The 72089-nt window shown below is 44.9% G+C and overlaps 2 pseudogenes; both read right to left on the reverse strand.

Annotated features, from left to right (window-relative positions):
- Window positions 1-20691: 20691 nt before the first annotated feature.
- On the reverse strand, window positions 20692-21487 carry LOC127664535 (zinc finger CCHC domain-containing protein 9-like; annotated as a pseudogene).
- A 1774-nt stretch (window positions 21488-23261) lies between these two features.
- Window positions 23262-23379, reverse strand: LOC127665303 (uncharacterized; annotated as a pseudogene).
- Between the last annotated feature and the right edge of the window lie 48710 nt (window positions 23380-72089).

Genomic DNA, 72089 nt, shown 5'->3' on the forward strand with positions numbered 1-72089 from the left:
GAATAGTGATTGTTACTTCCTATCATTTTTGACGTTATTTTTTAAATTTGAATGCTTAACTTCTTTTGGGTTTGATGAAAGGTTACTATCTTGCTTTTTCCAGGGTGAAGTTTCCCTCCTTGTATTGGTGTTGTCCTCCTATTATCCTTTTTAGGGCCGGGTTTGTGGATAGATATTGGGTAAACTTGGTTTTGTCATGAAATATCTTAGTTTCTCCATCTATGGTGATTGAGAGTTTTGCTGGATATAGTAGTTTTGGTTGGCATTTGTGTTCTCTTAGAGTCTGCATGAGATCTGCCCAGGACCTTCTAGCCTTCATAGTCTCAGGTGAAAAGTCTGCTGTGATTCTGATAGGTCTTCCTTTATATGTTACTTGGCCTTTTTCTCTTACTGCCTTTAGTATTCTTTCTTTGTTTAGAACATTTGGTGTTTTGATTATTATGTGACGGGAAGTATTTCTGTTCTGGTCCAGTCTGTTTGGAGTTCTGTAGGCTTCTTGTATATTCATGGGCATCTCTCTCTTTAGGTTAGGGAAGTTTTCTTCCATAATTTTATTGAAGATATTTGCTGGCCCTTTAAGTTGTAAATCTTCACTCTCCTCTATGCCTATAATCCTTAGGTTTGGTCTTCTCATTGTGTCCTGGATTTCCTGGATATTTTGGGTTACAAGCTTTTTGCATTTTGCATTTTCTTTAACTGTTGAGTCCATGGTTTCTATGGAATCTTCAGCATCTGAGATTCTTTCTTCTATCTCTTGTATTCTGTTGTTGATATTTGTATCTCTGTCCCCTGATTTCTTCCCAAGGCTTTCTATCTCCAAAGTTGTCTCCCTTTGAGTTTTCTTAGTTGTTTCTACTTCTGATTTTAGATCCTGGATGGTTTTGCTTAGCTCCTTCACTTGCATGTTTGTGTTTTCCTGGAATTCTTTAAGAGATTTTTGTGTTTTCTCTTTCATGAACTCAGCCTGTTGACCAACGTTCTCCTGTATTTCTTTAAGAGATTTTTGTGTTTCGTCTTTCATGACCTCAGCCTGTTGAGCAAAGTTCTCCTGTATTTCTTTAAGTGTTTTTTGCATTTCCTCCTTGTTGGCTTTTGTATTCTCCTGGATTTCTTTCAATGATTTTTGTGTTTCCCTTGCAAGGGCTTCTAACTTTTGATCCATTGTCTCCTGAATTTCTTTATGTATGACCTTCATGTGTTCCTGTACCAGCATCATGACCAGTGATTTTAAATCCAAATCTTGTTTTACTGGTGTGATGGGGTATCCAGGACATGTTGGTAGAGGAGAATTGGGTTCAGATGTTGCCATATTGCCTTGATTTCTGTTAGTGACGTTCCTGCGTTTGCCTTTTGCCATCTAGATCTCACTGGTGTTAGTTTATCTTGTCAGTGCTGGACTCACCAGTGCAAGCTGCCCCTTCCCAGTTGGCCTCTGGTGCACAGCTTACCTCCTGCACTGCTTGTAGACAGTGTGCTGCTGCCCAGGCTGTTCAGATCCCAAAGCAGGCACCCGAAGGCTCCCGCTGGGGCCCGCTGGATTCACTGGAGCACCCTGACTTCTCCCAGCTGGCCGCCCGGAAGCCCAGCTAGCCACTTGCAGGACTTGGAGATGTAATGCTGCCGCCCAGACTGATCTGGATCCGGAAGCGGAGAGAGTAGAGCTAAGGGCTTCTGCCTGAGGCCTTGCCCCAGATTGTGTCTGTGGAGCAGATGGAGCCCGTGTGCACTCCCAGGGAGTGCCGATGGTGTATGCTACTGTGACCTCCCCTGTGTTCCGCTCACTCCGCTGGGCAGCCGATCTGCCAACCGGGCTGTCGCACACAAGGTTAGCCTGGCCGCCCAGTCCCTGAGTCCAGGCAAAAGCCTGGGAGGCCAAGGTCTGAGCAAAGTTCCCCTAGGGCTTTGACTGTTAATTGGGTTTGCCAGGTGACTAGGATGGCGGGCGTGTGCGCCCGCGCTCCCTGAAAGCACCGGGAGAGTCTGCTTTGCTAACAATCACCTGGGCGGGTTGACTCACAGATGGCCCACCAAGCCGCCCAGTTCTTGGGGTCAGTCCTGTGCCTTTTGGGGCCTGGACCCCCGCTTTGTTAGCCTTAGGCTATGCCTGTTACAGGTCTGCCCGCCTGAGCTCTCTGTCGCCCTGCAGGCAAAATGGCGGCGGCGTGCTCGCAGGCCTGGGCAAAAAACCTCCTGGTTGGGTTGGCACCCCGATGGCCCCCCGACCCGCCCAGGGCCTGGGTGCAGGCCAACGCCCGTCGGGCTCAGACCACCGCGGTGTTGGCCTCGGATTATATTTGTGTACCTCAGTCTGTCCGATTCCTGGAGTACGGAGCCAAGATGGATGCTCCTCTCCTGACTGGTGGGAGGCCGAGTTCTGAAGTGGCCTCCGTGCAGGAAAGGCGCCGCACAACTGCAGCTGCTTGCTGTCCGGCTGGTCAGCGAAGGTCAGTGGTCGTGGGCGCAGGGCCTAACTGGTCCCTGTGACGCCTTGGTTCCACTGCTGATGGCCCTTCAGCTGGAGCAGCCACTGCTGCCGCTGCTGCCGCCGCCGCCGCCGCCGCCCATGTCCTTCCTTTATAAACTTTTGCGTTCTGTCATAGCAGTGTGACAAGTGGAAGAAGATGCTGTTTGATCATAATGTCCACTTTCTCCACACTCTGGAATACTCACGGTCTGACCTGTGTATGGCATCTCCGTATCATTTTTGTGTCAATCTTGTTGTTGGCCATTTGCCATTTCTCAGTTGAGGTTCTTGCGAATACGTTTGGATATGCTCCATTCCACTACCCAGTCAGGCATTCAGTGGCCTTCCCTTCTTTAGTGCAGTGAGCCTGGCTTAGAGGATGCTGTTGCCCCATTAAACAGGACCTTGGTGCCTGGGGCTGTACTCTGTCCAGGCATGTACTGTGGGCAGGCTTCCTGAGAAAGAGTTGGTATGTAGGTCAAGAAAGATCTCCATTTCTTGGGTCCTCTGAGCCCTGTGCTACCCTGTTCTTCAACTTGGTTGTATCCACTATGCTGAGCAGAACTTCCGTATTCCTTACCATACCCATCCTGCCTTGCCCGCTTACATTCATCCATTTATTCATGAGTCACTCCGTTTATATTTAAAGAACCCATTTCATGTTTCAGGCATGGAACAAAGCACTGTGGTACAAGAGAGAAGGGCCACATTTTCCTACCAGGGTATCCCCCATACCTGGGGTATCCATTTACATAAGACTCCCTTCCCTTGCTGCAGGGAGGAAGGTGAGCTGCATTGCCCAGGCCGGGAACCTGAAAGTCACAGTCTCTCCTTCTATGTTCTTGTCTCAGTCTCCTCCACCCTTCTGGCTTGCGTGTATTTCAGAGATGACAACCTGCCGCTTGCTTCTCATCGCTGCCTCAGAGAATGCTCGCACTTGTTCTTGGCTAGATCATCATTTAAGCATAGTCTGTCTTTAAAAGAGACATGAGTGAAGATAATGCCCACAGACACAACCAGCTTGCTGTGATTATCCCACACCACAGCAGAAACTGCAGGTCTCTGAGACTCCCTGGAGGCACATTCAGTGAATCACCTGGCTGTTATGGTTTTGCATTTGAGACGCACTCCCACCCCTGCCTCCATACCCTGCTCATATTTTGAACTCTTGTTTGCTAGATGTGGTTCTGTTTTCCAGATATATGAACCTTTAGGAGTTGGGGCCTGGCTAATGCAAGTACGTTACTCAGGATGGGCCTGTGAGGATGACAGCAGCCCTGTCCCTGCTGTTGTGTTCATAAGAAGAGAAAGCGGTTTTAGAGAATGTGGTATATGGCAGTGTGGCGGTGTGGCGATGTGGCGGTGTGGGGGAAGCGGGTGCCTAGGTGGGCCCAGGCCCAGGCATCCCTTCCCCCAAGGGACCAGACACACACAGACATGGTATAGAGTAGAGCTTATTCAGTGCAGAGGATGGGAGTTAATGGGGTAGTGGAGGCAGAGAAAGGCAGAGAGAGAGAGAGAGAGAGAGAGAGAGAGAGAGAGAGAGAGAGAGAGAGAGAGAGAGAGAAAGAGAGAGAGAAGAGAAGTGCAGGCCAGCCATGACCACGTGGAGAGAGAGGGGAGGAAAGGAGAGTCCAAGCAGGGCAAGAGGAGTAAGAGAGAGAGGAGGGGCCTAGCATCCTCTTTTATAGGCCAGGCCTCCCTGGCTGTTGCCAGGCAACTGTGGGGCGGGGCATACCTGGCTGTTGTCAGGTAATTGTAGGGTGGAGCTTAGACAGAACCCTAACATCTGCTGTGTTCTCTGCTTCCTATCTGCTGGGATGTGAACATCCTCTTTCCACCTCTCTCCACCATAAACTGTGCTACCACAATCCCTTCCCTGCAGTGATGGGCTCTGAAACTTTGAGGAAAAATAAGCCTTTTCTTTGTTAACTTGTTTTTGTCTGGTGTTTGGTCATGGTCTGCACAAATTTCTGATAGACCAGCTGAGCAAAGTCAAAGTGCATTTTAAGTAGTCTAATCTCAGTGTGCCGTTTACTTCACAATCTCCATTTGTTGTTAAGGTCTTCACGCTTTCTCATTTTAAAACTGGTTTTTTTTTTTGTTTGTTTGTTTGTTTTTTTTTTTTTTTTTTTTTTTTTTTTTTTTTTACTATTATTATACCTATGAGGCAAGAGAAAAGAGAATTTTCTAGTGCTGGGGCTGTGACTGGAGTCCACCTTGATATAGTCCATAATTACAGTACCCTTGGTGCCCTGTGAGGTGAGGTTTTGTTCACTGTTTATTTTTCCTCTCGGGTGTGTAATCACCTCAGGTAGTTATGTTATGGTGACAGCAGAAACATTTGTAGCTGAGTCCCTACAAGTTCTCACAGGCAGCCCTGGTGGTCATAAATCTTGATGCCCTGTAAAGTCTGCATCTAGGGACAGGATAATTCCACTTACCTCACCTCTGCTAAAAAGAGGTCCCTGGGAGCAGCCAGGACATAGGCGTTGTGGCCTGCGTTCCTGCCCCTTTAAGAAAGAAATTGGCTTTAAATTAACTCCAAATTCATTTGTTTTAGAAAATATCCATTGGGCTTAAAAATGATCTCTTGTTTCCAAATATAAATAGCATCTCTAACATATGACTTTTTATTTATTTATTTATTTATTTAAATATTTAATGCCTAATGAGCACCAAATTGGTTAAGTTAAAAGCATCTGAGTCCTGAGAAATGAACTCTGCCAGGCTGTGTTCTGGAGTGAGAAGCCATTGTTTGGGTGCTATTGGGTGTTGTTGTTGTTCAGTGTGTGCTTACCTCTGCCAATCACAGGCTGATCTCTTTCTCCCTTCTCTGCTTTTTTCCCCTCAAATTTGGCTTTGCCCACTTGCTATTATGAAAAAAAAATATTTTTCCCCAGTGTCTACATTCCAGTATGTCCCCTCATAAAATCCCTCTGGGTGTGCCCTTTTAAAATGAATGCTCAAATAAGCAAACCTCTGAAGGTCACACGTACGCATACACTTGTGCAGAGCATGTACACACCCAGTCATATACACTGAAACACACACACACACACAGAGTCACAATGCTCTAGGAACCCTTGAGCAGGAAATTCAGAGTTGTGAGTTCTGCTCCAGTTTTGAATCCTGGTTTCCAGAGAGACTAAAATACCACTCTGTCCATGCATAAAGTTAGTGCTAATGCTACTACTCTTGCTTCAAAGGAAAGACTCTGTTTCTCCTTGAGTGGCCTGTGCACATTGTAACTCCCAAGCCTATTCTTAGAAGATCTAGGTGGTGTTGGGTGGTGCATATTCTTTTATAGAATAATGGGGTGTTTATGTTACACAGTCCCATTGTGAGATCAATCAGTCGCTGCCAGGGTTTATAAACATTGCCTGCAGGTGGTCCTGGCAGGGCATCCCAGAAGACAACCCTTCATTGTCTGGAAACAGGCCTGCATAGCCTAGAGCAACAGGCCCAGTGCTGTGGACAAAGCTTTGTGCTGGCCAGAGGTAACTGATAAGAGTCACAACAAGCGATTCTTAGCTCCTTCCCTAGGCCTCCTGAGCAATGGACTTCTGAGGACCAAGAACTGAGGTCCCCTCAGAGAGGGAGAACTGGTCCTGACGCTCACACTCTCACTCAGTCAGCCATTCTCTTTGCGTTGTAGCTCCTCCCTCCTCCTGTCATTCTTCTTTCAGGAAGAAGGTGATTTTTCCATATTTCTCTCTAGCTGTATTTTGTTTTTCAGTTGCAGTTGTTTGTTTGTTTTAAATAGCAAAAAAACGAATAGTGAGGCATAGTTTTGATGGCTTCATTTCCTATGTAGATTTCCCCCAGAAAACACACAAAAAGTTATCCTTTCACACTTAACCTCCAGCACTACCTGGTGAGAATTTAAACCAGGCTACTGTGTGTTATTTAAGGATAAAAGCAAAGAACGGGGGGGGGGGGTCACAGAAAGCATGCATGCTTAGGAGGGCAGCCATCACTGCACTCTGACCTCTCCTTCCCATTTGCTCGGCACCAGTTTCAGGCCTCTTGACCACATGACCCCAGAAGCAAAAGTCCTTTGAGGTTGGGAGTCAGGATATAACAGTGTCAAAGGCTGCCTTTCCTTAAACCTCCCAGCATACCTACTGCTTCTCTGGGTCAAGGGAGTCCTTTATCCGCCAAAGGGGTCTGTCTAGATAGGTTCTCTCTGTCTCTCCACTTCCCATATGTCATGCCTTAGTCTACTGTATGCCTTTGGTATAGAATTGGCTTCTACCCAAGACTATGCTATCAGCCCAGGGAAAATAAATATGTCTGGGGCTTATTCAGTCAGGACCTTGCTTTACATTGTTTCTGGTGTGTGTGTGTGTGTGTGTGTGTGTGTGTGTGTGTGTGCATGCTATCTTTGTATCTCACAGTAAGACCCCACCAGAAGAAATTCATCTTTTAACACAAGGGTGCTAAAAGATGTGGTATTATTCAGAAAAGAGTGATCTGCTGAGGGTGTCTGTTGTTTTGATTCCCTTGTAATTTATCTTTCAACAGAGGGCAGCCTGGAGAAGAAGCAATAAACTATGGCTTGCAAATGTCAGGGCGCTGATTCTCAAAGGTGGTGTCCAGACCCTCCTTGATGAGGAGCTATTGCCAAGCATGAATTCTTTAGAGTCTTACTGACTGTTTCTTACCTCTGTACACCCAGTCTACAAAAATTAGATAAGTGCTGTTAGTTTTGGTCTCAACTGTTCCCTGAGGCCCACATACCCAACCTGAGGTGCTCTTGTAATGGGATAGAACCTTTAGGGTGGAGAGCCGAGCTGTAGGAAGGAAGGTCATTAGAGGGACCCTGCCATCTCCTCAGTCCTTCCTCGCTCACTGCCCACCATGAAGTGAGTGGCTTCCTTCACCACCTACTCCCTCCAGGACATTCTGGCCTTTTGCAGGCCTAAATCAAAAGTCAAAGCAGTAATTATGGACTGACACCCTGAAAACAGGCATGCTGTCTTATCAAGTTGACACAAACCTAGACGTTTTGGGGGGGAATAGAATCTTACAGGCAAGTTCGTAAGACATTTTCTTGGTTCATGTGCCCATTGTGGGATGGTAGCCCTAATGGTATAAGAAAGCAGGCTGAGCAAACTATGAGAAGCAAGTCAGTAAACAGTTTTCCCCACGTGGCTTCTGCTTTAGTGCCTGCCTTGAGTTCCTGTCCTAACTTCTTTTGATGATCAACCGTGATAAAAAAGTATAAGTGAAATAAACTTTTTCCTCTACAAGTTAATTTTGGTCATGATGCTTTATCATGGCAATAGAAAGTTTAAACAATGGTAAGTGTTTAGTTAGGTTTGTTTGTTACTACTTAGAAAACGACCACCAAACCTTCTCTTGAATGTCTGAATTAAACTGGGGAGGAGAAACCTACTGTTAGACCGAAAGTCCTAGTGTCTAGGCATCCTTACTCACAGAGACACAGAGACTGAGATCACTGCAACAAGCATGAGGTTTATTGATCCAGTATTCTGGGGCCATCTTGCAATTGGGACTGAGGTGATCCTGAGCTTCTAAAGTACACACCTTTTATACAGTTTTTGGGGCAGACTTTGGTAACAGCATGAGTTAGTCAACTCTCATTGGTGGTATGCGTTGACCCTTTACATGATTGGGGGCCCTTTGTGGGGTGATGTTGGCCATTACTGATACCCAGTCAATACCCATCTTGTGGTTTTGGCTTTTCCTGGAATGGGGAATTCCTCATATTGCAAAGTTCCTATCACTCTGCACCTGATCTGTGGTTAGGCAACTGGAAAAAGTCCCCATGTGTAACTTGTTGATCACTTTGCATTGCCCAGATCCTCACACTACCTTATTTAAACCAAAATTAACCTGAAGGGTGTTTGGTGGTATTATGAGCTAGTGGTATTATGAGCCACTCCCCCTTGGGTGACCTTATGTAGAGTCAAGAAGTACTTTTGAGTATTCCCTTCCCACATGACCATTGTGCTGGAGAGTAGGTAAAGGCTCTCCTGGGCTTTGACTGATTAAACTCTGGTGTTTGAGTACTAGTGCTAAAGGCCTGAGACCTAAACTTTCATCTTGTGTCTTATTGCCACCAAGTTTTATTGAACCTTCTCCATAGTTTGTGATAGATCTCTGGACCATTTATGCCAGCGGTTAAACAGAATCTTTTACACGGCTTGTGTCCTCTTTCTATGAAGTCTTGGCTGAAGCTTACCTCTGCTTGTCTTCCAAGGTTCATGTGTCTACTGGAACACTGCTAAAAGGACTTTTACAGATGTGGTCATATCATGGTTAGTAGAGGGTGAGAGTCTCCATGCTCAGAGAACATTAATGCCAATGTCGTGGTAGTAGGTTAGGTACCTCAAAAGCAAAAAAAAAAAATTGTGCACACATCCACTTGTCTGCCACGTGCTGCTGAGTGGATCTTTGCCAGATGACAACAAATTGCCTCTTTGGACTTTCAGGCACTAGGATCATGAGCCACGTAACCCAACGTTGTTATTTACTCAATTTGGGGTGTTGTGCTATTAGACACTTTGTTGGAGAGTATTTAGGACCATTTTTGATGCTGCTCATCTGACAAGAGAGATGTTGAGTCAGCTTTGCTGACTCATCCCCCAGGAAATAATTCTCCATATACTTAAAGAGGAGCTCTTGCCCTCATGTCTTCCTGTCTCTGCCCTGGACTGACTGACCTGGTCATTTGCTGGCCTTTAGACCATTATTTTATTATGTTTTGTCTTTTGTGGTGGCAATCCCTTTCCAGTCTGCTAGCTGAAAGGCAGCAGAATTGTGGGCTCTAGGGAGCTAGAAATATAGTCTAAGGAGACCTTTCCACATGTCTTTTCTGGAGAGAAGTCTAGAAGATAACTAGAGTAAAATGTGTGCTTGGAAGGTCTATCACATAGTGGCACAAATACAGTCAGATGCTGGGGGATGGGAGGAGCCTTGCTATCTGCCCTGTCAGTGTGGGGTCAACTCTGTGGGCCTTTGAGTTCCTCGCTTGTGAAACAAATAGGAGCCACTGAATGACCTCTAAGGTCATTCTCAGCATAAATATGTTAATATGATGTAGACTGAGAAAAGATGGGTGAATAGGCAGTTGAGTCTTATACCTTTGGACCATGGCCATATGGAGGTTTGTTAGAAACAAAGATAGGCAGGGCCGCAGGACTAGGGGGGTGGCTCAGTGATAGAGGAATTGCCTAGTGTGTACAAGCTCTTAAGTTTAAACCCTTAAACCACAAAAAGAAAGTAGAGATAAGTTAGGGAAGAGGGGAAGGGGCAGAAGCTAAGGATGAAGACACCAACCTGGACTGTTCAATGAATAAAATTTTCATTTTCCCTCGTACTTCAGTATGAGGCAGGGAGTGGGTCTGGCTTGTTCACATCTGGAGGGACACTGGTATACAGAATACTCTCGGTGTATAATTGCAGAATAAATCAAAGGATAAGTGAAACCATAGTGGTTGCCATTGCACCAGCTATTCTGCTCCCCACCAGTCTACCAGGTGACTTGCCTGCTTGTTTTAGGCCTTCTTGTACAGCTGGTAAGTTTTTCAGCTAAGATATGTGTATATGGCAGAATCATCAGTGATCTGTTCAAAGCTTGGCCTCTTTCTTATTTAGGGTTTCTATTCCTGTGATAAAACACCATGACCACAAGCAACCTGGGGAGTAAAGGGTTAATTTCACTTCTTCTACATCCCAGTCTATCTATCATCCAAGGATGTTAGGTCATGAACTCAGGGCAGGAACCTAAGGGCAGGAGCTGATGCAGAAGCTATGGAAAGATACTGCTTACCCATTTGTTCTCCATGGCCTGTCTTTCTTATACCACCCAGGACTATTTGCCTAGAGGTGGCACCAATCACAGTAGGCTGGGCCCTGCCATCTTAGTCATCAAACAAGAAAATGCCCTAAGACTTTCCAACAAGCCAATCATATGGAGGCATCTTCTCAGTTAGGATTTCCTCTCCTTACATCATCCTAAAGTGTTAAGTTGACATAAAAACTAGCCATCACAGTACCAGAGTCAGATAAATGTGGACTGTCTCTAGAATGTTACTGGAGAACACTGGCTCTAGGCTTTCACTTTAGTACTTTTAAATGAGTGTAAAGGAGTGGTCACCTGATGTTTTTGTAAGAGGCTTTCAGAAGCAATTCAGAAAAAATGAATGTCATGGGCAGAGCTCGCAGCAGGATATGTAGTGTGAATATGCCCTAATTCATAGCACTGCACCACCACTGCCGTAGTTTTGTGACTCGGTACCTCATCTAACAAAGGATGCTGTCTTAGGCAGTATCCTAGTGCTGTGAAGAGACACCATGACCAAGGCAACTCTTCTAGAGTACAGTGCTGGAGGTTCAGTCCATTGTCGACATGGCAGGACACAGAGCATCACCCAGGGAGACCCAGTGCTGGAGAGGTAACTGAGAGTTCTACTTCTGTTCATGCAGGCATCAGGAGGAAAGAGTCACTGGGCCTGGCTTTGACTTTTGAAACCTCAAAGCCCACCCTTAGTGACATAAGGCCACAGCTACTCCAACAAATAGTGCATAAATAAGCATTCAAATACATGAGTCTATAGGGGCCATTCTTATTCAAACCACCACAGAAACCATCACGGAAAAATAGATTTACAGCATAAACAAAGCGAACCGTACAAAGAATTAACGAATCCAGGAGCTGGTTCTTTGAGAAAATCAACAAGATAGATTTACAGCATCAAATGAGTGGCCAGCAGGTGCAGGGCTCTATGTTTATCGATGAGGCAGGAGAAAGGGGGAGGCAGGGAGAAGAGAGTGGAGACTGACTTCTGTTCCTAAGACAATGACACTCCTTGCCAGTCCAGGACTTTCAGAGGCTCTTCTGTGAAGTTGTAAACGAAGCCTGTGAAAAGGGTCACAAAACTACAGCAGTGGTGGTGCATTGCTATGAATTAGGGCACATTCACACTACATATACCCCGCTACAATACCCCTACATTTTTTGCACATAAAAGCTTAAACTGTAGGTAGAGGTTTGCTGACTTAGCAGGAGTCACAGTGCTCACTCTTCAGAGCTCTGGAGTCCTTAAAGTGCTGAAGCAAGCATACCAGGGCTGAGGTCAGAGCTTAAAGATCTTGTGTCTCAAAGATGCTCACAAACTGCTGTCGCCAGCATTTGGAGAAACCAGGAAGGATGCGGAAGACACAAAGTCCGGGCCCAGCCACATGCCAGTGCCCCACTACAGTGTTACCATAGTAACCTACATGATGCCTCCTGTGCTGGGGTAGATTTCCAGGAAGGAATCCATACTGAGCTTGCCTTCCTCCTCAAGCAATCAGCTCCAAAAGAGATGAGAGTTAGAGCCATCGTCTCTCTTGGAGATGGTAAGGTGTTCCTCACACACTTATGGCTCTCTCCTGCCTCTCTTTCATTGTTGGATTCTGCTTCCTTTTCTAGAATGTTCTTTGTCAATTTTCATCATTTATAAAGTAAAAATAAGACAAAAGGGAGACTTGAAATGGTTTCCTGGCTTTCTCTCTTTCTCTTCAGTTTACTGAAGAATTGCTGTGTTATGATAGAACCACACACAGAAAACCTTAGTGCTGAGCCCTGCCCATCACCCCTGTGCTCTGGGTACCCATGCCTCCATAAGCCCTGCACCCCAAAGCCCTTAGGAAATCCTCAGAGGTAGGGAAAAGCTGATCATTGGTCACCGTTTTCACAAAGGAGGAAATTTGTGCTGCTGTGTGCTACAGAACAAGATGACTACACATGGTGCATGTGGCTTTTAAAAGCTAGACAGGGTATTGAGTGTCTCCACCATACCTGACGTAATAAATGTTTGAGGGTTCAGACATCCACTGTATATATATTCCGAAATATGACATGGTACCCCATAGTATGAGCAATTCTATGAGCATTAAACATTGGCTACTTTGATTAATTTTTAAAGACGTTGACATCAGAGAGGGGAGGGAAAGAAGAGAAAAGAATGCATGTTGTGAATGTTTACTTGATTTCTGATTTGATCACAAGGGAGGGGTAGATTCTTCTGCCTCAGAAACACTTAGTAGCATGGTGGCTTCTCTATAAAGTAGCCAATGGTTCTCAGAGTACAAGTCTCAGCATGTCTCCTGCTGCGCAACGGCCGGCTGGCCTTGCTCATAGCAATTGCTGCTAAGTTGCGTCCATCAGAGGGTTTCTGAGCAGTGAGAGGCGTGTTGTGTTGCTTTGACATGAGGATCTCAAGTGCTCAGTTGAGGCTGGGTTGTTACTTGACTGTAACTACCGCAGGAAGTTGAAGCATCCTTTTCAAATGAGGAAAGAAGAAAAGAAAAGCCAAATCTCAAAAAACTAAAATCAGAAACTAAATATCAAAAGCTAACCAAACCAAACCAAACCAAAAGGCCCCAAACCCCCAAACCAAAAAAACTGAACAGCAAACCCCCCTTCTGCTGGTGCCCTCTGCTCTGACTCCAGCCCCAAAGTTCTCCTCTGCACTCCTAAGACTCGTAGGCCTGCAAGTTCTTCTTGGGTTTGTTCTCAGTCACTCCTCCCTCCTCATTTACTGGGCCAAGCCTTGGGGCAGGGCTTTGATGAGCTTTTTACTATCATCAAGTTTTAGTGTAATTGAGATGCACTTTAATACCAGTTGTTGTTGTTTTCCAGTTCTCAGTTTGGCCAGCTATTCAAATGCTGGCATATGGGGGGTGGGGACATGGCTGCGGCTGTCCTGGCTAGTTTTAGGTCAGCTTGGCACCAACTAGAGCCATCTGAGAGGAGGGAGCCTTAATTGAGAAAATGTCTCCTTCAGATCAGGCTGCAGGCAAGCATGTGGGGTATTTTCCTAATTAGTGATTGCTGTGGGAGGGCTCATCCCATTGTGGGTGGGTCTACCCTAGTGCTGAAGACTCTGGCTTCAGTCAGAAAGCGTGCTAAGCAAGCCAAGGCGCAAACCTCTGAGTAGCACTGCTCCATGACCTCTTCATGAGCTCATGCCCCCAGGTTCCAGCCATATTTGAGTTCCTGTTCTGACTGTCTTCAATGATGAACACTAACATAGAAGAGTAAGACAGATAAACCCTTTCTTCCAAAGTTGCTTTGGTCATGCTGTTTTATCAGAGCAATAGTAACCTTAACTAGGACAGTCTCTATTTTTCTATTAATTTTAACTCATTTATGTTCTTTCATATTACCTAGCTATGCACAGCATGGTATTCACTTACTAACAATGTAGCATTTTGGAAGACAGAATTTATATCAAGCCAATTGATATCATATTTTCATAAAAATAAGGATATAATTTGGTTTCAGGAGAGAAAGGTATGGTGGCAAAGTGTGGGTTTGTCTGAGGTGCTGTGGGGGATTTGAAGCACAGGGTTGGCATGGTAGCAACTCCCATGTGGGAACCTAGTGACCTGGGGGCAGGGAGACATTTTGGGAGCTCCAGGCCCATGAATCTCCATGAGATAAAACCAGGTTGGCATTGCTTGCCAGTGCATGGCTGCCTAGGCCACCGGGGCAGAGAGCTAGAGGTAAAAGCGTGGGAACATGCAAAATCAACTTTTTAAATATTTTCCTCAACAATACACTATAATTTATGGAGGTTAACATCAGAATTAAAAGGAAAATATCACAACCCAACTTAAATGAGGAGGTGATATTTTTACTTCTGAAGATTACTTTAAGAAGTTGATGTCAATTAGAAACTTCACAGACACTGTTGACAACAACTGATATCTAAAATAAGTATTTACAGCAGTATTATACATACATGGGGACACATATCTAAAATAAATATTTAGTAATTTTTGTTTTATGATCCTTCAAGGTGCCAGTTCAGTGGTGTAAACAGAAAAAGATTGGTAAAAGTCATAAACAACACAATTGTGCTGGAGAAAAGTGTAAGATTCATGAGGGATCTTCAAGATACTTTCAATGAAATAAATATTAAGTAATAGTGTGGTTTGAACAATTGCATGTAAAAAAAAAACTAGGACAGCTTTAGTTAAATGAATAGTATGGAAAATTATAGATATATTTACCTTGGCCCACTGGCCTGTAAACCATTCCATTTGTGGTTCAACTTACCTTGGAGACTGAGTTTGCAAAGGTAAGGTAATTCTCCAACTATGTTGGAAATACTGTGACTATTTCTCCTCTTAAAGAAAACAGAAAATAGCAGCTACCTTGTGCTGTGATTAGAGGTAATATTGACTCCATTGTACTGAGGGTGGAGCATCTTTTATCTGAAAGTCTAAAATCCAAATTATCTTCATTTTGGAACTTTTTGATTTAGACATGACATCACACATAAATAAATAAATATTAAGTAATAGTGTGGTTTGAACAATTGCATGTAAAAAAAAAACTAGGACAGCTTTAGTTAATTGAATAGTATGGAAAATTATAGATATATTTTCCTTGGCCCACTGACTTGTAAACCATTCCATTTGTGGTACAACTTACCTTGGAGACTGAGTTTACAAAGGTAAGGTAATTCTCCAACTATGTTGGAAATACTGCGACTGTTTCTCCTCTTAAAACAGAAAATAGCAGCTACCTTGTGCTGTGATTAGAGGTAATATTGACCCCATTGTACTGAGGGTGGAGCATCTTTTATCTGAAAGTCTAAAATCCAAATTATCTTCACTTTGAAACTTTTTGATTTAGACATGACATCACACATTGAAAGTTCTACTCCTGGCCATATGTGGTAGATCATGTAGGTACATTAAAAATATTGTATGGGATTCACATTACGTTATGTGTGTAAGACATAGATGAACTAAATGAATTTTTATGCTATGGTATGTAAACTTAGTGATATTCAACAAAATGGTAAGAAAATAAAGGAAGAATCAACCAAGACCTACAGCTAGAAAAAGACAAACTACTGATTTTTTACCTATGTTGATTAATGTATAACCTTTGAAATTTCCGGTTTTCTCGATTCTCTTGGCCTTCAGAAATGACCAGTGAAAGTCTATCTATCGTTCTCTCATTTGATTGAGACAGCCATAAGCCCGTGACTTGTAGTACTGTATATGCTCCTCTTGGGATCTACCTCTATCTCCCTTCAGGGTAACCAGACAAGTAACTGGGAATGGGTTGTACAATATCTCAGGCTTTTGAGGGAAAAGGACCTGTTCTTGCCTGAATCTGAGGAGTTTGTCCAGTCAGTTACCACAGCTGATGGAAGCTGCACAAGGTAATGACCCACACTGACTCAGTGGCAGTGGCAGACTGACTTCAAGATGGCGGAAGACTTTCATTCAGATAGCTGGAAACCATGGTGGCAATGTGCCGCAGAGCTCCTTGTATGAAATTTTGGGCACCATAGAAGAAAGGAACATCCCAGAGAGAAAGCATCACATTCACTAAGAGACTTCACCTATACCCCTCCCCCACCTCCACACACTCCAAGTGAATTTATAACCATTTACTTAACCACCTCAGTGGAAAGGTGAATCCTACTAACTTTTGGGGAGTGTTGGGCCCGGGCGTTGAGGTGATGAAGGTAAGGCCACACTAGAAAAGCCACCATAACTTTTGTGTTAGAGTGGAGCCCCATGGGAAAGGAAGGGAATAAAATCTTGGCCCAGGTCTGATCTGACTCCCAGTGGGATGACAGAGTCCAGAGAACATAACAATTCTTTTGTTTCAAGTGTGTAAAAAGTGGTAACAATGCTTGTTCCAGTAACTTGGCACTTTTCCCTCTGCTTTTAGTCTAAGATACAATGGAAATCCACCTGGAAGTTTCTAGAATGGCCATTAGGAAAGGAACCATTAGATAACATTGCCTCCCTGAGGATTTAGATTAGTGACACAGGAATTGTGCAAGGTGGTGATTGCCATCTTAGGTCCCACTTAATTCACAGTTTGGCACTCACAAATGAGCTAGATCTTGGCAGGGGTTGGGAGACCACTTCAGACTCAATTAAGTAATAACTGCAACTGAATTCCTACATCTTGGCCAAAGCCCGTGGCCTCAGGCTTATTGCATGTAGTCAGTGTTCTGGACAAGGCTACATTTATATGCAGCAGACACCAGTCTCATTCATAGTTATGTTAATTTCCTCAGTGTGGCCATGACCTAGCTCAAAATAACCTGAAACTGCTAGATGTCGGCTGTAAGGCACACTGGTCCACTATATTGACAATAGCACATTCCTAACACCAGGTTTAGGAACTGGCAAGCATACTGAGGGTCCTTGCCTCATCATATGCTCCCGAAGATGGGAGCTAAACTCTACAAGGATTTGGGGGCACACCAGCTTGGCTTCAATCAGAGAAGCAGAAATACTATGAATGGCATACAGAAAGACTGAGGACTCCTGTGGCAGAGGAAATAATAGATCAATAGTCTTGGTCCAGCTACTCTATACCTGATGTAGGTCTGAATCAGAAGAAAAGAATGATATGAAGTAGAGGAGGACAAACATGAGGACAAACTACAGCCTTTTAGCGATGCCCAGGATCCCCAGTGATTCTATGGAACTCTGATACTGTTCTCAACCACCATGGTGTGAACGGCTTGGAGCTGTATGTGCCTGTGGCTCCAGAAATCAGCAAAGCTAAGTGAGGATTTGGACCAGGGATGTGGGAAGTAAGCTTGGCTGAGGCCCCACCCTGCCTGCTGAGCCCTTGGGTTGGTGCAGAGTTCGAAGAACCATGGCTGCGTTGTGCACCCATGTCCAGGATGCAATGTAAATGGTGTATCTACTTGGGCCTGGAAGAACCTATAGAACCAAAAGGAAATATTAGCAGCAAAGCATGCTGTGTGGAGTATAGGGTGAGCCCAAATATCAGTGAAATTTCGGGTCCCAAGACCCTAGGATGTGGAGAGGTCTAGGTTGTCTCCATGGACATAACAAGAAGCTTATGTCCTCTGAAAAACAGCTCCTAGGATGTAATTGTTTGGGTATAAACTGGATATCTGTCCTCACAATGCCAAGGATTATGTGGCCCAATCTGCCCATAAAATAGAAAGTAATCTTTGTACTAAATCCCTTGAAAGAAAGTGGTTGTGACCAATTGATAAGTCTGGGTAATTACACATTGTCCAAAAGTCAATATGCAGAATATACTACCACTGCATACTAAGAAGTCATGCTTGATGCTGCAACCTTCCTTGCCGAGTCATACTCGGTGAGCCATACTCTGACCTCCTCCTGGCTGTACACATCTGAACAGTGGTTGATCAGCATGGCTTCTAGAACTAGGGGGCCCAGGGAACTGGTTAAGACAGCATGGTGTCTGCTGGCAGCTAACACAGCCAGATTCACTGAGCCACCGTGTAAGTTTAGACATGTCCTTTGGTTACTAGACACACAGGAACAGCAGTGGCAATTCAGAGAGATAGGGACTGAACTCTGACTGATGGTACTCAGATAGACAAAGCTTTCTGAGCACCAGCCCTGTTTCAGTAGTAGAGGCTGTCAATGAACAAACAGATGAATCCTCTGCTCTGGTTAGAGACTAGAAAATGAGGTAAAGAAATCAGCAAACTAGAGTTGGCTCTAGGTGTTCTCAGTGATCTGGCACTTGGGCTCTGTGTATGCCCAACTCCAAGTGTTCGGGCCCTTCATGTCACAGAGTGTGATGTTTCTACAAACCTGATCCATCATCCATACACACCAGATCACTTCCAGATGACCTACAGTTTCTGATGCAGCATCAGTGCCTGCTAATTGGCATGAGCAGGCTGGTATAAACTGTCCGTGCCATGGAGACCACTGTGTAAGGGGTGGGGTAATTTCAGATACAATGGTCTGAGACGGTGCCTAAAAGTAAAGATTTAAGAAAGGAAACAAACAAGCAAAAACAAAACAAAAGCAACTCAGCAAAGCAAAGTGGCAAAGGGGTCAGCACGCAGGCAGCTCAAAGGCACAGAGTAGGTCACAGGCATGCAGGGGAGAGTGTCGGGGCATCAGGCTGAAAGAACAGGAGAAGGGAGAGACGGGGTGGGTCAGGCAGACTGCGATTGAAGGAGACTATCATAGAAGTGCCTAGTGCACCCCAGCAAGCAGCACACAGCAGACTCCAATCTGTGACTGTTACAGTTACCCTTTCATCTTTGGGGGATAAGACCTTAGACTCTAGTGGGTAATCTCCAGGGACTACTGAACCCTTGGCATCCTAGATACATTCCCTGTGCCTCCCTGGCTACAGTACCATTTAACTTCTAACTCAGAAGAGATTAACAAAAACCATTAAAGTAAGATTATACTGTGATAATTCTTAAGCCTCATGACTTAATTATTTCTGTAATTTAGTGTCTTACAGTACAGGCAACATGAATGATGGAAACTGGGTGAGAGAAGATTGCTAAGATTGAGGGACTAAGCTATGCAGCTGCAAAGTTCCTCCCATGGGGTTAAGCCACTGGACTTCCTGTTTTCTGTGATGCATACCTTATAGAGGTATGTGGCCCATGGCAGACAGGCTCCTTGGGTCCAACATAGCTCAGTGGGTCAGACCATTGATTGGCCTCGGTCCTGGGGTTCCCACCCAACCTCCTTTACCCACTCCTGTCTCCTGACTGCCTCCCACTAAGAGAATGAACAAAGGCTAGAGGCTCATAGCTCTGTGTCCCTAAGCACCTAGAGTAAAAGATAAACTGAAACAATATTTGTAGAAGGTCTGTGGGGATGCATACGTCCCTGCCCACCTTAACACTTCCCCGCATCTGTTCATAGAATGGTGGCAATCAGCCATGCATGGTGCAGAAACAGGGTCTTCGAGAACAGAAGGAAACCTCTTGGAGATGTATTCACATGGTGGTGACTGGTCTTTGGGCTTCTGCAGTAATGTTTTGTGGAACCTGGTATCTCTGTCCCTTAGGCCTGTCACGTTACAGTGACTGTAGATTATAAAGGGCTGATGAGCCTCTACATATATGGCTATGGGGGTAGGTGCTTTGTAAAAATGAAGCTTCTGGAATTTACCCTCCATTTTGCAGAATGGTATGTTGGGCTGGGTCAGCAGGCCCTGGTGTGTGGGCCAGAGGTCCTGCTCTGAAATTCCCCTGTGCACAGCCACGCAGCGTGCGCGGGGGACAGCCTGTGGGCCACTCTGTCCTATGCTCAGGAGCTGATGACAAACACAAAGTGAACTCTATATTTGCCTATATTTTTGTTTCTTGCTTATTTTGTTTGTTTTTGTTTTTGTTCTTGTCATTCATTTGTTTTGTTGTGTGTACTTTGAGGTTTGGTTTGATTTTTTTTTTGTTTTTTGTTTTTAAATCTTACTGTTTTGTTTGTTTTTGTTGGTTGGTTGATTTTGATTTTTGTTTTGAGACAGAAAGACATAGAATATGAAGTTGGGTGGATAAGGAGGTGAGAAGGATCTGGGAGAAGTTCGGCGTGGAAGAATATAATCAAAATATATCGTATGGAAAAATAAATTAAAAAACATTCTTCAAAGGGAAAAAAATAACACTATGGGAAATTCTGAGAGGGCTTGTAATTGTTAATAATGATTGTTGACTAGATAGAATACAGTCAGCTGAGACAAGGCTGTTTGCATGCCTGTGAGGAATTGTTCAGATTGGGTTAATTAAAATGTGAAGACTCATAACTCTGAGTGACTCCATTCTATGGGCTAGGGTCCTGGGTTGGATAAAAAGGAGTGAACCAAACCTGAACATTCATTCATTTCTTTCTTTCTTTCTTTTTTTTAAAGAGCATGTAACAAAATATTTATTCACGAGCTGAAAGGCATGTGTGTGCTTTGTTTGGGCATCAATTTTGATTCATAATTTGTATTTAAAGCAATGACTGCTACAATCAGGTATAGAGACACCTAGTTATTTCTAAGTTCCATCTGCTAAAATATGCTCTTAGGCGCATTATCTGTAATCTCAGCACTTTGGATGCTGAAGCAGGGTTGTTAGTTTGAAGTCAACCTGGGCTACATAGAATGTGCTTCAAATATAGACACACAGGCATAGAGAGGCAGACAGACAGATAACACACACACACACACACATACACACACACACACAGACACACACAGACACACAGACACACACACACACACACACACACGTGCTCACACATCTGGACAGTATAATTAATCACCCTGTACTCCTTGATAGATTGTAGGCAGCCTGCCCCCATCGAGGTCCGGGTGGCGTCTGTGGCACAGGCTCACCTCTACAAGCACCCAGCTTTAATCTCTAAAGGCTTACTTTGGAAAGTAACCTTGAAGTGGGAATTGACAACTGTACCAATTCTTATCCAAAATTAACAGCATTGGGCACTTTGGCTTTAGGTTTCTTCAGTTTGGGCACTTCCGGCACACCTTCATAGTCTGTACTTATTCCCTTTGCCCAGCGACCAACTGTGATGATCCGATCTGAGTTCTGATTTTCAGGGCAATCTTTCTTAAAATGGTCCATGGAGCCACAGAGTTTACAGCTTCCACCAGCAGCATAGACTCCTTTGGCATTATCAGGCAGGATTTGGACAGGTGAGACCCATTTATCTGTAGACAAAACATTTTGCAAAAGGAAATCCACCAAGCGCAGGGTCTGCGTTGGCTCTGCACTTTGTCATCTCGTGCTCCATGGACCTGCAGCGGTAACAAATGCTGGAGTCTATGCCCTGACTCTCAGCACAGCTGGGCAGTCAGCAATGCCATGGCCAGGTTGTCGACGATGGAAACACACCGTTGCATTCTTGTTTGCCGCTTGTTTCTTTAGCTGACGGTCCTTCTTTGAGGCCACTGCAGTTTCTTCCCTTACTCCATGGCTGTTGGTTGCTGTCAGCTCTCCATCGTGAGGCACCTGTGAGCTCTGTTCAGGTTCTCCATAGATACATTCACATCTTCATTCAAGTACTCATTTTTTTCTTTTTCCGTTTTGCTTGAGATGCATTGTTTCTAAGAAACAGCCCACTGCTTGGACATTGCTTGTGATTTGGAAGGTTTCGGTTTTCTCTCTCCTCAGACTCCTTCTTCACGTCCTCCCATGATGCTGCTGACAAGGATCTCTTAGGATTTGAAGTAGTAATGCTAGCTCACCTGGTCATGGTTGGATCAGAGGTACTCTACTAATCCTGTTTGAATCCTCCAGAGCAGCCGAGACAACCTTCTTATTTTGTTTTTAAAGTTTTTGTTGGTTCTTTGTGAATTTCACATCATGCAACCCAATCCCACTCATGTCCACTGCCCCTCATACCCTTGCAACTTCCCTCTGAACAGAGAAAAACAACTCATTGTGGAAGCTGTAGTGTGCCACTCTGTCCCACAATATTACCTTTTGTTCACACTCTAAGCTCGCAAAGGTTCATTGCAACTGCTCCTCGGTCTCCGTCTTCTGTCTTCTGCTACTGTATCAATACTGAATCCTCACTGGGACTCCTCTCAGCTATCCTGTTGCTGTCCTGTGTCACGGTTACCCTGTATTTTTGGATCTGCAGAACCAGCTCCTTTTTGCATTCTAGCAGTTCATCAACAGGGTAGATGATGGGCTAGGCCAATTCAAAGCCCTGGCTCTGGGCCTGAGAGGTATCTGAGATCACAGTCTGGCAGCTGTCCCACCCTCTTGCCTTTGGGGCCAGCTCACCCCCACAACCAGGGCCAGCTCTGCCCAGGTGGGGTGCAGGGCCCACTTTCCTGAGTATTAAAGCCGGTGAGGGGCATGGCCAGCTTTCCCACTCTCATGACTGGGGCCAGCTCCAGTCTGCCCTGGATGGCAAGGGAGGAGGGAGGACAGGAGGGTGTGCCACCATCCAGCAGACAAGAGGCAGGGCCAGCTCATGCCCCCAGGGCTGGCTCACCCGCAAGCTCCCCACCCTCCCGTGCAGGTCCAGCTCTACTGTGCTGCCCAGGTGAGGAGCAGGGCCCAGCTCTCCTGTTCTCATGGGGCAAGGATGGGGGAGAGCATCTCTCCTTCACTCACACTGCAAGACACAAGGCAGGGCTAGGCTAGCTCGCCCTTGCTTAAATCCTACGGGCTGCCTCACCCACATTGCTGCTACCCCGGTCAGCATTATTCTGCTGCTTGGGTGAGGTGCGGGGCCTGCTCTCCTGAGTGCTGCAGTATATGAGGGGCAGGGACAGTTCTCCTGCTCCTAGGACCCCACTGGGGCCAGCTTTCCAGCCCACCACCAGAGGGGAGGGCAAAAGGGAGGTGAAGGGATCTCTCCCTCACTAGGGCCAGCTCTCCAAGATGCTCAGGTAAGGGGTGGGGCCAGTTTTACACAGTCCTCAGTTATCCATGTCCCGGGTGCCAGCCCAGACCAAGGAAGTCCACCTGGCCTTCGGTGGTAACAGACCTCTGCTACTGCAGGGCCTTGAACTCAGAGGTACCCCTCTCACCCCCATGGTCTCAGATGGCATCACCAGCTCACAACAGGCTGCTCCTCACTGCAGATCTGCCTCTCTTCATGGTTCACACATCCTTCTGTTTCTGTTTCTCTTCCATTTCTCCACCACTTACTTGCTCCTCTTACTGGTGCCAGGGTCTGAGTGCCTGGGGTCATCAGGAGTGAGCTCAGTAGTGCTATGCCCCCGTTTGAGTGTTATGGTGCTGGGCAGGGGTCATCTTAAGCGTGCTCCCAGCAAGGCCTGTGCGCTGCCAGATTGTAGTTATCTCGGGCTAGCTCTCTGTCTGGCCCTCATGGTACCCATTGGCGATTGTCTCAGGCTTACCTTGAGAGGGTCATCTCAGGCTCACTCCCAGCCAGAACCCATAGTCCCACGTGGGGTTCTTCTAGCCTCTGGCTTGCTTCTAATCCTGGGAGCCCCTCTGGGCCTGACTGGTGCTGGACTGGTGGTCATCTCAGACTCACTTTTGTCGGGAATTTCAAGCTGCTAATCATTCATTTACAGTGAGCATAGACATAGATTCTCTCTGCTCTGCCCCCTATTGACACACATGTGACACAGCAGCCACATGTGCAATGCCTCTAGGGACAGGGAACATTCATTTTTTTATTCTGTCTGCTACCTGACTGTAGACACAATGAAATAAGTCTTCTCAAGCTCCTGATCCCGTGACCTTTCTGCAGTGATAAGGCTATATACCCTTGAACTCTGGGCCAAAATAAATCCTTCAAGTTGCTTTTGCCAGGTGTTTTCTCATAGCAGTAAGACACATAACTGATACAGACACACTAATCTGTCAGTGACTGGGAAGTTCGGTCTCTGTAACAGGAGAGCCCTATAGGGCAACCCCTCCCATTTGATGAGTAAGACAGGATAGGGGGTAGGGCTAGCAGAGTGTCTGTTAGAGCAGAGCTGCTCAAAGTCCTGGAGTGGCTTCCATCTGTAGCCCCAGAGAGAAGCCAAGAGGCGGTGACCCGGGGCAGAACTAACCCTTACACTTGCCTTCACTGGAACTGGTTCTAGGAACTGACATGACTTTTGACTCCTCATTGTTCAAAAATAAAATAACTTTAGCACAGGGCAAATAGCTTCAAGTTGGGCTGGACTGGGTGATGGAGCATGGGTAGAGAAGAGGGGTGGGGCTTGGTTCAAAGTAAGAGCCTCAACAAAGGTCCTCTGAAGGGTGAGTGTGGCGCATGCACAGTTATGTGTAGAGTGGGGCTGTGCATGTATGTGGTATGTCCAAGCCTGTGTGGGGGTGGAAATTGGTTGGTTTATGTGTGCATGTAGTATTTGACCTTATCTGGGTGTTAAAAGACTTTTGAGAACCACATATGAAATTATGTTGAATGGAGTGGATTGTTTTGGATGCTGTGTATATGTGGTATGTGTGTGTGTGTGTGTTTCTCATTATTATTTTTCAGCTTACCCCCTGACCATAAGGGTTCTGCTTGCATTATCACGACTATAAGAAATAAAGAATTAAAACAACAACAGCAAAAAGCCATATGTATGAAAGAAATATCAATACAGATATTTAGATGTGGGCTGCCAAGACAGGGCCATATGAGCATGAAAAGCACACAGATCTTAGGGTCATGAGTCACTCAACTGAAGCAGCCCAGTTTCCAGTGCATATTCCCAGCTGGATTTTGTAGACTTGGCAATTCCTAAGGCTGAAACTGTGCTTTTCCCAGTAGAATTTCTAAGAAACTGTGTGTGTGTGTGTGTGTGTGTGTGTGTGTGTGTGTGCATGCCACTCTGTTATCTTTCTCTATCTGTCTCTGTCTCTTTCTGTGTGTGTGTGTGTCTGTCTGTCTGTCATCACTATGTTTCTCTCTGTCTCTGTCTCTCTCTGTTTCTCTGTGTCTCTGTCTCCCTCTCTCTCTCTTTGTGTGTGTGTGTAGACTTAAGCACTAATAAGACATGACCCAGGCCAGAGGGTCCTCACAGTGTCATCCTTTCTGCCCTGTGCCAGTGCAGGGCATGTGGGAGGAAGATGACAGCTGAAATCTGCCCTCATAGACCTCAGAGAATAGCAGGAGTTCCAAACACCAGAGACTGGATGAAGTGCTTCCTATAAGGAGAAATCCTACTTAAGGGAGGAGTCTTGGGAAGAGTGACAGGTGTCAGAGGAGGAGTTTAATCCACTCGCAGGTAGGCCCTGGGAAGGAGCTGAGAGGTTCTCTCAGGGAGAAGCATAGCATGCAGAAACAAAGGCTATCCTTAGTGGCCAGAGTACAGAAAGGAGAATGGGCAGGGTGGGTACCCAGTGAGGGACTAGAGTATGGGAGACCAGATTTTGACATCTGTAACAACCCTGGTGTCATGGGCCTGTAATCCTAACTACTTGAGGAAGCTAAGGGCAGAACAGGAGGATCTCAGGTTTAAGGCCTTGAACTTGAGCTACAGAGTAAGTTGAATACAAACTGGGCAATGTAGTAAGACCCTGTCTCCAAAGGAAACCATGGGACAATGAAAAGGCTTAGCATGTAACTAAGTGCTTCAGTGATTGTTAGATCCCTGGCTTCTATCCCACAGTGGCGGGGGGTTGTTGAGTTTCTGGGGTTTGATGAAGCTTATGTCTTGAGGCCTTTGGGATAAAGCCCAAAGAAGGACGTCCCTGAGTCTGTTCTCCCCAGAGCATGGGTTGAGTTTCAGGATACAACATGATGTGGAATCAAGTCTCAGGAAAGGAACTTCCTTTTTGGGGATCAGTGAGTTCTTCAAGTTCTGTCAAGTCGTGGCTATGGAGGATATAGGAGGAAGGAATACTGGTCTGTGTTTGCTGTGGTTGGAATGGCTGCAGTGGTGTTTGTTAGTGGACGGTATCAGTTTCTATGTTGTTTATTAACTTCTAAAATTCTACTTTGCTGCTGTTTACCCTTAGCCAACATGTTATCCCAATCTTGCACAGAGTGAAGCTGGCTGCCAGCCTGGGAGTCATGCAGGAGCTGCATCTTCAGACACTAAATGGACCCAGTCCTCCATCCCGTGGGAGCAGAGGTGGTCTACGTGGGCTTGTGAGTGTGCCTCTGAGAACAACCACAGGATAACTTGCATCAAATACCGCTGTAATCAAATTACATGAGTGCACTGAGCCTTCCTTTTAATCTGGCAACTGTACCACATTATCCAATAAGCTTAAAGGACAATAAATTCCAGACACAAATAAGGAAGTGTCATACCACTTAGAGTACTCCCAGCACTAGAAGGGGAAGCTGGGGAAATCCAACTCTGACTACATTTGCCAGAGGCCCCAGGCACAGTGGAGATTTTGATTGCAACCCATAGGTTGCTCTGTAAGTCCCAGGGATTTGGGGGGGGTCCCCAAAACCTTATGCCTACATTCTTGCTCTTTCTCCATAAGCAGTAGATATGACCTTCACAGCAAGGCCCGCTGCAGTCTTTTCAGAACATCTCTTGACTCTGTCAGCTGTTTGTCACTAACTAACCCCAGCAGCTGCAGAGACCCAGACCTGGTGGAGGTATTGCCTGATTACCCATGAAGCTGAACTGAGGAGGCTTTGGCCCAGTTCCATTCCTGCCGTGTTCCAAACCAGTGGGGCCAGATGATCCTGGACAGGAACCGCTGTCAGCCAAGACAAGCCTTTCATCTTTATAAATTAATTATCTCGGACATTTTGATATATTGACAGAAAGCTAACACTAATAAGCTTTTGATTTTTCTCTTTTTCCTCTTTCGTGATTAAAAAGGCCACTGACTAGTTCAGTGCAGATGAGAGACTTGAAGAATAGGTTCTGCACCTGCCTTTTTTTTTTTTTGTGAAATTCACTCATGGTGTCCAAAGCTTAATGAAGAAAAACACTCTCAGCCTCATTCATGACAAATGATAATGCGAATTCAGTGAGAACATTGCATTGGTCAGGGTTCTCTAGAGGAATAAAATACAATAAATATACACACAGTCATCACAAACATATATAATACATATACACATAAGTGGATATACATACATCTATATGCATATATATACATATATATATACACACATATATGTAAATTAACAAATATGCTCATGTTGAAATAGTAACAACTATCTCCTACCAGAAAGGCTCAGAACCTAGCAGCTACTTAGTCTATGGAACCGGGTACCTCAGCAGCTGCAGTATCTCCACAGTGGCTGCCTCACACTGGAGAGGTCCCTGTTGCTCAGTCCACTGTGCCGGGTGCCGCAGGAGCCTCAATCTTGGTTCAAAAACTAGAATGGTTCCTGGAGAGCCACCAGTCCTTAGTCCACACTGGAAACCTGGAAATGCTGGTTCTGATATCAGAGAAAGAATCATCATCAGCAACAACAACAGGTTACAAATAGAAACAACCTGATCTCCAGTAAACACAGAATTAGTTAAATTATGTCAGACACTTGGAAGGAGCACAGATTCTGCTCTTGAGATAGTTTCACATAGCCCAGGCTTGCCTTGATCTCACTGTGTAGGAGAATAGAATGACGTTGAACTTCTGATTTTCCTGCTTCTACCTCCTAAATGCTGTAATTCCAAGGAATGTACCTCTCTCTGTGCCTGGTTTATGTGGAACTAGATGTCAAACCTACGGCTGTCTGTGTGGTAGACAAACACTCTTAGCCAAGTCGTATCCTCAGCCTTCCAGAAATGCATATTTCCCCCCTTCTTTTTATTTTATTTTATTTTTTTTAGGATTTCATACTTGAGTACAATGAATTTTATAATACCTATCCCTTCCTCCCCATCCTGTGTTTCCCCATCTCCCTCTCAAATTCATGTCCTCTTCTATAATTACTATATGATGTATTATAGGATTTTATAGAATTGTATGCATTATGTGTTATATCCTCTCTTTATAACCTGAATCTAGTTAGTGTTGCTCTTACTCACATGGGTGTAGGGTTGACTAACCACTTGAGCATTGGAGACCTAGGAGAGAGCTTATCCAGGAAGGCTGACTCTCCCTCTGAGCCTTGGTTGCAGGGCTATGCTATAGAGTTCCCTCTTGGGGGTATTCCAGTCTCTTATTCTCTGTGCCTTGATCAGTTGTGGTTCTCTATAATAACCTCTGTCTCTTTAAAAGGAAGTTCTTTTGATGAAGGAAATTACCACATTTATCATAGGATTTACAGATGGGTGAGACTGTTGATGACTTTTCTGGCCAAGAGGCTTGCACAAACCCTGTGACAGTGACACTGTGAGAGCTAGACATTGAGAAGAGACCTCCGGGTCAACACCAGCTTGATTTATCCAAGTCCTGTGACTGAAGTGTGCGGTCTTCAGCAGTGGGGGTCTTACCTTCAAGTTCTGGCAGTCAACCAAAAGCAATGACAGAAGCTTGGGTTGTCAACAGTGAAAAGCCAAGTGTGTCGGTGTGGGACAGTATGGAGGGCATGTTTACAGGTGTTTTTCATTTACATTAAAACTCAGAGTGTGCAAGAAATGATGGGAGTTGTCATCTATGCCTGCAGAGCCGAGGTCAGGAGTGAGTAGAAGAGAAAACAGGCAGAGGAGGAACATGAGTCATACAGTTGGAATTCTTAGAGAATTTGGATTTTGAAATGGGGAAACATATTACCTGTACAAAAAGGAAAATTAAAAGATAAAGATATGGGATCCAGGTTGAGTTTTCTAGGTTCAAGTCCAGCATATATCATGTACCGGACGTGAGACCTAGGGTGACCTATGCTTCCTGTGATGTATTCCCTCATTTATAGAAAGGAATGGGTTTTTTTATTAATTATTTTATTTATTCACTTGACAGCCTGGTCACAGGTCCCGCTCTTTCCTCTCCTCTAAGTCCCAGCCTTACAAGTCCCTCCCCCATTATCTCCTCAGTGAAAGAGAAGCCTCCCCTCCTTGGGTACCACTCCACCCTGAGACCTCAAGTTAAAACAAGACTAAGTACATCCTCTCCCACTGAGAGCCAACCAAGCTGCTAGAGTGGCTGCTGGCCTGAATCTCATCTCTGATTCTACAGTGCTGGTGAAGCACTTCATGAGTTCAGATGGGGAAACTGCCCTGAGTTCACTCTTGAATAAACTTCAGAGAAAAAAGAGGCCAAAGGTCAAAGAAGTTGCCACTCTGGCTTTCAAAAAATGCTTTCCAGGAAAGCTCTGTGATTCTAGGAATCTGCAGATAACAACACCTTCCCCTGCCAACTCCACTAAACACTGAGGAAAAGGCTCCAAGAATCCTTCCGGATGCAGATTTGGGGTTGCAAGGAAAAGATGCTGTAAGAGGTGAAGATGGGTAAGGGAGTGAGGGGCTGCCGGTTGACCTCTGGATGTGGGCCAGCTAGGGATGGAAACTTACTGAGAGAGGTTGGCACTGAGATCTGTGCATCCGTCATCATAGCAAAGGACAGACATCTCAGTGACCAGGCCAGAGTAGGGCTGATGCCTTCTAGCAGATAAGCCTCCTACCAACACATGGCTGACACGCTCTGGACTTGCAACTTTCTGACAACAGTGTGACCATCATTGTGGAGGTAGACTATGCAAACACAGAAGAGGTGGAATCATCCACTGTGAGCAACAAGGTTGTGGTAGTCTGAAACAAAATGGCTCCCATAGACTCACAAAGAGTGGTACTATTTGAAAAGATTAGGACAGGAGATTTTGTTGAAATAAGTGTGGCCTTGATGGAAGGAATGTGTCACAAGGAGGATATTTTGAGGATTTAAGAGGGGAAGCCAGGACCAGAGACTTCTCTCTTCTTGCTGCCTGAAAATTCAGATGCATAATTCTCAGATCCTTCTTTAGAAACATGTCTGCCTGCATGCCATCATGCTTCCTGCTATTTCAATAATGGAATGAACCTCTTAACTATAAGCCAGCCCCTATTAAATGCTTTCCTTTGTAAGAGTTGTCATGGTCATGGTGTCTCTTCTTAGCAATAAAACACTAAGACAAAGGTTAACTGTAGACTAAAGAGGTATTTGTTGGAATAAAATAAAGTCCCCATGCTCACAGATTCCAGGAGTGAACTATTATTCTGCTAAATGAAGAAAGTAGCAAACTGCCTTCTAGATTTGTATTTATATACCCACAGATTGGAGTAGCTCCTGAACAACATCAGATAAATGTATCTGTCCAGTGGACTGCTTGGCCACAAATGAGTCATATATAATCCTCTCGTCAAGGCTCAGATCCCATTTGTGATTAACACGGAGACTCACAACCATTGAGTGCAGAGACTTAGTGTCTGTGGAATGGTCTGCCACAACTGGGACATCTGTGTCACACCCTCTCCCCAAGCCCCAGAGACTGTTGTGCAAGGGTCAGTTGTGAGAGACAGAGGTCAGGGAGGAGTGCAGCAAAACCATGTTCTGGACATGACAGGACCACCGCACTCATGAACTCAAAGCAGCTGTGCTTGCCTGCACAAGACCTGTGCAAGATCAAGCCAGTCAACATTCCAGCATGGAGTGGGAAGAGGTTCATGATTGTAACTGAGGAGCTGAGAACAGTCAATGACTTCTTGGGGCTGGGGGGGGGGAGTTTTCTTTAAGGGTGTGGTGGTCCTGGTAGGTCAACATTACAGTGGATGGTTTCACATTAAGAAGTATATGAACACCATAAATTTGGAGCTCATGGATTATTTTTAAAAAAGACTCAAAGTTGGGGTGGGATGGAGTGGTGTGGGGAGTCAGCCTGGATCTGAGAGGAATAAGGGTGAAAAGCTTTGGGTGAACATGATTAAAATGCATTGAAAGTATCAAAGAATTAATAAACGTAAAAAGAATACTTTCCTATGCACATGAATACACAGAACAAATATTTTAAAAGAAAAAGCAGTTTTCAAATAATAAGGAAACACAAAATTCTGAATAAATATTGCTATGACATCATCTGGGTAACCTAATGCTAAAGCTAGAAGGCTTACAGGGGAAACTGAAGTGAGCATGTCCTTGTTAGTTCTAATATACTCTGTAAGGACAGGAGGGGGCGCTTACCATGTGCTCCCCCACCCCCACCCCCGAAGGGTGGAAACAGCAGTTACTAGAGAGATGCTTTTTAAAGGAACTGGTACCCGAGGGCCAGGCTGTTCCCCCTTTGCAGCCACTGCCTATGGTTTGGGAGATGGCAATGTGAAAAAATATTAATGGCTCCCACTTCTACAGGACACATCACCAGTAGACATGCCTGTAAATTGCATCTGCCTCCTGGGGACTAGTTTAGGCCTGATTCATGACCTTTTTAAAGGCTTTTAAAAAATGGGGTTCACTTGCTTTATAGTGAAGCAAAGCCTTGTATGATATTCGTGCACTGGGCTTGCTATGACACAGATACTGCTCCTGTGTTTAAATGAAATAAATGGAACTGCTGATATTGCTTCCTGGCACTACTAGGAAGTTAGGAGTTAGGTGACACCTAGAAGTCAGAGTGCCTGGGTACAAATGCCCATTTGTTTGGTTGCTCACTGATTATAAAACCTTCAGTGAGGGTACCTCTGAGTGTCTCTTGTTTTTCTCCATTTCCTACTTGATTTTAAAATTTTTCTGTATATGTGTGTGTGGAAGGGGGTATATTTGCATATGAGTACAGTTAATGAGTTCTGGTTCTTCATACACCAGAAGAGGGCATTGGACCACTGGAGCCAGAATGCCAGGTTGTCAGCTACCTGTAGCTGGTTCTGAGACCCAAACTTGGGTCCTCAGCAAAAGCAGAACGTGCTCTTCACCACTGAGTCATCTCTCCAGTTCCTCTGTTGTCTCCTTTTAAGACTGGAATAACAGTAGCCTCCACCTTCAGACATGCCTCTTGGGCCGAGAGATGTAAGGTATGCTTCTCTGTCGCTCATACTCAGGAGAGCTATGAGTACTTACTAAATGCAAGGCCTCCTGGCCATCAGGACTGCTCTTGTTGCATTATGTGGCCAGCTCGGTGCTCTGTGCCTGAGTCCCCTGATTTTTATCGTTTTGACCCATGAGAAAGTTCCATCTACTATCCAGCAGTTTTTCTGGAGGAGAGTTTAGGGACTCCATTAGAGCAGAGTCCAAAATGAAAAAGAATGAAAATTTCACAAAAGAACCCAGAAGCAGAAGAATTGTGAAGCAGGAGGAGGGAGAGCCCCCCCCTGCCCCGCCCAGCACCGGGATGCCTGGCACTGATCCCCAGCTCCCATTCTCCCAAGGCTCAGTGCAGAATTCAAACCTTGAGGCACATAGCATGCTGCCTTCCGCCTGTCTAGCAGAGCAAGAGCGCCCTGCTAGTTCCTGATGCTCTGTTCCCACCAGCTTCAGATACCTTACGTGCTACTTTACTGGCTCAAAGGGGACCCTGCAGGTTCACTCCCTGACTAAACACCCTTGAAAGACCTGCCATCTCTGCCAGGATTTTGCAGAAATTCACCGGTCAGCACAAAAGACACAGGGAGGCTGTGAAAGGTTACAGATTTACAACAGCCCATGTTCTCTCCAGATTTCCGAGGCGGTTAATAATTTGGCTGAGCGCGCTGCTCGTGGTAGCTGTGGCATTCTGATCTTGCCCTATGGTGCCACCACCAGCTGCCCCCTCTGTAGAGTAGGGCAGTGGGAAGTTTTCCCATTCTGGGGCAGGATAGAGTGTGGCACTTCGCTAAAGAGAATGAGGTGGTTGTGCAGTGAAACCATCCTGTGCATTGCCCAGTTTTGAAAGCATTCTGAACAGATGCAGAGAAGTCCAGATGAGACCAGCTGACTCAGTGATGTGCCTTAGCCGCTAGCTCTAGCTCTCCGGCTTTCCAATCAGTTACAACTTTAGGCAGCATCTCTTAACATTTGTCAGAAACAGTCATGTGGAGGGACAAGATGACAAATCTTCAAAATTCTAACTTAAAACCTGCCTACCAATCTCTGGAAGAAAAATAGCATCCAGGAAGGGGTGAGCGTACAGCAAACACGAAGCAGAAAAGTCTGCCTTTGCTAAACCCTGATTTCATCTGGGGCCAGGAAGATGCCTCATCTACCCAACCGTAAGGGGCAGGATAATAGCTGTTTATGTACCTGAAGGGGGAATGGTGGGGATTAATTAGTTAATGGCTCCATGTGCTTTGAAGTGCTAAGTGCTATTAGGCTTCATTTAATCTACCCTAATAGTTCCACAAACTCTGGCTCTTCTTACCAGCCAGGACTTGGCATCTCTTGATCAGAGTTTCCAAATGGCAGAGCAGTTTTTAATGCAAGTTGTGTTCAGAACTGGTTTGTGCTGGCATTTGCAATTTAAAATAAAAAAGTTAAACACTTGAGCAATCACCGATCACCATCACCTCGCTCAAGTGTACCAGAAGGCAGACTAATCTCTTCATGATAGTGGAGGTAAATATTAGTTCCTCCCCCTCCCTTTTTACCTGCTTCCCTCTGCCCTAGTATCTTAGATCTCTCAGTATCTTTCAGTTTCATGGGCTGAAAGTTTGAAATAGAAACTCAAGTTAATGACCTTTGGGACTAGAGTATCAGTCCACATGTGCAGCCTAGGCAGAGACAGCTATCTGTTCCTGAGGGCGTGGGGCTAAACCACTGCTTGTGGTTACCATTGCCATGAAGCAGGGTCCTGAGTTCCCTGCCTTAGCCTTGGTGAACAGACGGGGCCTTTTGACAGCCAGAACTAGCAGAATACCATGGAAGTTTAAAATGGAGTATTTAAGCTGAGAGTTCAGAGTTATATCTATCAGGGTACATGCCTTCTTTGAGGTACTTCCCCGGAACCTGGGTAGGAGGGTCATGGGGAGAGACTTTGCTTGCATTCTAGGGGAGAACCAACCACATTTCATGCCGACTTAGTTTAGGGCTTGCACAGTGTAAGTTGCTCTCTGCTCCTGCCTCCAAGGTAAACCTCCTCAGGGGTGGTCAGGCAAGGCCAGGGAAATGACAGTCAGGGAGGTGGCCATTTGACCCAGTGGATTGGGGTCAGTCTTCTTTATCCTCAGTGACTGACCCTCCTCTTACATAAAGAGTAGGTTGGAGGGTGGCATTTCCAAGGCCATCAATACTGTGTGGAATGCCAGTCAATAGATATCACCCTGAGCAAGCTCTGACTTTACAGAGAACCTTTAGTAATCTGGCTAAGGTTATACTTGGGCAGTGATGCCTGCCGGTTCACCACTGGGGGGAAGATATGGTCGCAAAGATTAGTTCCATCCTTCCCTTCCCTCTCGTTCCTGCACTTTCTTTTGCACGTCTCCCATCTGGGTCTCCTACCTGGCAGCTTCGTGACATGAACCGCTTATCTTTTTCTTTGATTATACTTTATCAGCACGTTCTAAATCAGGACACAGGAAAAATATTTTCTGTTTTTCTTCAGCAGGCTAGCGTGATATAAGATAAGACATTCTCCATTGGTGGTTGGTTTTGCATTCCCTGCTGGGCAAACATTTCTGGTATATGTAATGTATGTATCGTGGAAATAACACAGGGTGTATAACTGTGATAAAGTTCTGGGCCTTTTCCAATAGGCTGGTCCTTTCCAGATCTATTCAGTGTTCATGAGCTGCATTTTGGTGTGATCTGATTGGCCAGCCTGGCTTCTGACAGTAGCTAGCCTCAGTGTTCCCAGAAGTACTGTGTGTTTGTTAGAGAGTGCTAGAACAGAGTGAGCTAGCCAGGCTGTAACAGAGAAGCAAGAGGCAACTGAAGAGCAGACACCTCTAAGAACACTTTACAAGTGTGTCCTTGTGAAGGAACAAATTACTTCAATTGGTGTGTATGTGCATGTGAGTGTGTATGTGTGTGAATGTTTATGTGTATCTGTGTGTGAGTGTGTGCATCTTTATGTGTGTGTATCTTTGTATGTGTGTAAATGTATGTACATATGTGAGTGTGTGTGAGTATATAACTGTTAGTAGTTACATGTAAAACTATACATAATCTGAAAGATTAATATTTACATTTTATGGAAAGGTTGGAATGGAGTCATGGATTTGGGAAAATGGGCTGGTGAGCCTCATTTTTTGGAGTTGTTCTTAGAGGGGGACTAGGTAAAATAGTCATATTTTCTTTCACATTTTGAATACTTTTAGTCCCCAAATCACTAAATGTATACTTTTGATTTGCTGTATCCCATAGTATTTACCCAAGTTAAATCATCTTGGTATATGCTCAGTGGGCTCAACTTTTTCAGAAATTCTCTTCCTCTGAGGCCTGGGACAGGCTGGCTCTCCCTCTGCCCACTTGGGAGTGTTTTCAGGAGAATAAAACAGGAGAAGCAGGATCTGCAGAGATCCACACCCTGGCCACCAGGCTGGAACAGAACCTTAAGTGCATTAGTGTGTGACAAGGAAGCCTTGGTGGCAACAGCAAGAAAACTTTCCATACATTCACCTGTCCCCCACACCCAGATCTGTAGCTCATGAGCAATAGAGTCTTCAATTTTAAAAAGACTATAGCTTTAAGACCAAAGATCAGTACACTTCACCAATTAGAATTAAAGAATCATAGGCAACAACTCACAACCAAATCCTTTCATTTCTTCCCTTCTGAGGGAAGGGAAGCAACACAAGGGATCCTCTGTTGTGTGTGGAAGGTCTTTGCAACAACCAGGGTATGAAATCAATCTTGTAGTGCACAGATGGAGTAATGAAAACTGAAAACTGCCCTATAAACACAGAGGTGATGGCTCAGTTACTGAGGTACTTGCCCCGTAAGCCTGAAAAGCTGGATTGGATCCTCAGAAGCCAAGTCAAAATGGCTGGCATGGTGTTTGTGAGCCCAGAACTAGGGGCAGGGAGACAGGAGGCTCTCTGGAGTTCACTGTCTAGCCTAATGGGTGAACTCCAGACCAATAAGAGACCCTGACACAAAGGAGCAGGTCAACATTCCTGAGGATGTCATCTAAGGCTGTCCTCTAGCCCACACACGCACAAACTCTCCCGCACACACAAATGCATAAAAAAGAAATTATAATGTGTTTACATACACATACCACATGCTCTCTCTCTCTCTCTCTCTCTCTCTCTCTCTCTCTCTCACACACACACACACACACACACACACACATACAGACATACATACACACACACAATGGAATGATACTCAGTAACAAAAAAGGGAATCCTGTTGCTTGCAATAATGTGCATGAACCCAGAAGATACTATAAAAAGTGGAAACCAAAAGGTCATATCCATATAGTAGAACTGGGAGTGCCAGGGCTTGAGTTGGGAGAAAGGGAGGGGGATGCTGGTCACAGGCTCAAATGAGTGGCTCTCAGCTAAGGACGCGCAGGGGAGCAGACGCAGCACATGGCAGCCAGTTAATAACGCTGAATTATGTGCTTGACATCTGCGTAAGTGTTCTCACTGTAAACAAACGGACAGAAGAGTAACGAGATGATGAATGCGATTGCCTGTGCTGATAGCATCAGAAGATGTGTTGTAGCAAACAGCCGCACTGTATACCTAACTCCAGGTAGTCTTATTCGTCAGTGACTCCCGATTATGTCTGCAAGGCTCTACGTTGCATTGCATTCTTCTCCATGCCCACATGGCACTCCTCCTGTCAGTGGAAAGCTCAGTACTTAGCTCTTGCAATCTCCAGTTGCAAGGGATGGGCTCATTAATTTTCCATCACAGCTGTGAACTTGTATGCATGTCCTGCCCAGATTCTAAAGAGCCAGCTTTCTGCCTTCTAATATCACTCCAAGAACAAAGTCCACCTAGCCTAATCCTGAACCATGCTCCTGTTTTCCAGCATCTGGTCACAAGTGTTTCACTGAGGTCTGTGCTCACCATGCGTGAAGGACAGAGCACCGGATCTGGTCCATTCAGTGTGGCTCTTAACTTATATAAATGTTCTGGAGTGCAAGAGCAGAGTAAATCTGTGTACATCTGAGGAACCCCAGTGAATCTGCTGCCAGCACTTTGGCCCTCATCATCCTGGAGTGTATTTAGCGAAGTGCTTTTCTCTCTTCCATGGGTGCCCTTTCTTTCATCGTCACCCCAGTAAAGTGAATTGCAACTACTTAGAGAAGTCGTCTATGGTTCACAGTACGCGTGTGGAAACCCAGAGTTCTTCCTGCCTCTTTTCCATTTGCTTCATTGTGAGTCCTTGCTACAGACAAGCGGATACTCTACTTTTTGATTGAACTTGTTTTCCTTTGAAGGCAAGGGGAACACAAACAGTTTCTCCTTTCTTGAGTTCTCAGTAATATCAGAATGAAATGTGCACCTAGGGTTAGGAGACCTTTGTGGTTTGGTGTCGTTGTTTACTTTCGACATAGGTTCCTCTGCAGTGTTGGCTGAACTACACCTGTACCTGTCTGGGGACACAGAATCTCTGAAGAATGGGGAGCTGGAGGAAGAGCCCACTGCTTGTCTGAGAAGCCGGAAGTGTTGGTCAAGGGCATATTTCCTGCTGAAACATTCATTAGACTCCAGGTAAGCGGACCTATCTTACCACTCCTGTGAACTCAACTCAAATACAGGTGCCAAGTCTCAAAGAAGAAAGTCCTAGAAAACTTGTAAGAAAGATGTTGCTGATACTTTCTACTCAGTGTAAGCCTGGAAAGGGAGCTGGAAAAATCTGGAAAGACAGGTTGATAATTCTTCAGATTCCTTCAGTTATACTATCTGTGTCAGAGACTCAGCCCTGCAGTGGGTCTCAGAGCAGCCAGAAGATTCCAAGTCAAGTAGATGCAGCTCCCGTCTAACAAAACTTGATCATTCAGCCAGGGTGGTGGAAGGTGTTTGTCTGCAGCCCTTAATTTAGACACTTGGTCTAAATTAACAAGAGTTCAATGTGCCCTAAGATGCTTTGATGTGAACTTTTCTGGATCAGGCCTGATGAGTGCAATGGGTTCATAGCTCTGAGGAAGCCTGCATCTCTTCTCTCTGTTCTAATTCCATTTTTGCCATCTATCTAGTAGTTCTGAGAACATGGGTGACAGTGACAGCTGGAGCCCTGTCCTATACCAGGTAGCTGAGCCCTTCATCATAAGTTCATCCCCAGTGCCTCTAAGCCTATTGCCTTGGGGCTTTCTGGACCACAAAGTACATCCTCCATGAATCCAAACCCCAGCCTTCCCAACAATAGAAGAACAAGAGAAAACAGAATTTTGACACCCATGGAGAATCCACCCAAGCTCACAAGTATTTATTTAAAGTGTTTCACAAACTGGCCAATAGACTACCATTACCTGAATGAGAGATGATGGAAAAAGGAGAGAGCAGATGAATGCTTTTAAATCCCAACTCTCAGTGGTTATCTGAGCAGATGCTGCCTTTTGCAGAGAAGGAGTTTAATGACACACCCTAGTCACATGACTGTTGCCATTTTATATAACCAGGAGTCTGGGAGCTGAATGGTCCCGAAGGCTCTCACCATCCTTCTCTGGCACACACCTCTTCTTACTAGTGTTGACAGCAGTGCACCAGGAAGCCACTCAGTTGCACAGCAGTCTTGAGAAAGTGCTAGAGGGGACTCATGTGCTTTGGGAACAGAAGGGTGGATTTAAACAAATTAACCAACATTCACACACCTCATCTATGGGGTACTGCCAAGACAAATTCAATGCTTGTCTTGGACAGAGTTTGTTTGGTTTTCAGGGTTAAACTCCACCAGCGCACAGTAAAAAGAAGTGTTTCTAGAGAAACTCAGGGAAGCTGTGGACCAGGAACCAGCACAAGAGCCGGAGGAAGGCAACATGGTGGAAGTAACTGAGTGCCCCCCTCCTTAATTCCAAGTCCCTCATCTCTGGCTTCATCCTGGCCTCGGTCCATCATCTGACATTCCTTTGTAGACCATGCTCTTAGTCCTTCTGGTTGCTATAATGGAGTGCCTGAAAGACTGGGTAATTCTTAAAGAAAAAGAAAGATTTGATTTTGGCTTTAGGTTCTGAAGGTTGGAAGGTCCAAGAACAGCCAAATGTGCTAGCATCTGCTTGGTCTCCAGTAAGGGTTTCATTCTACATCCTTGGAGGCAGAAGAACAGAGAAAACAAAAAGGCACAGAAATCACAAAATATAGAAGTGAATTTGCTTCAACAACCACACAGAGAGAGAGAGAAAAGGAGAGAGAGACAGAGACAGAGACAGACAGACAGAGAGACAAAGACAGAGAGAAGACAGAGAGAGAATAAAATGCAGTCCCTGGATATTCAGTCCCATCCTAGCACTGACATGACTGAAGTCAGAAGTCGGCATGCAAGCCATCTTTTCTCACAGCTCTAGTCTCCCTTGCTTATGTAGTGATGTGCCCCAATCCATTCTCAGCAAAGCATCTTATTTCCATCTCATTTCTACACCCTCTGTATGTCTGCTCTGTATTCTGTTGAGTCATCCTGACTTATGGAGCTGAGGACACTGTTCGACCTCACATCCTCTGTCCAGAGTTCTTGGGCATGCCTGCTGATGAGTGTGCCTCAGGAAGCCAATTGGTCAGATATCAGTCTTAGGAAATGGCTAAAAATGTGTTCTCATTGTTTCTTTGTGAATCAAAGGGTATATTTAAACAAATTAACCAACATTCATGTTCTTTACCTTGAAGTCACAAACACTGAAGATCTTTCATAATTGTTTGCTAGCTGGCCCCTTGACAGGACTGACTAAGTGAATATTTGTAGCTAACTAGAAATTCCAAGCTTCAGCTTCCTAGAGTGGAGCACGTACTCTTGAGCAATGGACCAGTGTTGACTATGGTCATGCAGTCAAGTAGGAGGCTGTGGTTAACTAGATCGTGAGGACCACACCTGACATTATCAAAATCCCAGAAGAGGGGTGTGTCCCTCAAAGTTCCTGTGCTGCGATTCCACTTAGTCTAAAAATTTGGACTTCCTGGAGTCCATGAGGACAATTTAAATGACTTCGGTCACCTCAGAGCTCACTTCATGTGTAGCTCTGTTTGCAGAAATAGATCTCCATGCAAACAGGTATGTAACAAGGGTAAGCTCCATGTTATGTTTGTGTTAGCACATATACAGGCACATTTGTGTGTGTGTGTCTGTGTCTGTGTCTGTGTGTCTGTGTGTTTGTATCTGTGTGTGTAACACAAGATAAGGTGTTCTAAGAAGCAGGCAATCAGCCACACCAAACATCAATGGGGGAGCATAAATGAGAGCTAAGCACTGGTTCACATACATGGTGAGCCACTGCTGCTGTACCAGCAACTTAAGGCTGGTTTAACATGGCAGATGGCAAGGATGCCAGGCAGTGTCACTGCCAAAAGACAAGGGAGGATAAAGGCTGGGCTCTTGGGATGGGAACCTTTTGGAAAAAATAATTTTTATAGTTTTCACCATTATATGATAGACTGCACGCCAACAAATAAAGTAAGTGTTGTCAAAGTGAGATTAATGAACACGTTGGCCAAGAACACCTAAACTCATATACAATACAATCTTTTTAGAGAAAAATGGTGGATTCTTGAGGCAATGGTTTACAGGGCATGGTTCTTGACTTAAGACCATAACAGTCACATGGAATATTCATACCTGTGCCTGGGATGTGCTAAGACAGACATTTATGTGAAAAGACACAAGCTCATAGGCATTGCTTAGTGGATAACAGCTAAGTTGGGAAAATCATAGGTGGAGTGAGCCCACATGGGCATGGGTCTGGTGAGCACAGGCTTGGGGGGTAAAGGAAGACACAGAAGAAGTGACACAGTGGGGACTTCAGATTGGCTTCTGAAAATGTGTAGAGGAACCTGAGTGGGGCACAGAATTGGATAAATGAGCAGAGAAGGAACCAGGGGCCTCACCCTACATGGAGGAGAGACAGGGGAGCCATCATCTGCCACATGTCTCTGTGTCTCAGGAAGATGACTGTCATGTGAGAAGCTTGCAGTATGAAAATACTAAGTGAAAAATCCAGAAATAAACTATAGGGCAGTGGGAGGGGGCAGGGAGGAATGGTCCTCACCAGACATACACACACCCATAGCATGGAGTCATGTGGAGGACAGAAGACAATTTGCCAGAGTAAGTTCTCTGCTTCCTCCATGGGAGCTCAAGGGATTGAACTCAGATTCTCAAACTAGGAGACAAGCCAAGCGTCTTTACCCAGTAAGCCATCTTGCCAGCCCTTGTTTCAAGCTCTTTTCGTTCACAGACCTCTGACTGTGGAACAGCTTTGGTTTTCATGGGGGATGTTGTGCCATAGGGTGGTTGTTCCTTTACATCAATGAAGCCCTGAGAAACAGAAATTGCCTACAATCAATTTCCTCATTGGATGGTTATGCCTGAGCTTCAAGTATTTCCTCCTGTCTATTGTGCAGACCCTTGGTGACTTCAGCAAGGAAAGTTGTGTCATGTGTGTGTGTGTGTGTGTGTGTGTGGTGGGGTGGGGTGATGAGTCTGCAATGACATGCACAACAAGTTCAGTTCTGTGAGGTGGAGCAGCATGAATCAGGACAGGAAGTGACTGAAGACCCTCCCACATCCCCACTCAGCACTCCAGGTTTTCTGACCAAGTTTCACAGAAATGAGACACCGTGAGAATTGGACTGACTATAGTAGCAGACTCTGTGGGTAGTTAAGCTAATCCTTTGGGGTTGTTGGTTCTCTTCTTAGTGGGTCAGACTAAGGGAAAGGCCCACTGTTCTCATAGTCCCAACAGGAATAAATTATCATTTAAATTCCTGAAGCTGATTAAATCTGTCTTTAGAAATTAATACAATTTACCAAGTGGCTGGGAGATACGGTAAGCATCTTGGTACACTTCTGGGGAATTTGTCCAGGTCAGAGGAAAAGTCTTAGAGACTAGAAAGCATGTTTTTTTTTTGTTTTGTTTTGTTTTGTTTTTTTGAGTATGAAGAGGGAGGAGACTGGTTCTGACTGGAATACCTCCCAGGGGGCTCTCTGAAGACCTGCCTGCTGCAATTCCTGCAGTCTGCTTTGGTACTATCTCGACCTGTGTCCAGCCTTACAATGAATCTCCTTCACTATAAGATGTGGTTACACCTCTGTGCTAGGCCTCTTCCATGACCTCCATGACTGCCACCCTCCACCTCTCTGCAGAAACGCTGACACCACCAGCTCCATGCCAGGCTTACAGGGGACCTGCCCTGACCTGTTCCAAAGGAAAGGAAGACAAGCAGCCATGGGTAGACCTCCAACCCAAAGCTGGGTGGACTGGAGAGCTGGTGGGGCCTCTGTCACAGCTGATAGAGCACCCTTCGGAATTGCGTGCATAGCAGCCATGACTAAAATTAAAGGACAGAAAAAGAATTCAGAAAAATGAGGTTGTCACTCCCAGCTCCCATTGTTTACCTTTTCAGGAATGTTGTCTTTGGAGACATTTTCACCAGTGAGCCAACCTGTTCTTGCTCTCGTTTCTTTCACCTTCTGTTGTCTTCTCCTCCCAGCGCACCACCCGGCTGGCAGCATCTACTGAGCCCTGACCCAAAAAGAGAGGTCTACTTACTGATGAACTGATGAACTGAAAACTTGGAAAGTCATTCCCACACAGGCCACACACACATACACCCCACACACATGCTATAACCTGCCACACACCCCACATATACTGTGCATCCATGGTTCACACACCACACACAGCACACACTGCACAGATACCACACACATGCTATAACCTGCATATACTGTACATCCATGTTCATATACATATGAACTGTACATATATGTAACCCCACATATACTGTACATCCATGGTTCACACGCCACACACAGCACATACTGCACAGATACCACAAACATGCTGCTGTATGCTTCACATATCCCACATATCACACACACATATACACACACAGACACACACACACACACACACAAATGGCCCCACATGTGGAGAACATTCACCAGAAACATATCATACTCACATATACATACAGCATTAGCCACATATGTACCACACATGCCCAGGAGTCATGCGGATCCTAAATTACCTTCATACCTTACACACTCCCATCTAGTACATGATATATGACCACATAATCCCTACACAGCATACACATGCAACACATACCACATATCTAAAACACCTGGGCAATGAGAAACACACATTTATAGTTCACTCTGTACCCATGAGTATTCCATATCCTCCTGAGATTCACTCACACAGAATGCTAATGTATTGTTTTCTCCAAGTTGATGGCCAAATGAGCATGCTGGACCTCTCATTATAATAAACAGGCTAGCGGCATTCAGCCTTTGAGAGAAGGTTCCTCTGTTCCTCACTACTCAAACTAGCTTTTCCTTAGGGGGATAAGATACTTTGCAGTTTGGTTTGTGTATGGAAAGTGACGTGCTATCTGGGTAGGAACTCTGGAATCAGTGGCCCCAGCCGCAGTTTCTAGCAAATAAAAATTAGTACCTGAGATGATTCCAGCTAAGGACAGGGAAAGGTTGCTGAGCTGTGTGTGCTTTACCTACTGTCCTTCCAACCTCTCTAGTTTATTGATTGATTGATTGATTGATTGCTCTCCAAAATGTCAAGGTACTTTCATATACTCTGTCTCCCAAACAGCCAAGACAGCATCAGTGTGCAATGGTCTTGGCCATTCTCTCTCAACTGCTATCACAGAAACAAACATTTTGGAAGTCTTGATTTGTGACCAGCCCCCCACTTCAGAATGCACCCAGCTGGGCCTCCAAACCTATGAGTTCTTGAGTCTGTGGAACTCCCAACTCCAGGGCTCTGACATTTCAGGGCGCCCTGGGCTCCCCAGTGGTCCTGAGCCACAAGGCCTCCTACTTTGCCTGTACAGAAACCCTCCCCGAGAGCTAACTGCCTCCACTGTTCTGTTTCTAGCTAGCGCATCAGAAAAATGGCAAGGTTGCTGTGCAATTAGATTTCTAAGGGCAGCCATGTAAATTAAATGTATAAATCATTATAAATTGTTATTTAATAACGCCAGAGTGAAGAGAGTGTCTGCTGCTGGTGGCACGCCCAGGCCTGTTCCTTTTGAACTGACTGCTGGCCAGGAACCATCAGGCAAGCTTTACCCATGTGTTCCTAGTTCATGATAATGGAACGAAAGTATGTGCCTTTGTGGAATATTGTGGGTTTTAATTTTAACTCCCTGCCACCCTCTTTTTTAATTTATTCCACCTGAAGTGTGCACCGCAAAGCCGATGGAGAGGTCTGGGTATGCGAGCTTTGGTTCTTCAAACAGGCTACATCTATGACAGGAGGGTCAGGCAAGTTTATAGAATAGAGACCCCAGAGATGTGAGCGGAGGCCAGGAACGTCCACACCTAACCCCACTGTCATCTCTAGTGTGTTCTGTCACTCGGCTCTTGAGAGCAGTGAGGAGATTCTCCTTTGGAAATTGTAGGTGCTTGTGGCTGTTTTGAGGAGGGAACAGGGCTGGCTGTTTCCTGAGTCTCACTGTCTGACATGAACAGAGTTCCCATGTAGTTCATTTCTGTCCATTCTGGATAGGCCTGGAGTCATGACATTTTTCTTTCTTTTCTTTTCCTTCTTGCTTATTTGAGATTATTGAGACAGCTCAGACTGGCTTGGAACTTACTATTCTCCTCCTCCTCCTCTTCCTCCCCCTCCTCCTCCTCCTCCTCCTCCTCCTCCTCCTCCTCTTCCTCCTTCTCTTCCTCCTCTTCCTCCTCCTCCTTTTTCCTCCTCCTCCTCCTTTTCCTCCTTCTCCTCCTTTTTCATCCTTCTCCTTTTTCATCCATCCTTCTAGTCCTCCTAGTCCTCCTCCCCCTCCTCTTCCTCCTCCTCTTCCTCCTCCTCTTCCTCCTCCTCCTCCTCCTCCTCCTCCTCCTCCTCCTCCTCCTCCTCCTCCTCCTCCTCCTCCTTCTTCTTCTTCTTCTTCTTCTTCTTCTTCTTCTTCTTCTTCTTCTTCTTCTTCTTCTTCTTCTTCTTCTTCTTCATCTTCTAGGTGCTGACCTCACAACGGTGAGACACTGCCCCTGGCCTTTTTCCTTTCATCTGAATGTTATACCCTCTGTTTATAGGTGGGTAAGAACTCTGGCTTATAGCTGTTAGAATTGATTGAACAAGGTCTGAGAGAGCACTCAAGGGAGTGTGGCATTGATACAGTGTGGGACTCTGTTTTTCTGGTCGAGATTGGTTTACCCAGCTTAGGTAATAGGCTCTAGCTAGGCAGACTCTCTCCTAATTAAAATCCCCTGGGAAGGTAGCATTGAACACCCTCATAGAAGCAGGGGGAGGGATGGGATAGGGGGTTTCTGGAAGGTAGGGGGGACTGGGAAAGGGGATAACATTTAAAATGTAAATAAAGAAAATATCTAATAAAAAAACCAATAAATTCTACAAAAAAATGGCTTTACCCATCTCTCAGGTTTTATATAGTGCTCTTCATGCGGCATGTAGTAACTATGACTGGAGCTTTGTGTTTCTCCCATTTTGTCTTTGCTTCTTTGTTTTGTTTGATTGGTTTGGTTTTTATTTTCATTGAATGCCCAGACATTTTAGGTTATATATTCAGCCATGCCCAGTCATTTCTTCTCTTGTATCACTCCCTTTTACTTTTGTTTTCTTGTCTGTTCAGTTTTTGTTTTGAGACAAGGTTCCATTATATATCCCTGGCTGGCTTGGAATTTGCTATGCAGATCAGTCTGGCCTTGAACTCACAGGGATATGCCTGCCTCTGCCTCCTGAGTGCTAGAACTAAAGGCATGTATCACACACTTGGCCATATTCCCCTTCACTTTAGCACATGCCTTCCTCCAGAACCCTCTAGAGGGATAACCACTTCAACTTTATTCAGGTCCTGCCCTTCCCAATGCTTGTCCCTGCTTTAGCACTATTTGAGGCACTCCTCCACCCTCAGACTCTGTCCCTGGGATTGCTCCAGAGATGCCACACGGCGAAGGTCATGACCTGAAAACCAAATGCTGTTCCCAGGTACATAACTGAAATGCAAGCTAAATCTGCTGCCAACACAAACACAGTTAGAAAAACGTCTAGCATTCAGTGCTCCTGGCTTCTCTAAAAGGTAATAGAACCCAACCATCCTGGGCCTGTGCTGTGCAAGATGCCAATACGTGGGAGCTCAAAGTTTATCCTGCCTCTTCACACCCGGGGAGCCTCACCCTACTTCCTGATGGCCTTTCAGTTGCCTCTGACCTGGATCCAAGAGTCACTGGATCTTGTGGCGTCTGCTTTAGAGCAAGCAAACCCAGGAGTCACAGAGGAAACAGAGCAACATCTTATAGTGTGAAGACCCAGCTTCGATTCTGTATTTAACCAGCTGTCTTGTCGTTTATCTGGTGGTGGTGGTGAGACAGGGATCCTCAGGGCTCTCTGTGAAGTGCGGTGTAGACACTTGCTGAGCTTCAGGTCTTCCTTGTTCAATCACGTGGGGCTTTCCGGGGATCGCTGTGTTGCAGAATAGCAGTAAGATGGGGTGCCAGATCTTTCCCAGACCTCTGACTTTGTATGAGAGCTTTGGCTGGTGGTGTTGGAAACTTAAACACTAGCAAGGCTTGCTGCTTTCACTACAGGAGAAAATGCAAAGCAACACAAAACACTGACTTTCTCTCTCACTCTTGCTGCCTCTCCTGGTCAAAGGAAGAAGGTTCTTCCTACGTACTTACAGCCATGCTGCCTTCCACAACAAAGGGCCTCACACACCTATCTGCAGCCCACGAGCTGGCCCACCGCCAGGATAAATAAAGCCCGTGATTTTTCTTATTAATCATAAACACACCGGCCTCTCTTTCCATTGTTCTGTGCCCGGTTCACACCCTATAGAATTTTATTCCGTTCCTACAGCCCTGACATGTCCTAAGCTACAACTGACATTGATTCAGTGGCTTTTAAAAGGTGCTATCTGTTCCCTTGTGTCTACAAGGAGCTCTCTGACTCCTTTGCAGCAGTGGTGACTCAGACCTTCAGAGAGCAGGGCACAGCAAGGTCACACGCCACCAGGGAAGGCATTCAGAACTCAGCAAATTCATGGTGGTTCGGGGGTAGGTGAAGGATTAGGGTGAGGAAGACAAGGACAACATTTGGGCCTGAGTGTCTCCCCTTTTTCTGGTGACTGAACTCAGGTCACATGTTAGTGGAGAGTCACACTAGTGTATGAACCCTGCTTGTCTCGTCTTCTGTTTACTCCAAGAGGCCCTTTGAAGGGCCCCTTATGATGCAACAGGCTGGCTAAGAAACATACAGACTTGAGGCATTCCTGGCCTAGCCTATGGTCAGCAAAGAGAAAAATTTTGCTGACAAGGTTGCAGAGACCTCACCAGCATAACTCACCAGAATCACACTACAGGAATGCCCAGTCCAGTGATGCATGTGTCCCCAGGACAGCCAACATGCGTGGAGATGACAGTGCCCTGTGTATTGTCAAAAGGGTGGACAGCCACCATTTGAGAAAGGAGTCCAGCTGAATGGAGGTTTGCTCAAGTAGCCACAAATGTGGGTGGGGAAAATTAAAAACTAATGCAGACCTGTCCAAAGTAAACAAGAAAAGCTGTGAAGTTTAAAAATACACCGAATTGTGCTCACATTCTAATTAAAAAGCAAATGCTGGCCGCATCCCTTCAGAGGAGTTAAAGGATTTGAATTATGGGCGAGACAGATTCCTTCAAGCTGAGCCTCTCGCTTGGACATTCTTGGAACTGGGCAATGACGCAGCCAGAAGCAACTGCTGCAGATCACCAGACACTCCTGCGCCTCTCCCACTTCTGAAAGGCTTGCTCGTGGGCCCGAGATAAGAAGAGAATGCCTCCTGTCACTTCCGTGGAGGCCCGGTGATGACGCCTGCATCTTGTTCCTTCCCCCACAGAGGAGGCTGCTGGCTGAGCTGTGAGACCGCTCACCCTCCATTCAGCTGTGGCAATAAAAGGAATGAGAGCTAATTATGTCAAAATGCACGGGGTTCATTTGTCACTGGAGTGGGGCCTCCTCCGTTCGGCTTGGCCTCGTCCTACACGGAAAGCAGAAAAGACTTTCCCCCTGATAAGTTAGTAATAAATCTTTGACCAATTTTATGGTTACTGCCAAACAATTCAAAAACCGGAAAATTCTGTTTATTTTAGTTTCAGTAGCCGATGTGGAAAATTACTAGAAGCAATAACTTAATCTAACAAAGTGTTGTCTTCTCTCCCTCCGACTCCTCAGATTTAGGTCTAGGCTTTTTCTACTTTTCAGGTTCACAAAAATTTTTTTGTTGTTGGAAACGTAGTCACTGTGCTCACCTGAAAATTTCTTCCCTCCCATTCTTTCTTTTACTTTGTTTAAAAATGCAAACCATTGGAAATGTAAAAAAAAAATATATCGAATTAAAAAAATGCATATTAGTGCCCGGTGAGATGAGTCAGCAGGGAAAACTGCTTGTTGCTCAAACCCCCGAAAACTTGAGCTTGATCCCAGCTTGATTCCATGGTGGAAGGAGAGACCCGAGTCCAGAAACTTGCTCTCCCGCCTCCTAATGCAGGCCACGGCAGGTGTGTGCACCCCTGACTCCAAATCACTCACACACACACACACACACACTCTCTCTCTCTCTCTCTCTCTCTCTCTCTCTCTCTCTCTCTCACATACACACACACACACACACACACACACTCACACACACCATACACATACAGATTTACTGTTAATAATAAATTAAACTTATAATAAAAATATGTGTTCGAAGAGTTCAGTGTGGCAATCCAGGCAAGGGAAGTCACAGACCCTGAGACTCACTGGTTGGCGGCTCAGAAAAGTAAGGAGGAGAGGAGCATGGGACGCTGAGGAACTAATAGTACTGGTTACATTAGTAAGTAAATTAAGAGGCTCAAAAAATAGGTAAATGTACTAAATACAATGGGTCTGGAGCTTTTCTGGACATTGATATATATGGTAGAAATCTTTTAAGTTGATGATGGGAGTGGAAACTCATCACCTAGTCTTGGAACCACATCTTTCATTGCTAAGACACACACAATATCAATTGTCTCAGCCCTCAACACATGCTGTCCAAGTCTATGGCCTGGAGAATGGTCTATGCTACACAGAGGGGGGTTCTCCAGTGCCCAGGAAGGTGCCTGAGGATGTGTCTTGGAGAAATGTTTGCTTCCGGGTGGGAATTAGAGCCATCCAAGTAGGACTGGGCATATATATATATATATATATATATTTTTTTTTTTTTAAATCAGAATTTGATGTATTCCAGGTGGGGACACATGGAAAGAACATAAGCACCAAATGAATGGCTGCTGATGGCCAAAGCAGATTGCAGCACACGAAGTGACAACCCACATAGCTTGCTGAATGCACCTAAGAATATGAATATATCTATGTCTATGTCTATACATACATAGATACATACATACACACATACATACATGCATGTGTGTGTGAAGGCCAGAGTTCTCTATAGAAAAAATGGCACCTGTCAAAAGTTAAAGGAAGTAGAAAATCTCTACTCAGCAGCCTTATTATCACTATATAACTCATTTAGGACCCATCAGCAGCTACTAAAACTTATGTTTGAGCAATAGACGAAGGTCGGGGAATTTGCCATTCTTGAAGCATTTCACAAGAGGCTTTTCAGAAGAGCATAGCGCGTTTACAGTGGAGGAAGAAGGAAGACTCTGGAGTCATGTCACAGCATCAGAGGATGGGCACAGAGAGGGCTGCTCCATTGCATCCCCGTGGGATTCCTGCCAAGCATGAATAATTTCAGTTCAGTCATGAGAAAGTACCAGGTAAACCCAAATTGCAGGATCAGCCGTTCTCTTAAAGGTGGTGAGGTTGTGAAAGCTAATGAAAGACTGGGGAATACAGGGAGGTGATAAATGAGGGATGTGTGTGCTTGAGTGTGCGTGTATGTGTGTACATGTATGTGTATGTATGTGTACATGTGTGCATGTTTGGATGCCTATGTATGTGTGTGTGAGAATGAGAGAGTGTATGTGTGTGTGTTCAGGTGCATGTGTGTGCTTGTGTGTTTGTGTACATAGTCAATGCTCTACTCTTCCAGTTTCCAAATACTTAGATTCTACAACCCTAAGATCAAAACGCACATTTTGATCTGTTTTGAACAAATAGAATTTAGTTTTGTTGGTATTATTGTCTAAACAATAGGACTAACAACTGTATAGAATTGACATTTTGTTAGGTATTATATGAGATTTTTGTTGTATGGGAAGATGAGTGTTCGTGTTATATAAATATCACACCATTTTATATGTGACTTGACTGCCTGTGGATTTTGGTATCCTCAGGGATCCTGAAACGTCTTTCCTATAGACACCAAGGGCTGTCTATAGATTTAGATACGAGAATAAGTAATGACAGGAAATGTGTATAGCAACCGCTGGGGATCCACAAAGGAAATATGGAGGTCTGTGTACAATACTTATTACTTGAATCTTAATGTGTATTCCACACAATAAGCAGCTGTTCAGATCACTGAATCAATGGTTCTTCATACTTTTCCCTTTCTCTCAGGGTTCCTCACTAAACCCTTGTAAGCCTTGGTTCAGGGAAGGGGAGAGAGAAGCGAATGTCTCCATGGCAGGAAAATCTGAGAAGAGAAGCCAGAGCAACAGAAACTCATTCCTGAGGAAATCCTGAAAAAGTTGATTCTCATTGTCAGCATCTGTGCTGCTCTTCCTGGCTCAGAAACACACTTGACAGTGCTTGACTCTGCTATCATCTGCCTCAGGGGCCTACCTGCATGGAGACCCCTCCAGTGCTTACACCGGATAACTTCCACTCTATCAGGGTGGATTTTACACTGGGCAGAGCTGTGTGGGGTCTGTGAACACAGCCCTAAAGTTTTAGTTTTTAAACTATGGTTTAGTACACATTCACATCATGGGAGCAGTTCTGAGCACAAGGATGGTGGAGGGCACCCACCACTACCATCTCCAGAGAATTTTCATCCTTCCAAACTGAAACTCTGGACTTATTAAACGCTGGCTCCCCATTCCTCCTTCCCAGATCATTGAATCCCTATCTCCATAAATTAGACCTTTTTAGGTGCCTGACATGAATGGGAGGAACATTAGTACTTAAACATCAGAGTTCATCATGATACAGCATTTGTCAGAATTTTCTTCCTTTTCTGGGTTGAGTAATGTTCCCCTGCATGGGCGTACCACATTCAGCTCACCCCTCAACAGTGGCGAGCACTATGCTTCCACCTCTTGCCTATTAGTATTAATGTCCTTGTGAACATGGGTGACAGCCTTTACCTGGAGACTTGCAGGGTTTACATTCCCATAAACAGGGAGCAAGGGCCTTAAGGTTTTAACCTATAGCTCCTTCTAGATCTCTTGTCTGCTGACTCGCTCATACTGGAAGAGAGAATTTATGTTGTATGAGGCAACGTACTGGAAGAGAGACTTTATGTTGTATGAAGCAACACACCTTGAGGCCATCCTTTGTACCCTCCTTCTTGAGACTCCCCAGCAACCCTGAAGGAGCTGACTGTAGTGTCTTGTTCTCAGAGATCTGTTGGAAACACAGTAAAAGTTTTGACAGGCAGCCAGGACCTCTTCAGACCAATTTGACTTACATACCCACATTTGCATAGAGAGGGTTCATAGATATGTGGAAGGTACAGCAAATGACATTTTTTAATTGCACATATCCTGGAGCACATGTGGACTCCTTGAAGGAATCCATACATCTCAGAAAAGCAGGCAAGGTAAGAATGGGCATTGAGAAATCTCCAATTTGTTTGAAGATATGCATACACACACACACACACACACATACACACACACATGCACACACACATACACATACACACACAGCCACACACACATACACACATGCACACATACACGCACACACACATACACATACACACACATACATGCACACAAAGAGACACACAGACACACAAATGCACACACAGCAGCAGCAGAAGAAGAAGACTTTTAGTACTCTAGCTATCACAATTGGTATTTTCTGATTCTAATGGCCAGTGATTCTCCCCTGCACTCTAAACTGTCCAGCAGTGTGACACTTCGTGGTGTCCATGCTAGGAAGTTAGCAGCTGGCAGCACTGTGAGCTGTGATTGCAGAGTTCTCAGTTACCTGTGGCCTTGAATTGGTGAGTGGCGATTGAGATGATGCGTTGACTCCCTCTTGACTCTTAGACATTTCGCCTGTCTGGGGGACCACAGGGAAGTTTGGTGGCAGCCTAAGTTTTAATTCTTTAACTGCTGGCCTCACTCTGAGGCCACACATTATATGGAAGGCTGACCTCCGGCTTCTGGCTAGCTTCTTCATTCTACACCCTGGCCAGGCTCCTGTCTGATCAACCCCATAGTAGCATGAGCTTTGAATCCCTAACCCTCAGTTTCTCTCCAAGGGAGGCCTATTCTTCTGTCCCCTGGGCTTTTGCTCCACCCAAGAAGCTTCTGAAGCCACATGACTTTCCTCTTCAGCCTTTGCCAGTTGCCACCATTGGGTTCTGGGAGAGAGACTGGAAGAGTGAGAAGTAGAAAAGAGAAGAGAGGTGAGAGGTGCCTTCCATGCTTTCCTTGCCCACTTCAAAGGCCTTGCTAATGAGCCTGCCTATTGTCTCAGCTCTGTCTATTCCTGTGTTTTGCAATCCACACACTAGGGAGATCACAGAGAACCAAGAAGCCTTTCAGACAGGACAGGACAACCCACCCTCCCCCTCAGAGGAATCAAAGGGGCAATTGTCAAGGGCAGATGACTCTGTGATCTGGCACATAACTTCTGGAACAGGTTCAGCAAAAGAAAGGAAGATTTACCGTTGGGAGGAGGCTGGAAGGAGAAGGGTCTGTGGAATGGCATGCTACAAGAGACTGTTGAGACAGCTTCACACTGATGACACGGCAGGAAATGGTTGGTATACATTCATTTTCCGGGTCTATCCCACCTCAACCTGTAAGCCAATAGTTTCCTTTTGCTGGTGTGGAGTGTGAGGAGTGGTTGACATTTGGAAATGTCTAGGGATATTTTGGGCAGTCATAATCACGGTGGGGGTGTTCTTGGCTCGTAATAGCTAGGGACCAGAGATCTTTCTAAATATTCTATAATGCACAGGACAGATAGACTTCTGTGGGAGAAAGCTCCCTGGTTCAATGTGTCACTTGTTTGTACTATGAAAGGAATCAGAAAAAAATTTCAGGTCCTCATGTGGCATCTATGGAATCTGATATAACAGTTACACTCTTTGGGGCATCTTACCTGATACGCACTCTTTCCCTCCTCACCCAGGTGTTTCACATACTATTTAAAGATCATATGTCCCCTTTGCAAGGAAGGCTTCCCCTTCCATCCAATACCACTTTTTCTTCAAGCAAAGTCATACTTGCAGGTTTTGTGCTTGTGTTGAGGAGTGTGATGAGATTAAAGCAGAGGGTTTAAACGCAGTACCACAAATGCTGCACCACAGCACACAGTGAGAGCTCCTGTGTCACAGCACACAGTGAGAGTTTATGTGGCTCCTTCTATAACCAGGGATCCTTGGCATTTCTAATGCTAATGTGAGATAATGATACAGTCTCTCTGCATGGAAGGCCACCATAGGCAGGGAATTGATTTACTCTAATTAGAATGGACTCTGGAGCAGAACAGGTGATCACAATCATGGCCTTCGAACAATTATCTAAATTGATGTCAAGAGTATAGACTATGAGGGAGATGTATTGTGAAACTCTGGGTAAGGCTGGAGAATTGTGGTAGTTCGAATGATAATGGAGCCCAGAGGTTCATCTGTTTGAATACCTGATCCTCAGTTGTTGGAACTATTTGGGAAGGACTAGGAGGTATGGATTTGATGGAAGAGGTGTGTCACTAGGAGTGAGTTTTGACGTTTCAAAAGACACCATTCTCAGTGTGTCCCTTCTCTGCCTCTTGCTTATGGATCAAGGTGTGAGCTCTCAGCTCCTGAGCCAACCACCTATTGCTAAGATTTTAATCCGTCATCATAGAAAAATCCTCTGGAACCATAAGTCCAATTAAGTGCTTTCCTTTATAAGTTGCCCTATTATAGAAACATATCATGGTGTCTAATCATAGCATTAAACACTCTAATTAATAGAGAAATTGGTACCTGGGACTGGCATATTGCTTCAATAGGCCTAACCATGTGATTTTTGGAGGAATGTAGAAGACTTTGGAACTTTGAACTGGAAACGTGGTTGAAAGCTGTAAGCAGAGTTTAATGGGCCATTCTAGTAGGAGCCTTGAAGACAGTAGTGTCAGCATTGTGGATTGTGGGGGCTCAGGAAGCAAGGACTTTAAAGCAGCTATACTAGAGGACCTTCCTGTAACATTTGGCAAAGAATCTGGTTACCTTCTGCCTTTGTCTTAAGAATTGTCCTGAACCTGAATTGAAAAGTAATGGACTAATTTCTTTGGTGGAGAAGATTTCAAGAAAACTCTGTCAAAAAAAAATAGCAAATAAGACAAAAGAAATACAAAATGTACACTTTGAAAAGAAAAAGAGTTTTAGAAAATTTAATGTTAGAGCGGAGGCTTGTCCTGAAATACAGAGGGGAGTTGGGGTGGTGCTCTGATTTGAAATGAAAATAGGGGGCAAGGTGCTCTCAGGGCAAGACTGTATCCAGCTAAGCTTCTAACTTGTGAAAGAGAATGGTTTAAAAGAAATCTTTCTGCTTTGAAAGTGCAACAATAAAGGAAAACTTGCTATGAGTGTAACTCAAGGAAGGAAGCTCCATCCCAAGAAGGCAGATGAACTTGTCAGCATTGGCCATGTGGTTCTGACTTTAGAGTCACAAAGGATATAGGAGTATAGGAGCTGTGGGATCTTGTTCTGGGGTTAAAGGGCACCTCTGAGGTCCTGTGTTTGGCAAGAGAGTCCCTGCATGATTGCTGGGAGAGGCTGTTATATGAAGCTGTGACAGTAGAGCTTGGATTATATTGGAGACCCCAAGATGTTGGAGATATCAGAGCCCTGGGAAGCTGGCTGAGCAAGGCCACATACAGAAGCAGACAGACAGAGAGAGAGAGAGAGAGAGAGAGAGAGAGAGGTGTTGCAGTCAGTTAAGCTGGAAGGAGCCATCTAAGCCCTTTGACATCACACATAGAGTAACAGGATTTGCTAGGTTTCAATCTTGCTTTGGCCCAGTATTTCCTTAGTATGTCCTGGTTCCTTCTTTTTGGAATAATAATTAATATGTATATTTTATGCCATTGTATGCTTCCTTGAGAGACTGTGAAAGACTCAGGGACTTTTAAAGTTGCATTACATACATTTTACATTATAATATGGCCATAAGACTATAGAGCCAGGGAATGGAATGTGGTGGTTTGAATGATAATGACCTCCCGCAAGCTTATGTGCTTGAATACCTGGTCCTCAATTGTTAGAACTATTTGGCAAGGACTAAGAGGTGTGGCCTCCTTAGAGGAGGTGTGTCACTGGAGGTGAGTGTTGAGGTTTCAAAAGACTCATGGCATTCCCAGTGTGATTCCTACCTCCTACTTGCAGATCAAGATATGAGCCTTCCTCTGCTGCTCCAGCCACAGTACTGTCATTCTCTCCTTATAGACTCTAACCCTTACCACCATAACCTTTAAACATTCTTTTCTAAACTTGTTTGGTCATGACCTCTTATCACAGTCTTGTGAATGCTATTTTTTAAAAGCCCTCAATGGTTTCCCTTTAATGCTTATGTTCAAAAATCAAAATGAGTTTCAGAAGGTTGAACATACCAGGCTAAAGTCCAGGCAAGACTGGCAAGCTTGGGAAGGCCAGCAGAGTTAAGTAGGATTTATGATAAATGCCTGGAAAAACGTAGGCCAATGCTTGTACCAAAAATGGGAGTAGTAACATGTCTGTAAAAATGATCTGAAACCTAAGACAGCACCAAGTTCATGGGAATGCCTGGGTCTGCCTCCTGCAGGACTCCATGCTTTAACCATCCCATGACGTGAGCCTGTGAAGTCAGCCCGAAACAGCTGACAAAACCAGAGTAGTATGAACCAGACCATCTGTGTGCACATGAGGGTGCCCACCACTTCCAGCCAGCACCAGAGTGATATGATATGATGTGCACATAGCCTGGGACAGTGATGAGAGATGCTGGGAACGTGAGAAGTTACCTCTAGTGAGTAGAAGGTCTCATTTTTGCACATCTTTTAATTGAATGGTGCATTAGTCAGGGTTCTCTAGAGTCACAGAACTTCTGGAATGTCTCTATATATTAAGGGATTTTATTGTAATGACTCACTATCTGCAGTCCATCTAACCCAACAACAGGCAGCTGTGAATGGGAAGGCCAAGAATCTAGTAGTAGCTCAGTCCCCTGAAGCTAGTTGTTTCAGCTGGTCTTCTGTATAAGCTGGAATCCTGAAGAAGTAGATTCCAACAGATGTGCTGGCAAGTGCAAGCAGGCAAAGAAGAAGGAGGCCTTCTTTTTCCATTGTCCTTATGAAGGCCTCCAGCAGAAGGTATGGCCTGGACCTAAACTATTCTTTACTTGGAACTTGCTCTGAGCCAGGCTGGCCTTGAACTCTGAGACCTGCTTGCCTCCATCTCCTGGGAATAAAGGTGTGCACCACCTTGCCTGGGCCTAGTCTTTTCAAGGCCCCTATACCACAAGATCTGGATCACAGGTGTGTCCTCCATTTCTGGATTGTAATTTATTCCAAATGTAGTCAAGTTGCCAATCAGAAATAGCCATCACAAATGGGTTCTGTGGAGACAGAAGATCACTGATGAATATTGCTATCTGTGTCTGTCAACAGCTGTGTTTTTATATCAATGGCAATGACTATAATGATGGCTGTATCCACATTGTACTGGCTGGTTTTGAGTGTTAACTTGACACAGGCTGGAGTATCACAGAGAAAGGAGTTTCAGTTGGGGAAGTGCCTCCATGAGATCCAACTGTGAGGCATTTTCTCAATTAGTGTTCAGGGAGGAGGGCCCCTTGTGAGAGGTACCACCTTTGGGCTGGTAATCTTGGGTTCTATAAGAGAGCAGGCTGAGCAGGCCAGGGAAAGCAAGCCAGTAAGAAACATCCCTCCATGGCCTCTGCATCAGCTCCTGCTTCCTGACCTGCTTGAGTTCCAGTCCTGACTTCTTTTAGTGATGAACTGCAACATGGAAGTATAAGCTCAACAAACCCTTTCCTCCCCAACTTGCTTTGTGGTCATGATGTTTGTGCAGGAATAGAAACCCTGACTAAGACAGAGTTTATGGGAATCACAGTAAGAGGGATTGTGAAGGAAAAGGCACATGGTTAGGGAGTCAGGACCCAGTTCAGAATCGGGCTCATTCTTCTGAACCAACTTGCTCTCGTGGGTGCGAACTAGGGTCTCATGAGAACTACCTGATGATTCCTGGTATCCTAAGCACTCCCATCGGGTTCCACTTCTTAAAGGCTCCCCAGACCCAACACCACCAGAATAGGGACCAAGCCACCATTACATGAACATATCAGGGTCATGTTCATGCACACCCAACCACAATATTCACTTTAAGAACAGTAACAGTAGCAATGCACTGAAGTCTATTATTTTAGCAATCATGACCCCCAAACATGGTGTGTGAATCATTTTAGATATTAAAAATGCTTGAGATGGAAAATGGTGTCCCTGTTTTATGGTGGAAAACTGAGGTTCTGCGGCACAGTGAAAGTGCAGCTAAATGGCAGACTAGACTTACCCTCAAGTAAGGAGCCCCACAGAGGACATTATGGTGCTTGCTAATAAGTAACGCTGGTCAATGTGTAGGAGAGCCTGGGATGAGACTCCTGGGGAGGAGAAGGTCAAAGAGAAGGATGACATTTTCCATCAGATTCCAAACTGCCCTCGCCAGATCCTAACAAAGATGCTTACTGTGGAAATGTGCAGAGCACTTCCTTCTGTGGTGTCCTGAACATGAGTCTGAATTCATATCGGACCTTAGCAGAGGTCTCTCCAACCACACCTCCGTGCCGCCCAAGCTGCCGGGACAACAGGAAGCAGATGACAAAACACTTGTCCCTTGGTCCATGAGGTTGCCTGCTGTGACATCGCAAGATCTCCAGGAAAGGTCAAACAAAGCTTAAGAAGCCCCTGATGTTGAACATCTGAGCTCCCGAAGTCACAGGGAACTAGTCTCTTTGAAAGTGAGGGAAGTTTAGCTATTTTGGAAACCTGGCCAAGAGCAGGAAGTGAGTATGTTTTCTTTCTTTTGAGCTAATGAAGCCAGCAAGTGGGGGAAAGCATGGGATTGAAGGAAGGACGGAGGAAGAGACAGAGCTGGTGCTATTCTGGTACACGACAGCAAACAAAGTGAAGATGCTAAAGAGCTGGTCCTCAAACTGCTCAGGAAAGGGTAGAGCAGAGACAGAGGCCATGGGGCGTGGCTGGTGCAGGCAGGGGAGTGATAACTGTTTTCCCTCTTACCTCCTTTGGAACAGGGGCAATAGGGACATCAGAAGGAGCTAGATGAAGACTTCAGTGTAATCAGGAAGTAGCTATGGAGTACTGGGATGAATGCTCATAAATCAGGCTGTGCTGGTTCACACAGGCAGAAGGGAAAATTTATGCAGTGACTTATGAGACTATCCAACTTGTAACCAAAGAGTCAACAAGTTGAGTTTCCCCCTTCCAAGAAGAAATGGTAACAAGTTGAAAGGAAATCTGAATGTGCTCAGTGAGATATAGAAGGTGTCCATGACCCTTACAGAGTGTTCTGCACTCTCCACCCCAACCAGAAATCTGATCGCTGTGGATCTGCCTGAAAGAGCACCTTGTCCCAACCGACCAGTGAAAACCAGAGAACAGAAGACCCTCGCTCTCAGTTTCCAAGTTTAAGCCCTTCAATATTCTTTCAGTTCTCTACAGATGGCATAGCTACACGGAAGAGTACGTTAAAGATTACAGAAAGAGTTCCAGTTCTCCAAGAGTGGGCACGTCTGTGGCCGGATACCTCAGGAGTGCCATGACACTCAGTATGCAGCTCACACAGGAAAGGAAGACACACTTTGAATTCATTCAGGGAGATCAAAGGCATCGTTAGCTCCCATTGATTCAGAAGAGAGTGTGCTAGCTACAATACTCTGATGGGAATCCGCAACTGGCAAGGCTTCTCAGGGAATCCCGTGAGAGCAACTCACAGAAGACAGTGTGAGCTGACCAGAAAGTGGCAAAGTTCCAGGGGGAACAGCATGGGACCTCGTGACTCAAGTACAGGCAGCTCTGTAGAGGACATATCACGTGTTCACAGACGGATGACATGATTAATGAGGACAGTGGTAAGACACCCAGATGGACATGCCAGCAAAATATCACACAGCTATCCACAAATCCTAAGTCTTCACCATGTACCTGGTACATTCAGAATTAAAGCAGAGAATGCGATCAGAGCAGTGGTTCTCAACCTTCCTAATGCTGCGACCTTTATTGCAGTTCCTCATGTTGTAGCAACCCCAACCATAAAATTATTTTGTTGCTATTTTATAACTGTCATGAATTGTAATGTAAATATGTGACCCCCCCATGAAAGCGTCATTGACCCACCAAAAGCCACCTGTTGAAAATTCCTGTCCTAGAGTTACTGGGGCTAGTATTATGGATTATAGAAAAGGCAGACACCTACTTCTAGAATTGTTCTCCAGAAAATGCCCCCTCCCACCCAGAAACAACAGATAGGAAGGCCCTACAATGACATTAGCAGAGAACAGCTGTAGGCTATGCCTATATCCTGAGGACTTTGGTCAAGGAACCTCTTTGGACAAGTATACCTACCAGTAACTTGTCTAGGCACTAGATGGGAAGATAGTAGGCACCACTCTCTGTCTGAGAAAGCCACTGTCCTGTTTCCCAACTCAGATGAAGTTTGGATACAGTGTGTCCTGGAGCACTTCAAGGGCTCTGCCAAAGGCAGTTTCACCCAGGGTCCTTTGAGTATTGCTGACCCAGAGACCCAGCAGACAGCTGGCAAACTCCAGGAGTCTGATCTGGAGACCCGGCAGACAGCTGAGAGTAGTGAATCTAATTTAAACCAGTGTCAGTTATTTCCTTGGGTTTTAGTGTGAGAAATTTAGCAAAGCCCAGTAACAGAAAAGTCAAAACAACAAATATATATTCCTGGAATTTTGATCATGACAGCTCTTTCCAACCCCACTGTAAGCTTCATTTGTATATGTCACATGGATACTTGTATTTTCATGCAAGTGCTCCTAGAAGCCAGGAGGTGACATCAGATCTTAGTCACAGGTGGCTGCAAGCTGCCTGACATGGGTCCTAGGAACTGAACACCGGTCTTCTGTAAGAGCATCAAGTCCCCTTTACTGCTGAGTCATCTCTCCAACCCCACTACTGTAGGGAATTCATTAGAAACAGTTACTCAGAACCTTTAACACATTGTCCTTAAAAACAAAACAAAAGAGCTGCAGACTGATTAAGCTTCAGACACTCTCTTAGTCAAGGTTTCTGTTACTGAAAAGAAGGTACACAGGGCACAGGTGACTGTATTGCTCAGAAGCCCGGCATAGAAACTGCAGCATGAACAGACATATTGTGTATTCTAAAGAAGTGTCACGGGTTGGCCCGGACCCAAGACCCAACAATGGCAGGGTCATGCAGGAGGGCCTCCAACTGCAGTTCTAAGCAAGGCAGCACTTGGGCTGCAAATCACTTGTCTCCTGGGAACACCCAGCATTTTGCTCAGAGCAGCAGTGTCTTTTATCCCACTAGCATAGGAGAACTTGTGCTCTAGGGTATGACACTGAGTGAGACTCCTTCCTTCCGGTAGAAATGAGGATGTTACCCCATTCCTTTGGGTTTGATGACCTGCAGATCTTACCCACCCATGTAGGAGGGATGTAAGGCTCATTCTCTCCATGAGGCCCAGCCTCAGATGCCTGAGGAGCCAGCACCCACAGAAGCAAAAGTAGCTGTGAGGTGAGGAAGAGAAGGGCAGGTACACTCCACAGAGGCAGAGCACGAACTGTGCTCTGTTCTTCCACCATGTAATACTGTGGATGCTTGTTATCTATAGACTAGTTTTTCTGCTGTGAGAGAAATCCAAATTATTGACTATTGGAATTATTCTGAGAAAAAATGTACTATTTTCATTTTGGTAATTATGAGCAAACCTTCATGGCCTTCAAACTGTTATTTTTGATCCCATTAAATACATGAAAATGCCCACAGGAGAATCAACTCCACTGGGTCTGTGGTCCCTGGAACTGTTTTAGGACAGTACCACATGGGTATCAATCACTCTTTCCTTACATCTCTTCCTTCCTGCTGTCCCTCAAACAAACCAGAACCTAGAGCCTGACTGAGAGAACAGAGAGCTAAAAATGAAACAAAACACAAGCTCTTGGCATCACGGGACACTGGCAAAGGCCAGGCTGGGTTACAAAGGAGACAGTGCTCTGGTGCCATCTGCCCTGAGTACCATCGTCCTGGTTGGCATTGCTTTTATTTCTTAAGGTGTTGGTGGGATTTTCTGTTACTAATGACCAACAAACGGGGTGACAGCCCTAGTTTTCATCTGGGAGCAGCAGAGGGCTACTTTGGATTTTCATTAAACAGGCTTCAAATGATACTAGAGAGGGGAAAAAAGCTATTTTTAGTGATAATATACCTAAGCTTAGTTTTGCATGATCAATTGCACAGCTAGAAAAAAATGTTTCTGTTGTCTCTCAAGTTCACAGATAATCACTTCATGCAGGAGATAGGATCCATTTGAAACAGACCATTCAAGCTCATAGTGTGCTCCTAGGCAGTGGGCCAACCCTTTCTATGAGTACCTTCCTCCCTGGCTGGAGTTCCCCCTGGGTGAGGCAGAGGAGGTCCACACCTTCCTGGCTACAAAGGGGCATCTTGTTAGAAAGCTAAGCCTGACTTTTGCTTCATATATTTCAAACCCAACCCTTTACTCCCTGGACTTCAACTGCCCTGCTCCCTGTGGGTGGAGAGAAATCACAGATCCCGCTGTCCTGTGTGTCAAGGGAGGTTTGTTTATCTTACTTGTAAAGTCAACAGATGTGTGACTTCCTGCCAAGGACTGCATTCTGGGACAAGAAAGCCAGGCTGATAAAAGTAATTGTTCTGGAAAATATGCTAACAATGCACCTGTACCTCCTTTTCCCTGTCAAGAGGCCACCTGGCATTCAGTGGTAGGGAGGTCTGGGCCACAGGTGACTGTATTACTCAGAAGCCAGGCATGGAAACTGCAGCATGAACAGACATATTGTGTATTCTAAAGAAGTGTCACAGGCTGGCCCAGGACCCAAGACCCAGCAAGGGCAGGGTCATGCAGGAGGGCCTCCAACTGCAGTTCTAAGCAAGGCAGCACTTGGGTTGCAAATCTTTTGTCTCCTGGGAACACTCAGCATTTTGCTCAGAGCAGCGAACAACTCTACTTTCATAGAATTCCAAGCCAGCCAAGGAAATGCTTGGAGCTGCTAAGGCTGGAGGCTCCTCATTCCTGCAGAGCAAGGCTTGTCCCTTTGGGATCACCCATGGAACGGTTACTGTTTCATTCCAGGGTGGTATCAGTAGAGTGGGGGAAACTAGTTGCTGATTTATCCTTGGCATTCTCTATGTCTGCTGCTTGGTAGGACTCAATAGGAGTTAATAAGTTTACTAAAGTTCTAGTCACATTCAAGGCAAGTGATGAGAGATAGTTCTGTATGACATTAGGAATGGGAGTCATGGTGTTCAGAAAACAAATTGCACACTCAGGACTCTCTCTTGTTTAGCAAGCAGGTCAGTGAAAACTTTGTAAAATTTAAGTTTAGGGATTCCTGTCTGCCACATTCCATGTTCCCTTCCAGCATTCTTCCCTACACAAGGTGCATGTCATAACTCATCACTGGAACACACATGATATGTCTCTAGCTAATTGTGTGGAGAAAGGAAGAGAAAGGAACTGGCCAAAGTCTGAGTGATAGAAACTCTTTCCCTCCTCCAACACCACAGAGGCTGCAGACTAGGGAGCAGGCTAGTCACAACATTACAGGATGATGTGGGTAAGAAAGTACCACATAGATAAATGCTTCCTGGTAAGAGACCAAATGCCAAGGATCCAGAGGGAAGAACTGATCAGAGTGTGGTGTCATCACCTAGCCAGGGAATTGGCCCAGACTGTGAGACCAGACCCAAGGCCAACCTGCAGAGGTCCATGTTTCCACATGGGAACAAGGGAAACTCCACCTACTTAAAATCATCATGCCTATGTATACTTAACATAATTCATATTTTTCAAACAACCAAGTTTTCAGAAGAAAGATAACATGAATATCTCTTTGACTATAGGTATTGCAGTCATGCATTCTTTTTTTTTTATATTTATTCATTTATTATATGTAAGTACACTGTAGCTGTCTTCAGACAGCTGTCTGTCCATGGCCACACCATTCAAGCAGTAAGAGGTTCTGTAGACGTCCACGTGTATGTGCATGGACATCATCTTCAGTGGCTAAATCAGGGACACAGGTGTTTACCTATAGATAAAAGGATGTACAAAAGGTTGTTCATGCATACAATGGAGTATTGTTCAGCCTTTAAAAAGAAAGATTCTGACACCTGCCGTAACATAAATGTATCTTGAAGACATTCTAATCAGAGAAATAAACCAATCACCAAAGGTCAAATACCGTGGTCTCCTACACATAAATCCACAGTGACGAAACTCATGGAGGGAGAGGTAAATTGTGATGGCTGGGGCAGAGAAAAGAGAGTGGAGAGTTGGTGTTCAAGGGGAACAGTGTTTCCATTTGGGAAGATGGAAGTTCTGGAGATGGGGGATGGTGATAATTGATCGACAGTGTGAGAGCATGCTTTATGCTAGTGAACTTCACATTTGTTAAGACGGAAACTTACGATACAAGCAGAGACAACATTTTTAAAGCACAAGAAGTTCTTCGATGGTCACATCATTCATGCCCAGTATGCTGTCTAGGAAGTAGGGGCTGTTGGTAGGTGAAAGACAAACCTTCATTTAGCCTTTGTTATAATTTAGAGTTTGAATGCTTCCAAATAGCCCTTTGTTGGTGTCTCAGTCTCTAACCTAAGAGGGTTAGAGAGGTGGACCTTAGTGAACAGAAGTTAAGTTGTTGAGGAATGATGTAATTGAAATGAATATTTGACACCCAACGCCTCTTTATATCTCTGTCCCTGTCTCTTTCTGTCTCTCTGTGGGTCTCTGTCTCTCTCTTCTTGTGCTCTCCTGCTTCCCAGAGGATATCAGAAAGACCACCTTCACCACATGAAATTGATGCCTCACCAGAAATCCAAAGGTAACAAGGCCAACTGACCACATGCTGAAATCTCAAACCCAAACTCAAATAACATTTCCTCCTTTTAATTTTGGGTATTTGTCACCGTGTTGGAAAGCAGATCTGACACTGTGCCAATGGCATTGTAGTCTTGGGCTATTTCAATTAGATAATTTTATTTCTAGGAGCTGCAGTGCATTTCATGATATCCTTGACTATGCTGAATATTGAGCTTTTGAAGGAAATGGCTATAGACTTTAAAAGCACCATTTTTTAGCAAAATAGTTTCACAGTGGATTTTACCCTGTTTTAAGGATCAATAACAAATACTGCTCTTTTACGTGCACTCCTTGTCTTTGGTGGGTGGGAGTAGTACTGAGATTGTGTGGTCTAAATGGGGAGCAGGCTGCAAGGTAGCCTGTGGAACCCCTGTTTTTGCCCCAACTCCCTTCTGTGTGCCAGCACTCCCCTGTTCCAACTGTCCACCTCAGTCTGTCCCAAGGAAAGGAGATTGTTTCAAAGATTCACCCACCTTCTACCCTAGGGACTAATATTCAGTCTCTCCTGGAGATGGTCCTGATTTGAGAAGGGGACATAGTTCAGTTGTTCGCATTACTGAAGCATCCACTGAACACTGGTTGTGGTGGTAAAGTTTTCTATGTGTCCTCACAGTGGCAAAAGGACAGAGTTTAAAAGAAGCCATCAGAAGAAAGTGATCCAGTAATTCCTTGAAAAGCAGAGATAGACGTCTAAGCATGAAGCTGTGGACCAGTGGGAGTGATTGTTTCGATCGTGGGTGAAAGGAATGCCCTGAACAGGTCTCCCACACCCAGGAATGCACCTGCCTGCACAAAAATGCCAGGACCAGCGCCAGGAGAGAGGGTGGCTCCTGACAACTTGACTCTGACACCAGTCACTTCCCCATGGGAAATACTGTTCACTCCCCCATAGCTGTCTGAAAATGCAGAGTGTACTGAAGTATTGATGCAAAATACTTTCCCCTATATATCCATCCCTGTGTGAATACCAATGATAAGGTATAGTTAATAATATTTAATAAGACAGTAGACAATAAGTACAGTTTCTCTTTCTTTGTGCTGTCATGGACAGAAGATTTGCCCTTACCTCGGGTCTTAGCCACCTCTGCATACAAGGTTTTCCGTTCCTTAGTAAGTCAAGAATTCCCCTTTTTTTTTCTTACAGGAAACATGTTTTTTAGAGTCTCTTTGACATGTTCCACCTTCTGGCAACATTATGCTTGCCCTTGGGGCCATCTTGGGGATAATCTGATGATAAGCACTGTCATGCAATGACAACCTGATGGCCACAATGGTCACTGGGAAATTAAGGATGAGTAGTAGCTACAGTGTGGACCTGCTGGACACAAGATGAGTCAATCCTGGGTGAAGCAGCGTATTGGCAGCATGGCAGGAGTTCCGTCACCCCGTTTAAGTGGTACACCGTTTAGAACATGAATTGTCGACTCAGGGGAGTTTCTGTTTCCTGCTTCAGACTGTGATTGACCAAGAGTGGTGAGACTACAGAAACCAAGAGTGCAAAGCAAGAGATCTACTCAATGGGAGAGGACGAAGACCCTATTGGGTTGAGCAAAAGACTTGCTAGCCAATATCACAGCTACTCCATCAAGCCTGCAGGGGAGAATCAATGCCCTACCCAGGCACTCCAGCCTCACAGGGGAGGCCCGGGAGCTTCGGGTCAGTCCCTCCTCTCACATGGAAGAAGAGTAAGGAAACACAGTAGAAATGGGAGAGAAAAAGTTCTTCAGCCTTTCTGGGCATTTCTGTGGGAGGCTGGGCCAGCCTAGGTGGAAGTGGGTTTCTAGAAGCCCCAAACCCATCATTTCCTAGCACATTCTGAGGACCTCTTTCTTGTGTTAGGTGTCTTCTTTTTTCCACGGTCACCCTCTCCATCAGTTTGAGCATCACTGACAGTCTTGAAAAAGCATAATGAGATCATGAGAGGACAACAGATGGTGGAGGTGACCCTTGCCCTGCGCCTGTATCCTGGGCCTGGCTTGTAGCCACACAGAAGACAGAGTCAGTGGCTTTCAGCTTAACCTCACGATGAGGCAATCTTCAGGAATCCAGAACCCCTTGCTGCAGAGTTCTAAAGAAAATAGTGGCTGCACTTGATGTGTGGGTGGCAATGAATCAATGCAGGCAGGCAGTTTCCTTACAGAATCTTTTCTCGTCCTTTCTTCCTTGTTCCCACCCTTTGGCATAGCTACCCTGGGGATTTTTTTTTCTTCCTGGAGGTAGTGTTGTGTGCACATGTTTGTAGCCTGTGATATGCCAACAGCTTGACTTCAGGATACATCATCTTTCCTTCCATGGATGATGGAAGACCACAGACGTGAGGACCCAAGATTGAGAGCAGCTCAGACAGGAGTTGAACCTGTGCTGTTTAATGCTTGACTGGGAAGACACAATGCCCACTTTGCCTGATTAGAATATTTCCGGAAAACTTCTTGCACAAATGTTCAGTCTTCTGGGAAGGGGTGGGGACTGTTCATGGCTGTGGCAAAGATTTGAACAGCAACTTGAAATCACACAGAGAGACCGAAAGAGACACACACACACACACAGAGAGAGAGAGAGAGAGAGAGAGACAGAAAAAGAGAGAGAGAGAGAGGCATAGCACAGAGAGACAGGGACGAGACAGAGAGATTTGTGTTATTTATGTTTTCTATGACCATTTGATTAAACATGATTAGGGAGATCTTGTGTTTCAAAATCAAGGGTGAGAAGGACTTACATAAATCACATTGGACCAGAAACTCTTTAAACTAGAGAACTGGGATCCCTCTATGCCTGCTGCTGTCTGGTCCTGCTGATTGTCCTGGGTGTGCATTACTTAGCTGGGTTTCCTGTTGTGGCCACAAACCCACATCACTTATTTCAGAACAGCAACAAATGTTGACTCCTGTCTCTATGTTTATACACAGAGTGATATCAAATACTCCCTCCAAACTTAGGTGGTGTTCTGCAGTCCACCACCAATGTTCATCTCTGACTTCTCATTAACTACTGGGAAGCATGCTCCATTACAGCTCAAAGGAAGAGCACAGGAAGGAAAACATAAACTGAAGAGTGGGATCTACCTACCTAGCCACAAAGCTCTGGCTTTTGGATCTTTACATAAGAGCTATTGTCTGGACCCAGCACAGGCTCTGGCATAAGCCGATGACTCTCCCTGTCCCTCTTTCCACCCACTGTGATGGTGAGAAGCTGAGGGCAGGGCTGCCCTGCATGTCCACTTCACAAGCTGTGACAAGTGTAATTTGTGTACAGTAGATTTCATATAGGGCTTGTTGGTGAGCTCATTAATGTACTTACTGTATATTGATGCTTGGAGTAACTTAGGAAGTAGGCTGTATCTGCTGAACACACAAACACGCTTTCCTCAGAACTGCTGTCTGTGCTGAGGAACCTGAGCTTCGGTCAGGTCATTGCCCCAGGACCCCAGAGTTAAGAGTAAGTGCTCCTGCCCACCCCGCACAGAGTTTTGTTGTTGTTTCTGATATGCTCTTGATGTCATGAAGATTGCAAGACTCCGTGGGGTTCACTCTAAAACTCTGGGGATGAGTGGTGGGTGACAAGGAGAAGAACATTGGGCAGAACCTGGGCAGTCCCACAACCATCTCTACGTCCTCAAGATTTCAGGGCATAGGCTGTTTCAGTAGCCTTTGAACTGGGAGGTATTCAGTGGTTCTACCAAAGTCCCTGCTTGGGCAGCCTCTGCAGCACACAGCCATTTCCCAAACCTGACTGGTGACATCATGATACAGGTTGTTTAAATACATTTGGAGGGTGGGGTGGGACCGTGCGACCTAGAAAAGAATCTTGATATACATGGAGTGTTGTTTCCTTTCTGACATTTATAAATACTCATTTTCATAATTTTTTACTTTCTAATACTGTCCTAAAATTGCATATAGATCACTAATGAGAGGCTGAACATATTAACAAGGAAAACTGGAAATCAGTGTGGGTGACAAATGGGCCTGAAGACAGAGAGTGACACACTGGACAGAAAGTGATGTTTCCCTTTGGTCAACTCTGCTGACCAGCAAGCCCCCCATATATATATACACACAGTATACACATGAGATACAAAAAACACAAACCTGGAAGCCATACTAGATGAGTAAAAAACAAGTAAGGTAAAAATACCCAAGGAGTTAGGAGACAAAACATCTCCAAAAAGACCACTGAGTTTGTTCCATGTTGGCTATCTACTGCTAGCTACAGGGACGCTCTTATGTGGTTTGCTTACCCAGTGAGACTCCGCTGGAGAGAGCTAATTTTACCTTTACAAACCATTGCCAATTGTTGATAATTTCTGGGTTAGGGATGGGTACTCATGTCTACTCCCCGTCTCAGTGCTGGGACCATATCTGGCTTGGACTTGTGCAGGTCCTATGGATGCTGCTGTGATCTTTGTGAGTTTGGATGTGTGTCAGCACTGTTGTATTTGGAAGGAGCTCTTTCCTTGGTGTCTTTCTTTATCACTGGCTCTTACAACCTTTCTGTCTCCTCTTCACCTCCACCTCCCTTTTGTGCCTCCAACTTTATGTCTCTTTTTACTTTATCATTGGGTCTAATTTGTGCTGTTCATGTATCATACTATATATGTATCATACACTGTACATATATATGTATATTTGTATAGCATATACATATATATACATATATTTGTATGTGTGTATGTCTATATATGTATGTGTATGTATATGTATATGATATATATGGTGTATATGATGTATATGATGTATATGATGTCTATGTCTATGATGTGTATGTGTATGATGTGTATGATATGTATGATGTATATGATGTATATGTTGTATATATATAGGTATGTGTATGTGTATATGTGTATATATGTGTATATTATATGTATGTGTATGTGTATATGTGTATGTGTGTATGTGTATATGTGTATGTGTATATTATATGTATGTGTATGTGTATGTGTATGTGTATGTATATGATGTATATGCATATGCATATGTATATGTATCCAGTGTGGTGCCATCCACTGGAGCATGGCTAACCTCTCAGGGGCCACATCAAAAACAACACAAAACAAAAAAACTAACCCATAGACTTTATCAACTGTTCATGGCTTCTCAATTAGGGGTAGGAACACAAGTCCTTTCCCCTCTGTGATTTCTTTTTTAAGTATAAAGTAAATAGATCAAAATCATAAATGATGTATAGGTCCATGAAACTCAGAGTCAACTGAAAAGCTCCAGTTACACCTCCATTCAAAGTTAGGTAACCAACCACATAGCACCTGAGGAGCGACATGTACCATGAGTCCACATCCAATTGCTTGTTCTGGTCTGCCTGGCATTGTATTACGTCTGTCTGACAAGTTCCTACAGGAGCCCATCAGCAGTACTATCTGTCACCTGGCCTGCTTTGAGGCAAAGCATCTGGCCATCCTGTGGTGCTGCTCCTCCTCTCATCCCATGCTGAGGATGGGTCAGCTTCCAGATTCCTAGGCAATCCATTTCCTCCTCCACTCTTGCAAAGACCCCAGAGTAGCCTTCTGTGACATCCCACCCAAGTACAACAAAATCTCCTGACAGCTCTCACCTGGCTTATTTTCAATCCATTCTCTGTAAGAAGGCAAGACACTTTGAATCTCCTGATGAAATGCCTTTAGGGGGTCTTGTCTCCTGCTAGGCTTGGAGTAAAACCCACATTTGTAAACCCTGGCCTGCCACATGCCCAGTTCACCCCATTGCCAGCTCCTTCCTGGCTCTGCTCCACAATGGAGTTTCTGCCTTCTGACTGAAGACTTCATGGCCTTGGTCTTCCTCCCCCAGAACTTGTTAGTCTGTGCTGCACCAGCAGCAGTGACTCGCTTGCTGGTGTGTCTTCTGCTTCTTCTCAGTCTACAAACTGGCCAAAGGCAAGGAAGAAATCACCCTGTTTGTGACTACATCCCCGGCACCTACAGGGTGAAACATGAGCTTCTGCTACAACTCCAGACAGAAACCTTTGCCTTTTTATTTCAGGTGGCTCACCCTCACGTTCCCCATGCCACCCTGCTGTACCCTATTTCATGATTAACATGCTGAGGTTTACCCTATACAGTCCATAACTCTTGAGCACCGCAGTCTGTCATTTCAAGCATTAAAGTAATGAAAGGTATGACTCATTTGGCTGAGAAGATGCCTAATCTGCACAGGTTGCTAGATAAGAGCACAGATTTGAGAAAATCTTTCAACAAATCCTTAAAATAGTAAGGATCGAGGCAATTAAAATTTGACATACGTAGTCACGTAATGGATAACAGGAATTCCTCTTTATTTTGTAAAGAAGAAAAACGGGAGACATTTTAGATAGGAGGTTGTTTGTAATACAGTTCCTCCCATATTAATCCAGTTCAGTGAAAGGCACGTATGCACAAGCATGTGACACAACCTCTACACTGACAGTAAAGAATCAGCACCAGGCACATCAGGTGGCGGGGTGTCCTCTAAGGGGCCTGCACAGACCAGGCCCAGGAAGGATCTCACAATGCAAGGGCTAAGACAAATTCCCTGAATGAGGAATAGTTTCTACATAACATGTGACATTTTTATGAAGAAACAATGATTTTTTTCCCCTCACTTTATATTTACAGCTGCTTTGAGTGCCCCTCAACTCCTGTGCTGTTTGGAGAGAGTTAGGACATCAGAGATGTGCCTTCCCAGCAGGCTGGGGCCCCAGGCATTTTTTATACTCTTTTTCTTTTCTGTCAGGAGGTGAACAGTTTTGCTCTGTTACTTGCTCCTCTTGATTGCATCACCACAGCTTCGAGCCAACTGATCATGGAGTGAAACCTCCCAAACTACCTGTCATAGTAAATCTTTTATCTTATATTGGTTGATTATCTCCAAAATTTGCTATAATGACAGAAAGCTGACTGCCATGGGTATACAGATCTTTTAAAAAGAAATGTGAAGATTATGAAATCAAATCAGCTGAAAGCCGCATTCAAGGGAAAGCTCCCCTTGTCTGAGTTTCCCAAGCTTCATTCTTAGAAAGATATCAGTTCTGTCAGTTGTCAATTATACTTCAGACTTAGCTCCATACCATCTCTCCTCTCCTTCATAAATCATGCTCATTCCTTGTTATGTGGACTTTCTCTAGGTGGTTGTGAAGAGATGTCTGCTCATCCCAGGTAGGGACCAACAGACCAAACTATGGTTCCATCACAGCTGCAACAGAAGACCCAATGAATTCCTTGGATTTACTCACTAAGTGTGAGTAAGGGCTACACCCACCTGTTTCACTCTACTTCCAAATCCGTCATCTGTTATCTACTGTTCCAATGGTCCTGGCCAGAGAGCTTTATCTCCAAATCTATCATCTGATGCCAACTGCTTCCAGTGCCCTGGGAGGACACCAGGAGCACCCAACCCCAACTGCTCTGTATATTACTATAGAACCAATTAATCCACAACCGAATGTGGTGTTACCAGTTATCCTGGATGGTCCTCACAAGCAGAGACTTTGGCCACTACTTTGTAGCTTCCACCCAATAATCATACCTTCCTTCAGAAGGCACAATGGAGCTCATCTCCATCTCCCTATCATCCACCCCTGTGGTGAACTGCCATTCAGGCTAAATAAGTTTTTGCTGCTAGGAATTCTACTGGCCAAATTTGCTTTCAAGTGACCTAGACAGATTCCCTTTCCTTTCCTTTTTTCTCATTCCCTATTTGATGGTTTTAGCACTCTGCAAACCTCCTTTTCTTGCTGATCTACATCTCTGAGATCCTCCAAGATCTCTCCTACCTCTTAAAATCACACTTTACCAGGAGAGTCATTAAAATTACAAGCTAATGTCACTCCCAAGGCACATGCTGAATTATCAGCCTTCTTGACCTTCAGGTGAACAGGATATCAGGCCCATCTTGCCTGATAAAGTGGGCATTGTACATGGCCTCGGTCATGCCAATTCCTCATTGTCATTTTTTTCATTTCTTTCTCCTCATTATACTGCTTTCATGCACTTCTGTGCCTGGAGGAGACCATAACATTGTATGCTTTTAGAAGAATTTATTTGGGGCAAAGAGCAATATCGGTGTGTGATATGCTTTCTCAGTTCTTACTTCAGCTTATATCACAGCATGTCATCATTTTTTAGGCAGCATTTTAGGCAGTGTTCTATTGCTATGAAGAGACACCATGACCATGGCAACTCTTGTAAAGGAACACGTAGAAGGAAGAATGGTGGAACACAGGTAGACATACATGGTG

Source organism: Apodemus sylvaticus, chromosome 14, assembly GCF_947179515.1.
Source record: "Apodemus sylvaticus chromosome 14, mApoSyl1.1, whole genome shotgun sequence".
NCBI lineage: Eukaryota > Metazoa > Chordata > Mammalia > Rodentia > Muridae > Apodemus > Apodemus sylvaticus.